A 72,089-nucleotide genomic window follows, 5' to 3' on the forward strand; every position below is an offset into this window, starting at 1 on the left:
TTGCTCTGTCTAATCATATATCTGGGCTAGTCTAGCTGGGGTTATATATTAATATTATAAAATATGACTCAAGAATCACATACATGTGTTTGCTTAGATAAATTCTTTATTTTAAAAGCTGTTTGCTTTTATTTAAAGAGGATGTCATAAGACAAAGGTAGATGTCAATCTTTGAATTCATTCTTTAAACATGTAAAAAATCTTGGAGTAGGAATGACAATGTTACAGTCTTTTTTTTTTTTTCTTTTGGCATGTTGTTTCAGGAAACATGTAATTCTTTATTTTAATCCAAAGTTCTAGTGACTAAGTCCTGTGGTTGTACTACTTTCAAAATTCTCGACTTGATTCAGTTAATTAAATGTAAGGTGACAAATTTGTATCAGTCCAAAGTTGTTGTCATAGACTAGCTTACTTTTGTAAATCGTTGTATGAAAGAGATCTCTGTAAATATCCTGGAGAAAAAGGTTCCTTACTGTTTGGAATCAAATTTGTAACTAACATGCCTACAATTTCCCTCTTGGTATGTGTCAACTAAATGATGCAGATTTTCTCCACTTAGTCCTGCACAGTGCAAGTTGGGCATTTCAGTAAATTTTGCCTTCACATAGGCAAGTAGTCTTGCACTTTTCCTTGAGCATTTCATGTTCACAGCCAGCTGTTTTCTTCAAGGAATCACAGTTACTAAGGAGATCTTCATACTCACAAGAATTGGCTGTAACAAAAACAGATGAGTTACCTCATTATCATTTTTCTCAGTAACGACAAAACAATCCACATATTCAAAGTGTATGAGTGGGTAAGATTGGACAAACAAGTCAGTGTCACTTACACCACAAGGGGCCTTTCACTTCCTGAGGGACATACAAGGTGCCTTAGTTGAGATCACTGATTAATCCATCACTTTTTATTTTGAACTTGGTGACATGTTTCTAAAATGAATTGACCTATTTTTCTCCCTTAGCAAAGAGAGTAAAATGAAAATACCTACAGAATCTAATATGGGAGGAGCTACTACACACATAGAGCTATTTAAACTTAAATTATTTTAAGTTAGGCGAAATTAAAAATTTAGTTCCTTAATCTTACCAGCCACAGTGTTCAATGACCACCTGTGACTAGTGGCTACTTGTAAGATACATGATGATAGAGAACATCCTTATCATTTCATCCTATTGGACACACTGCCTCAGACACCAATGCTTTCTCTTTCAGGAGAAAGTGATTCCAGTGGGAAGATAGAGAGGTAAAACAATGATAATATGCCTTCTTGCTTTCTAATGTTTCTTTTTTGGATGTTCTCCAGGGACCCCAAACCCAACAAATCTCAAACTAAACTCATCCTCTTACCCAAAATGGATCCAAGGTGACTATTCCCCTCCCACAATCCCAGGGGAATGGTTCCCTGACTACTCAGTCATTCAGGCCAGGAACTGAATCAATCTGAACTTCTTTTCTACTTCTGACCAGCACCAACCAGCACTGGTAACAAACACTGGCTATTCTACTTCTTGTCTCTCAGCCCTGTCCATTGTTCTTCATTCATTTTCCCAGTAATGAGGTCAAGACATTCAATTTCTTTTTAATCCATGTTTTTCAATAGTTTTCTTGCTGACTTCCATCCAATAGTTTCTATTTACCAGTGCTAGAAAGCTCTTTATCAAACATGATTCTGACCTTGTCACTCTTTTGCTGAAAACCTTTCAATTGAGTGCTTATTGCTAATAGGATAAATTCCAAGCTCCTTAGCTAATATAGCACTCAGCAGAGGTAGAAATATTCCAAGGTTTATTATTTTTTTTTTGCCTTTTTGAACTCTTGTATTTTGACTTTTTTTTTTTACATCTTTATTGAAGTATAATTGCTTTACAATGGTGTGTTAGTTTCTGCTTTATAACAAAGTGAATCAGTTATACATATACATATGTTCCCATATCTCTTCCCTCCTGCGTCTCCCTCCCTCCCACCCTCCTTATCCCAGCCCTCCAGGCAGTCACAAAGCGCTGAGCTGATCTCCCTGTGCTATGCGGCTGCTTCCCACTAGCTATCTACCTTACGTTTGGTAGTGTATATATGTCCATGCCACTCTCTCACTTCGTCCCAGCTTACCCTTCCCCCTCCCCATATCCTCAAGTCCATTCTCTAGTAGGTCTGTGTCTTTATTCCTGTCTTACCCCTAGGTTCTTCATGACATTTTTTTTTCTTAAATTCCATATATATGTGTTAGCATATGGTATTTGTCTTTCTCTTTCTGACTTACTTCACTCTGTATGACAGACTCTAGGTCTACCCACCTCATTACAAATAGCTCAATTTCGTTTCTTTTTATGGCTGAATAATATTCCATTGTATATATGTGCCACATCTTCTTTATCCATACATCCGATGATGGACACTTAGGTTGTTTCCATCTCCTGGCTATTGTAAATAGAGCTGCAATGAACATTTTGATACATGACTCTTTTTGAATTATGTTTTTTTCAGGGTATATGCCCAGTAGTGGGATTGCTGGGTTGTATGGTAGTTCTATTTTTAGTTTCTTAAGGAACCTCCATACTGTTCTCCACAGTCACTGTATCAATTTACATTCCCACCAACAGTGCAAGAAGGTTCCCTTTTCTCCACATTCTCTCCAGCATTTACTGTTTCTAGATTTTTTGATGATGGCTATTCTGACTGGTATGAGATGATATCTCATTGTACTTTTGATTTGCATTTCTCTAATGATTAATGAAGTTGAGCATTCCTTCATGTGTTTGTTGGCAGTCTATATATCTTCTGTGGAGAAATGTCTGTTTAGGCCTTCTGCCCATTTTTGGATTGGGTTGTTTGTTTTTTTGTTATTGAGCTGCATGAGCTGCTTATAAATTTTGGAGATTAATCCTTTGTCATTTGCTTCATTTGCAAATATTTTCTCCCATTCTGAGGGTTGTCTTTTCGTCTTGTTTATGGTTTCCTTTGCTGTGCAAAAGCTTTGAAGTTTCATTAGGTCCCATTTGTTTATTTTTGTTTTTATTTCCATTTCTCTGGGAGGTGGGTCAGAAAGGATCTTGCTGTGATTTATGTCATAGAGTGTTCTGCCTATGTTTTCCTCTAAGAATTTGATAGTTTCTGGTCTTACATTTAGGTCTTTAATCCATTTTGAGTTTATTTTTGTGTATGGTGTTAGGGAGTGATCTAATCTCATACTTTTACATGTAGCTGTCCAGTTTTCCCAGCACCACTTATTGAAGTGCCTCTCTTTCTCCACTGTACATTCCTGCCTCCTTTATCAAAGATAAGGTGTCCATACGTGCGTGGGTTTATCTCTGGGCTTTCTATCCTGTTCCATTGATGTATCTTTCTGTTTCTGTGCCAGTACCATACTGTCTTGATTACTGTAGCTTTGTAGTATAGTCTGAAGCCAGGGAGCCAGATTCCTCCAGCTCCATTTTTCGTTCTCAAGATTGCTTTGGCTATTCGGGGTCTTTTGTGTTTCCATACAAATTGTGAAATTTTTGTTCTAGTTCTGTGAAAAATACCAGTGGTAGTTTGATAGGGATTGCATTGAATCTGTAGATTGCTTTGGCTAGTAGAGTCATTTTCACAATGTTGATTCTTCCAATCCAAGAACATGGTATATCTCTCCATCTATTTGTATCATCTTTAATTTCTTTTATCAGTGTCTTATAATTTTCTGCATACAGGTCTTTTGTCTCCTTAGGTAGGTTTATTCCTAGATATTTTATTCTTTTTGTTGCAATGGTAAATGGGAGTGTTTTCTTGATTTCACTTTCAGATTTTTCATCATTAGCATATAGGAATGCCAGAGATTTCTGTGCATTAATGTTGTATCCTGCTACTTTACCAAATTCATTGATTAGCTCTAGTAGTTTTCTGGTAGCATCTTTAGGATTCTATATGTATAGTATCATGTCATCTACAAACAGTGACAGCTTTACTTCTTCTTTTCCGATTTGGATTCCTTTTATTTCCTTTTCTTCTCTGATTGCTGTGGCTAAAACTTCCAAAACTATATTGAATAAGAGTGGTGAGAGTGGGCAACCTTGTCTTGTTCCTGATCTTAGTGGAAATGCTTTCATTTTTTCACCATTGAGGACGATGTTGGCTGTGGGTTTGTCCTATATGGCCTTTATTATGTTGAGAAAGTTCCCTCTATGCCTACTTTCTGGAGCGTTTTTATCATAAATGGGTGTTGAATTTTGTCAAAAGCTTTCTCTGCATCTATTGAGATGATCATATGGTTTTTCTCCTTCAATTTGTTAATATGGTTTATCACATTAATTGTTTTGCATATATTGAAGAATCCTTGCATTCCTGGAATAAATCCAACTTGATCATGGTGTATGATCCTTTTAATGTGCTGTTGGATCCTATTTGCTAGTATTTTGTTGAGGATTTTTGCATCTATGTTCATCAGTGATATTGGCCTGTAGTTTTCTTTCTTTGTGACATCCTTGTCTGGTTTTGGTATCAAGGTGATGGTGGCCTCGTAGAATGAGTTTGGGAGTGTTCCTCCCTCTGCTATATTTTGGAAGAGTTTGAGAAGGATAGGTGTTAGCTTTTCTCTAAATGTTTGATAGAATTCACCTGTGAAGCCATCTGTTCCTGGGCGTTTGTTTGTTGGAAGATTTTTAATCACAGTTTCAATTTCAATGCTTGTGATTGGTCTGTTCACATTTTCTATTTCTTCCTGGTTCAGTATCAGAAGGTTGGGTTTTTCCAAGAATTTGTCCATTTCTTCCAGGTTGTCCATTTTATTGGCATAGGGTTGTTTGTAGTAATCTCTCATGATCTTTTGTATTTCTGCAGTTTCACTTGTTACTTCTCCTTTTTCATTTCTAATTCTATTGATTTGAGTCTTCTCCCTTTTTTTCTTGATGAGTCTGGCTAATCTATTTTGTTTATCTTCTCAAAGAACCAGCTTTTAGTTTTATTGATTTTTGCTATTGTTTCCTTCATTTCTTTTTCATTTACTTCTGATCTGAGTTTTATGTTTTCTTTCCTTCTGCTGACTTTGGGTTTTTTTTTGTTCTTCTTTCTCTAATTGCTTTATGTGCAAGGTTAGGTTGTTTATTTGAGATGTTTCCTGTTTCTTAAGGTAGGATTGTATTGCTATAAACTTCCCTCTTAGAACTGCTTTTGCTGCATCCCATAGATTTTGGGTCGTTGTGTCTCCATTGTCATTTGTTTCTAGGTATTTTTAAATTTCCTCTTTGATTTCTTCTGTGATCACTTCGTTATTAAGTAGTGTATTGTTTAGCCTCCATGTGTTTGTATTTTTTACAGATCTTTTCCTGTAATTGATATCTAGTCTCATAGCGTGGTCAGAAAGGATACTTGAAACAATTTCAATTTTCTTAAATTTACCAAGGCTTGACTTGTGACCCAAGATATGATCTATCCTAGAGAATGTTCCATGAGCACTTGAGAAAAATGTGTATTCTGTTGTTTTTGGGTGGAATGTCCTATAAATATCAATTAAGTCCATCTTGTTTAATGTATCATTTAAAGCTTGTGTTTCCTTATTTATTTTCATTTTGGATGATCTGTCCTGTGGTATAAGTGGGGTGTTAAAGTCCCCTACTATGAATGTATTACTGTCGATTTCCCCTTTTATGGCTATTAGTATTAGCCTTATGTATTGAGGTGCTCCTATGTTGGGTGCATAAATATTTACAATTGTTATATCTTCTTCTTGGATCGATCCCTTGATCATTATGTAATGTCCTTCTTTGTCTTTCTAATAGTCTTTATTTTAAAGTCTATTTTGTCTGTTATGAGCATTGCTACTCCAGCTTTCTTTTGGTTTCCATTTGCATGAAATATCTTTTTCCATCCCCTTACTTTCAGTCTGTATGTGTCTCTAGGTCTGAAGTGGGTCTCTTGTAGACAACAAATATATGGGTCTTGTTTTTGTATTCATTCAGCCAATCTGTGTCTTTTGGTGGGAGCATTTAATCCATTTACATTTAAGGTAATTATCGATATGTATGTTCCTATTCCCATTTTCTTAATTGTTTTGGGTTCGTTATTGGAGATCTTTTCCTTCTCTTGTGTTTCTTGTCTAGAGAAGTTCCTTTAGCAGTTGTTGTAAAGCTGGTTTGGTGGTGCTGAACTCTCTCAGCTTTTGCTTGTCTGTAAACGTTTTAATTTCTCCATCAAATCTGAATGAAATCCTTGCTGGGTAGAGTAATCTTGGTTGCAGGTTTTTCTCCTTCATCACTTTAAATATGTCCTGCCAGTCCCTTCTGGCTTGCAGAGTTTCTGCTGAAAGATCAGCTGTTAACCTTATGGGGATTCCCTTGTGTGTTATTTGTTGTTTTTCCCTTGCTGCTTTTAATATGTTTTCTTTGTATTTAATTTTTGACAGTTTGATTAATATGTGTCTTGGCATATTTCTCCTTGGATTTATCCTGTATGGGACTCTCTGTGCTTCCTGGACTTGATTAACTATTTCCTTTCCCATATTAGGGAAGTTTTCAACTATAACCTTTTCAAATATTTTCTCAGTCCCTTTTTCTCTTCTTCTTCTGGAACCCCTATAATTCAAATGTTGGTGTGTTTAATATTGTCCCAGAGGTCTTTGAGACTGTCCTCAGTTCTTTTCATTCTTTTTTCTTTATTCTGCTCTGCAGTACTTATTTCCACTATTTTATCTTCCAGGTCACTTATCCGTTCTTCTGCCTCAGTTATTCTGCTATTGATCCTATCTAGAGTATTTTTAATTTCATCTATTGTGTTGTTCATCATTGTTTGTTTCATCTTTAGTTCTTCTAGTTCCTTGTTAAATGTTTGTTGCATTTTGTCCATTCTATTTCCAAGATTTTGGATCATCTTTACTATCATTGTTCTGAATTCTTTTTCAGGTAGACTGCCTATTTCCTCTTCATTTGTTAGGTCTGGTGGGTTTTTATCTTGCTCCTTCATCTGCTGTGTGTTTTTCTGTCTTCTCATTTTGCTTATCTTACTGTGTTTGGGGTCTCCTTTTTGCAGGCTGCAGGTTCGTAGTTCCCGTTGTTTTTGGTGTCTGTCCCCAGTGGCTAAGGTTTGTTCAGTCGATGGTGTAGGCTTCCTGGTGGAGGGTACTAGTGCCTGTGTTCTGGTGGATGAGGCTGGATCTTGTTTTTCTGGTGGGCAGGTGCACGTCTGGTGGTGTGTTTTGGGGTGTCTGTGGACTTATTATGATTTTAGGCAGCCTCTCTGGTAATGGGTGGGGTTGTGTTCCTGTCTTGCTAGTTGTTTGGCATAGGATGTCCAGCACTGTAGCTTGCTGGTCATTGAGTGAAGCTGGGTGCTGGCGTTGAGATGGAGATCTCTGGGAATTTTCACCATTTGATATTATGTGGAGCTGGGAGGTCTCTTGTGGACCACTGCCCTGAAGTTGGCTCTCCCACCTCAGAGGCACAGCACTGACTCCTGACTGCAGCACCAAGAGCCTTTCATCCGCACGGCTCAGAATAAAAGGGAGAAAAGGAGAAAGAAAGAATTAGTAGAAGTAGAAAGAAAGAAAGAAAGAAAGAAAGAAAGAAAGAAAGAAAGAAAGAAAGAAAGGAGGGAGGGAGGGAGGGAGGGAGGAAGGAAGGAAGGAAGGAAGGAAGGAGAGAAGGATGGGAAAAAAGAAAGAAGATAAAGTAAAATAAAATAAAGTAAGATAAAGTATAATAATAATTATTAAGAAAAAAAACAACGGACGGATAGAACCCTAGGACAAATGGTGGAAGCAAAGCTATACAGACATAATCTCACACAGAAGCATACACATACACACTCACAAAAAGAGGAAAAGGGGAAAAAATCATAAATCTTGCTCTCAAAGTCCACCTCCTCAATTTGGGATGATTCGTTTTCTATTCATGTATTCCACAGATGCAGGTACCTCAAGTTGATTGTGGAGCTTTAATCCGCTGCTTCTGCGGCAGCTGGGAGAGATTTCCCTTTCTCTTCTTTGTTCTCACAGCTCCCGGGGCTCAGCTTTGGATTTGGCCCCGCCTCTGCGTGTAGGTCGCTGGCTCAGGCCCGGGGGGGAGGGAGGGGCACTGCGTGCGGGGCGGGCCTGCGGCGGCAGACGCCACCGTGACGTTGCACGAGCCTGAGGCGCTCCGGGCGTTCTCCCCGGGAAGTTGTCCCTGGATCCCGGGGCCCTGACGGTGGCGGGCTGCACAGGCTCCCCGGAAGGGGAGTGTGGGTAGTAACCTGTGCTCGCACACAGGCTTCTTGGTGGCGGCAGCAGCAGCCTTAGCGTCTCATGCCCGTCTCTGGGTTGCGCTCTTTTAGGCGCGGCTCGCGCCCGTCTCTGGAGCTCCTTTAAGCAGCGCTCTTAATCGCCTCTCCTCGCGGACCAGGAAACAAAGAGGAAAGAAAAAGTCTCTTGCCTCTTCGGCAGGTCCAGAGTTTTCCCCGGACTCCCTCCCGGCTAGCCGTGGTGCATTAACCGCCTGCAGGCTGTGTTCACGCCACCAACCCCAGTCCTCTCCCGGTGCTCCGACTGAAGCCTGAGCCTCAACTCCAAGCCTCGCCCGCCCCGGCAGGTGAGCAGACAAGCCTCTCTGGCTGGTGAGTGCCGGTCGGCCCTGATCCTCTGTGCGGGAATCTCTCCCCTTTTCTCTCCGCACCCCTGTTGCTGTGCTCTCCTACGCGGCTCCGAAGCTTTCCCCCTGCGCCACCCGCAGTCTCCGCCCGCGAAGGGGCTTCCTAGTGTGTGGAAACTTCTTCTCCTTCACAGCTCCCTCCCACTGGTGCAGGTCCCGTCCCTATCCTTTTGTCTCTGTTTATTCTCTTTTCTTTTGCCCTACCCAGGTACGTGGGGGGTTTCTTGCCTTTTGGGAAGCCTTAGGTCTTCTGCCAGCGTTCAGTAGGTGTTCTGTGGGAGTTGTTCCACATGTAGATGTATTTCTGGTGTATCCGTGGGGAGGAAGATGATCTCCACGTCTTACTCTTCCGCCATCTTCCCGGAAGCCTATTCCATGTTTTTTTAGCTGATTTTTTTCCTTTAGTTAATTTATAGTTTTGACATCATGAATATTCTGAATTATAGCTCTATAATTCAGTAAGGAAGAATACTGACTAAAGGTGAATGCATTTGAAAGGTAAAAGTCTCAGGGAATGAGTCAACTCTATTGTTCATAATAATTTTTTTTTTTTTTGTGGTACGCGAGCCTCTCAGTGTCGTGGCCTCTCCCGTTGCGGAGCATAGGCTCCGGACATGCAGGCTCAGCGGCCATGGCTCACGGGCACAGCCGCTCCACGGCATGTGGGATCTTCCCGGACCAGGGCACGAACCCGCGTCCCCTGCATCGGCAGGCAGATTCTCAACCACGGCGCCACCAGGGAAGCCCCATAATAATTTTAATAAAAATATCCCAACTATAAAAAACCAATAGCTATTTTTACTTCAGATCATGACAACTTTAGAAATGACACATATGACATTTTATTCCCTCCTTTTGCAACAATATCTTTATGGATTCTATAAACCCATATCATATACAGGTTGGACTTTGTCATTAAAAGTGTGCACAAAACCATGAGTAAATTATAGGGCAAGTGATCATTTATTATGTTAATCACCATGCTTCCAATTATACTTTAGAAAAAAATGCAGTAATCAGCATGAGGAACTCATTTGCACAAAAGAAACATTAAGTTTGCCTGTATAGACTGAGACACAATGTGGTCTCACATCCTTAGATTTATACATTTTTATGCTTTCAAAATACTACCTTTGGTGTAATGACATTAACGTTGATGAAATTATCAGAAGCATGAATGTATAGTTTTTTTTGTTTTTTTTTTTTCAGTATGTGGGCCTCTCACTGTCGTGGCCTCTCCCGTTGTGGAACGCAGGCTCCGGACGCGCAGGCTCAGTGGCCATGGCTCACGGGCCTAGCTGCTCCTCGGCATGTGGGATCTTCCCGGACCGGGGCACGAACCCGTGTCCCCTGCATCGGCAGGCGGACTCCCAACCACTGCGCCACCAGGTAAGCCCCTAATGTATAGTTATTAATGAGCTCTGCGAGGTCACAGAAACAAATGGATGCTAGATGTTTCATTATCTTATATATGGTAATATAGGCATACCTCATTGTATTGCATTTCACTTTACGGTACTTTGCAGATATTGTGTTTTTTACAATTGAAGGTTTGTGGCAACCCTACATTGAGCAAGCCTATTGGTGCAATTTTTCCAAAAGCATTATTTTTAATTTAATGTACATTGTTTTTTTTTAGACATAATACCATTGCACACTTCATAGACTACAGTATAGTGTAAACATAGCTTTCATGTGCACTGGGAAACCAAAAATTTGTGTGACTCGCTTAATAGCCATATTTTCTTTCTTTCAGTGATCTGTAACAACGTCTCTGAGGTATGCCTGTATTCTTTTCATTACAGAGAATATGTAGGTTATTGAAATGTGTAAAATGTTTACTTAAACACACTCTGTTGGGTAATCTTTTTGTCTTGGCATAAAGATGTTATTTAAATTGGTTACTTTGGGAGATTTCTTTATCCATAAAAAGAAAATTAAACATCAATTCTTGATTATAATAGCAAGTTAATCACTTCAAACTTACTGCATAGTCCACTGTCACAGTTATCAGGGCAACTGGCACAAGGTGTTCCTTGTTGTTAAGGGGTACTCTTTTTACTCACATTATTACCACTGTAATGTAAAATACACACTGTCAAATATTTTTCACTTTACTGTTTAGTTGCCAAGGGCAACATCAATCACTAAATATATATAAGTATATATGTAACGTTTTTAGTTCTGTTAACAAAACTGAGGGGAATTCCCTGGCGGTCCAATGGCTAGGATTCTGGGCTTTCACTGCTGTGGTCCCAGGTTCGACCCCTTAGGTCGGGGAACTAAGATCCCACAAGCCGCACCACCAGGCCAAAAAAAAAAAAACAACGACAAAACAAAACTGAAAAATTACAATTCTCCACATGTAATTTACATAACATCCAAATTAAGAAAATACTTCACACACATCGACCCATCTCCTTGACTCTACTTCTTCAGGCTGGGCAGCTACACTGGCATAACTAGTCTAAAGCATCCAGATAACTTCTTTGCAGCAATACACTTTTCATCTCCCGGTAGACTTGGTCAGATTGGTAAGGCCGTGCCCCGCAGAGAGCTGGCTAGGGATAAATATATCACTTTGAGAGACGGGGAAAGATCCTGGGGGCAGGAGGTTGCAGTATGAAAAAGAATACTCAATGTTGCAATATAATTTTATATTTGAAAGAGGATAAATACCCTAATTCCTCTAATATGAACTAGGGACAGTAAAGCTCCAATATATATATATTTTAATTTCGAGATGGCATTGTGCTATTTAAGTAGTTTGTGGTGCGTGTATTTGTGGGTCAGGGAGAGCTGGGGAAGGTTTATGAATTTCCAGAGGTAGTGCGTGAGAGATTTTTATGTTTACCGAAAAAGGAACGTGAGAGTAAAAAGTTTTGATAAACGCCAATAGCCTGGGTGTAGTCAATTACAGTGACTAACTTGTAACTCATCGATGATGATTATCCTATTGGCTGTTAAATTTATCTAATTCATCGGAAAATACATGAGAATGCAAATCTCAGTAGTGTCAAGGGAGCCAAGGGCCCAAAGTGATGTATTTGAATCTGTCTTCCTGCACAGAACATGGCTGTCCATGTGGTAGCCTTGGAAGGGCTTGGAAAGATTGTGACGTAGACACAAAAGTGTTCTGGAGGTTCTGTCACTCCCGCTTTCCTCATTATTCACTTCAGCTCTCACTCCAGATGCCTGGTTCCCGATGCCTCCCCTCTCACAGCCAGGCAGTGAGTTTGGATGCATTTTCCAAGGGTCTATCAATTTTTTTATTAAGTTATACTTGACACACAATATTCTATTAGTTTCACGTGTACAACATAGTGGTTTGATATTTTTATACATTATGAAATCACCACAGTAATTCCAGTTACCATCTGTACATCTCTTGTGGTTTGATGGATTCCTTTAGTGTTAGCTTTGGACTTCTTTTTCATTATTTTTTGTGTATCCATTGTAGGTTTTTATTTTGTACTTAACATGAGGTTCATATATATCAGTCTGTAGCTATAGCTGTTTTAAGCTGATAGTCACTTAAGTTCGAAGGCTTTCTAAAAGCACTAAATTTTTACTACCCCCATCTGTTTTATGATTTTTATGTCATATTTTACATTTTTTTACCTTGTGTAGTCCTTCACTACTTGTTGCAGTTACAACTGATAGTAGCACTTTTGTCTTTTAAACTTCATACTAGCTTTTTAAGTGGCTGATCCACTGCCATTACTATATATTTGCCTTTACCAGTGAGATTTATTCTTTCATATGTGTTTTCTGTTTCTAGTTGTGGCCTTTGCTTTTCTGCTTAAAGAAGACCCTTTAACATTTCTTGTAAGGCCAGTCTAGCGATGATGAACTTTTTTAGTTTTGCTTGTCTGGGAAACTCTTTATCTATCCTTCAATTCTGAATGATAACCTTGCTGAACAGAATATTCCAGGTTGTAAGCTTTTTTTGTTTTTGTTTTTTCAGAACTTTAAATATATCCTACCACTCCCTTCCAGCCTATAAAGTTTCTCCTGGAAACCAGCTGATAGTCTTATGGGGTTTCTCTTTTGTGTGATTAGTTGTTTTTCTCTTGTTGCCTTAAAAATTTCCTCTTTAACTTTTGCCATTTTAATTATGTCTTGGTATAACTCTAGGTTCATCTTGTTCGGGACTCTCTTAGCTTCCTGTACCTGGATGTCTGTTTCCTTTTTCAGGTTAGGGAAGGTTTCAGGCATTATTTTTTTTAAATGTTTTCTGTTCCTTTCTCTCTCTTATCTTCCTGGGATCCCTAGCTGTTGGTAGCTTGCTGTTGTCCCAGAGGTACCTTAAACTCTCCTCATTTAAAAAAAATTCTTTCTTCTTTTTGCTGTTCTCATTGGGTGATTTTTCACTATTCTATCTTCCAGATTGCTTATCTGTTCTTCTGTATCATATAATCTGCTATTGATTCTCTTGAGTGTGTTTTTTATTTCAGTTCCTATATTCTTCATTTCTGATTGGTTCTTTTAGTTTTTAAGTCTTTGCTGAAATTCTTATTGTGTTCTTCCATTATTCTCCCTAGTTCAGTGAGCATCCTATAACCATTTCTTTGAACTCTATCAGGTAAATTACTTATCTCCATTTCATTAGAGTTTTTTCCTGTGGTTATATTCTGTTCTTTCATTTGGAACATATTCCTGTCTCCTCATTTTGTTTGAATTTTGTTTTTATTATTATTTTAAAAAAATTTTTTATTGGAGTATAGTTGCTAAATTTTGGGTTTTTTTCTATGATTTAGGCTAAACAGCTACCGCTCTTGGTCTTGAAGGAGTGGCCTTGTGTAAGAGCATCCCCTGTGACTGCTTGTGACTGGTGGCTTTAGCAGACCAGCTTGAGCTGGAATGGGCCAGGCTAGAGGAAGTCCCTGGGGAGCACTGTGCTTACGGCTGCCTTGGTGGGATGGCTAGGGCTGCAGCTGGGGAAGGTGTGCACTGGGGGGACTCCCAGGGGGACCAAACAATGGTGCTCACTGGTGCCTTCGACTCTGGGGAGGGCTCCAGCAGTTCCCTGTTCATTTGGAAGAAGCTCTCAGGTTAGCAGATGGATTTTCCTTCTGTATAGTCTGAATGCTTTTTAAATTGCTGGGGTATTTTTTGCTGTGTCCCAGGGCAGGTGAGTCTGTTCTCAAGCCCCTCAGCTATATCCCTCCTACTGCAGATCACTAAAATGGGGGTGGGGTTCCCATGGATACAGTGTCTCCATCTTTCCTAGTAATTTCTATGTGGTCCTTCTATCTGCAGAAGCTGTTAAATCAACTTCGGGGGCAATTTCTTTATATGTAGGTGTAGATTCAGTGTGTGCATGGGAGGAGGTGAGCTCAGGGTCTTCCTAGGCCCGTGTTGTCCTTCCCCAAATGACCTATCTATTCTTTCTACTAAACTCTAATAGCTGTTTTCAGGAAAATGACTTTGGAGGTCATATTTCTCAAACTGGAGACCCATATCCCTGGGTCATCTATAGTATCAAATAAATCCTATATGAGGCTTGGTTTGGGGCCTCCCTGCCTGTAGTGGTAAAGAACTTCAAATTTTAAAAGAAATTAAGACTAGCAGATATGTTGAGGTTAGGTCTTTAGTTTATCCATAGGATTTGTTGTGGAGAACTTAAAACGTTTTGCTTAATGAAAGAGCATGTTTCCTGTTACAAATAAAGACTGTAAGGAATTGTTCATTATGGAGTTTTTGGTGAAAACTTCTGAGAAACAAAAGCTTAAGATGTTTCCTTTTTCTGGACTCTAACATATATTAAAGATCTCTTGAAAAACCTTGGAGACCCAGAAGAATGAATCATTTCTAATGATAATAACGTATATGGTTTTCAAGATAAGTAAGAATAGGAACGTTTCAGCAGAAAGGGCTGAAATCACAATTTACTATCCCTTATTTTCCACTCCACTACTGCCTCTTGCTTAACCATCAAGCTTCCACCCACCTAGGGTGTGAAATTAGTGAGAACTGATGACATCAAGTCTAGAGAAATGCATACTACACGTGCCCAGAGAATAACCTTGAGCCCTGGGGAAAGGCAATTGAGAGAAAAGACATGACTTCATAATTGAGGAAAGAGAGTTTCAGATTTTACTCTTGGTCTCTTCTCTGATAAGTTGAATGTATCTTACCTTAAGCAGTATTTCCAAAGGTTTATCCCTTCTCTTTATTAACATATGCTTTTTTATTTTGATTGGGTAAATGTAAGATTATTTTAAAATATTAAATTGCCGATGGAATTATTGGTATTAAACTTTAAAGTATATACTTACGCAGGACAGTACTGGCAAACATAGTAGTATTTTAGACTCTCCTGATTGGGACAGTAGGCAATTCCACATCCAACACGGAAAGATGAGTACCAAACAAGCTACAAATGCATAAGGAAATATGTAAGAGTACATTAAGGAAGAGGGGAAAATACTGGGAAAACAAATAATAGCAAATGTAAAAAAAAAAGTGATTCTTGGCACTTCCTTGGTGGTGCAGTGGTTAGGAACCCATCTGCCAATGCAGGGGACACGGGTTCCATCCCTGGTCCTGGAGGATCCCACATGCCTCGGGGCAACTAAGCCCACGTGCCACGACTACTGAGCCCGCATGCTACAACTACTGAAGCCCGCGTGCCTAGAGCCTGTGCTCCACAACAAGAGAATCCACTGCAATGAGAAGGCCGCACACTGCAGTGAAGAGTAGCCCCCTCTCACGACAACTAGAGAAAGCCTGCGCGCACCAGCAAAGACCCAACGCAGCCAAATATTTAAAAAGAAAGAAAAAAAAGTGACTCATAGTTTGTAGCCGTATACCTTATGGAAATATTTAAACTACTGAAACAAAGTCACAAACTTTAAAAATATTAAATTTCGTGTATCCATTTATAATGTTGGAAAAGTACAGAGTGTACTTCCCTGCCAAGAATTTTGCAGCCCATGAGAAAAAAAAATGACAGTTTTAGATGAAATACCAGCCAAATGCCAGGACTCTATTATACTCAAGCCCTTCCCCCAGATTGAACATTGGTGTTGGTCATCATTTGGAGAAGCTTTCTCTGTTAGAGCATCTGTGGCAGAAGTTTTTCATTTGTTCTGGTTACCTGGGTATAATGTCCAACAATTGCACTGGAGCTCTTTGGTCCTGCACCATAGACAAAATTGTGGTGTTCTTCAAACCAGCTTTGGATTGCATCTGACCAGGCAGTAGGGTCACTTGACATGTAGGGATTCTCACCACGTTTTGTACCTAAGTGTGAACAGATCATTCATGAAGAAAACAAAAAAGCATGCCGTGGCAAGAGAAGTCAACTACATGAACACAAGGATGTTGCCCTTCAAACTCAGTGCCTGTATTTGCTAACTGTTAATACATGAAAAAGATGCTTCCATTCCTTATCAGCTGTAAAGCTGAATAGAAGACAGAAGACCTAGCCCACTGGGCTGGCCACAATATGCAAACTCTGAATAGCTTGAGAAGAATTTATTCTAACAAGGACCTACTGTATAGCACAGGGAACTATACTCAATATCTTGTAATAACCTATAATGGAAGTGAATGTAAAATATATATATATATGTATATTTGAATCACCTTGCTGTACACCGGAAGCTATCACAACATTGTAAATTAACTATATTTCAATAAAAATCAAAACAAAACCAAACCAAACAAAATCCTCCTCCCTGTGGATTGTCAAAGATGCATTCTTTTTCATGCTAAATTCTTCACAGGTATAATGTGTGTGCTCTCAGCTTTGTATTGTTAGCTTACGAAAGGCAACAACCAAATTTTATTTTTTCTCTCCTCTTACCCACCCTCAGCAGAGATTTTTCACACATAGGAGCCAGAATAAATATTTATGATTATGAATTTGCATAACTTTGGAAAAAAAAAGGTTTACGGGCAGTCTTTAAGAGTCCCAATCAAGAGTCAACTGACATCAGGAAGGTGTTCAAAACTTGTAGCTCTTCCCTTAGTCCATGAGTCATAATGTCACAATGTGACATTATAGTTATATAATGTTATATAACTTACAGTTATAACTCTCTGAGGAGAGTTATATATAACTTACAGTTATATTATAACTGGATATTATAACTTCCAGTTATATTATAACTCTCTGAGGAGTCATAATGTCTCCTCAGAGAGTTAGGCAGGAAGGACCTTGCAGAGGGTGACATCAGCAGAATGGTGAGGTAGGAAGCCCTGGACTCTCCTTTCCCCAATACACACACTGATTCAGCAACAATTCATGAACAAATTGCCCTTGTCAGAAATCCAAAAACAAAACTAAAGGCTTCCTGACCCTGAGGGATATGAAACCAGACTCACTGAAGCCTCTAGGGAGATTGGAAAACCCTCTGGCGAGAATCCCTACCCTCAGCACCGTGCTATACAATCAGGAAGAGACCCTCTAACTCCCAGCTTCTCCCAGGGGAGGGAAAGAGTTGGCTCATGTGTCCAGCAACCCAACGTTTCCAAGGGGACGCCCCAGAGAGCTGGCTTCTGTCTTGCTAGTCTTGGAGGTGGTGAGTGGAGATGGTGTTTGGGCTGCTAGACACCATAACTCCTCCCTCTGGCTCAGCACAGAGCAAGCAAATGAAAAATCCTTTCATTTTTTTCCTTTCTTCCCTGGGAGTTGATCAGTGTGTCCAGTGGTCCAGTTTCTCTGGGGCTACCCAAAGAACTGGCATCTTTCTTGCCAGTCCTGGAGCGCAATCTTGTTCCCTGGGGGAGAACTGAGATGGCAGTTTGGATTGGTAGATGCCATAGCCCTTCTCCCCAGCTCAGCACAGAGCAAGCCGACAAAAACCTCAGCTGCCTGCTTCTCCCTGGGGAGGGAAGAAGCTGGTTTGGTCATCTGATGCCACACATTTTCCAGAGGCTGCCTGAAGGACTGGCTCCTGACTTGCCTGTTTTGGAATGCTATCAAGACCTAGCATAAACTCACTGCCTGCGGCTAGTGAGAACAGAGACAGATATTTGGGCTGGCAGTTGCCATAGCCTCCCTTCCTGGTTCAGCACAGAGTGAACAAACAAAATACTCCAGCTCTTAGCCTCTCCCTGGGGAGGGAAAGAATTGGATGGACTGTCAGAGATCCATCTTTTCTGGGGGCTGCCTGAGGAAACGACTTAAGAATCTTTCTTGAGCAAAATGGACTTGAACAGCATTTCTCCAAAAAAGATGTACAAATGACCAACAGGTATATGAAAAGGTGCTCAGTGTCACTAATCATCAGAAAAAAGGCAGATCAAAACCACAATGAGATATAACCTTACACCTGTCAGGATGTCTGTTCTCAAAAAACAAAAGACAGCAAGAGAAATTGGAATTCTTGTACGCTGTTGGTGAGAATAAAACATAGGTAGCTGTTGTAGGCAACAGTAGGGAGGTTCCTCAAAAAATTGAAAGTAGAGCTACCAAATGATCCAGCAATTCCACTTCTGAGTATTTATCCAAAAGAATTGAAGTCAAGATCTTGAAGAGATATTTACATTCTCATGTTCACTGCAGCACTATTCATGATAGCCAAGATGTGGAAATGACCTAAATGTCCATCAGCAGATGAACGGATAAACAAAATGTGGTATATACACACAATGGAATATCATCCATCCTTAGAAAAGAAGGAAATTCTGCAACATGCAGCAACATGAATGAACCTTGAGGATATTTTGCTAAGTGAAATAAGCTAGTCACAGAAAACGAGTGCCTGATTCTATCAGTATGAAGTATCTCAAATAGTCAAATTCATAGAATCAAAGAGTGGAATGGTGGCTGCTGGGCTGGGGGGAAGGAGGAATGGGGAGTTACTAATCAATGGGCATAAACTTTCTGGTAAGCAAGATAATTTCTAGATATCTGATGGACAGCATGGCACCTACAATCAACAATATTGTATCGTACACTTAAACATTTCTTGAGAGGGTAGATTTCATGTTAAGTGTTCTTAGCAGCATAAAATTTTTTAAAAACTAAAAAAAAAAAAAAAAAAGGTGTTCTTACCACAGTAAAATTAATTTAAAGAAGAAAGAAGTGCCTTGAGGTCCAGAAACGTTACCCTTTTCAGCCCTCTCTTAATATTTACGTTTTGGTGACTTGAAATATAATGTTTACGTGCTGCTTAAAGAAAGTATAAAGTGTTTTTGGATATCTCCTTTAATAAGGAAAGACAGAAACTTAGAAACTAACAGTAGACTTGGATCTTTAAGACCATTTTCCACTGAAAATGAACACAGTCGCCTCCTGTTGTAATTTCATCATAATGTTTGCATCAACAATATAAACAAGAACAAATCTGAAATAACAGATAAGTTATTCACTACCTTTAAATTGGGCTTACCTATGTGTATATCATGCTTGAAAATGTAAAACATTTTATGTAAGGTTTGTGAAGACAAGTTTTTTTTCTCTCATGGCTTTTATGATCCTTGGTAAGATACGTCTTCAAGTTTTTTTGAGTCTAATATATTATTCTATGCATTATAGGTACACAGTCTATACAAAATACTTGACAATTTGTTATCAAAACTTTAAAAAATGAATCAACACACCCAAAATATTCATCCTGATTAAAAAAAGCTTAAATATTTTTAGAGTAAAATTCAGGAACAGTTCAACATATTTTAACACATTTTGTGAATGCAAAATAATCTGATTTCAAAACACCATACAGCTACACAATATCACAAAAAGGGCAAAGGGTGAGAAATCAGGAAGCCTGGTTAACTTTCCAGCATATGATACTCCTACCAGTTGTGTTCTTGCATAATTCATTCCTTCCACATCCTTTTTAATCTTTAAAATCGGGAAAATGATTATGCATGACCTGTTCACCATGAGCTGATCAAGAGGAACAAATGAGATGCTGCTTAAGAAATAATTTGCATAATGTAAATAATCAACAAGCATGAAATAGTACTTATCGTATCTCTCTCTATACAGATACTTTAATTTTAAAAGTACAGCCATATAAGCAACATTTATTCACAAAGTCTTCTGAATACAATGCTCCAGAATGGTCTGTCCTATTTTATTTGCCTAATATTTTATTTGCTCATTTATTCAACAAACATTGACTCATTTACATACTGGTCTTCCGGTCATCTGGATTACTGTGTTCTAAAGTGCACTTGTTTGCCCACTTCTGAGCATTTGCTGTTGCTTCTCTGCTCCATTCCTAAATGTCACAAGAAAAACAAAATACACAAAGATTCAACTCCAATGAAGTATATGCTTTAAAATCTGATTGGTAGGCTGATTTGCATTACTTTAAAACTTCTGTAGATGTATTATCTAATTGTCATTGGTATTAAAGTACCTTTTTGTTTGTGTGTATGTGTGTGCGTGTGTCTTTATCTGTCCCAGTGCCAGTTTCCACACAAAGACAAGTCCACAGGTATGTCTAACGAGAGAAATACCTAATACATTATCTGACTATGATAGCATAGCAGCCGCACCTAAGATTTTTAATAATGTTGCTGCTCTAAATACCAACATGTGAGATAGTCTGACTATATTTCAGTAGTAATAAGCTGACCTAGTTTATTGCCAATTCCATTTGTAGCCCACTGTGTCCACATGGGAGATGTCCAGCTTTTATGGACTATTCCCTGGGAAATGGGCTGTTATTTTCCCTAAATGGCATTGATCCTGAAGGATAGGAGATTTCTTTATTTTCAACTAGGGAAGATAGTGAACCAAAAATGTAACACCTTCATATTTGATGTCTGAAGATCTGGCTTCTAAATTCTGCCTTCCCAGCTTAAGAGCCCTGTAATCTTGACAAGTTATTTAACCATTATAAAGGAAAATTCATTTCTGCCCTGCCCATGACAGAGCTAAATGAAGTAGAAAAATAGAGACAGAACTTTGTAAGCCACAAGAGTCTTAAGAGATGCCAGTTAGCTGCCTGCTCTTACCACTGCTGGTTCACACCACTTTATTTATATTTTTGCTTCTTACCATCTTTAGCATGTTGCTGGCAGGTGGAGAGACTGATTTCCTTAGTTCATTGTGTTTATTTACAATCTCTCTTTGGACTTGCGTTTGAATGGTTAACAGCGCAGTGAAGGATGGATCCTACAGGGAAATAAAATTAGGATTTTTTTTTAAACATTTTTGAAAATTGCACTTAAGAGTGAATAAGTTAATTCAGGGGCTCTGAGATGACTTTACAAAGTGTTCAGTTCAAGCCACTATGAGTTGTTAAGCACTGTCAATGAACTGAACCAAGGCAATGACAAATAGGAAAAAAGTAGTTTGAAGTTTTGAGAATGGGAATGGAATTCATGACATGACAAATTAAAAACGCCTCTGAGGCCGCAAATGCCAATTTCTAGTTTCAAGGGAACTCTCAGTGTGATTTTTCTAGACATACAAGTGATAATGTTTTATATTTTATAATATTGTGTACAAAGGTATACAATAAGAACATGAAGGCAGATTCATCCACATTCAATCAGGCTGCAGCAGTGGGGTAAGAGCGGACCTCAAGACTCATCCTAGACTTTAAGGGGAACTTTGACCTGACATGGTATCTGTTTTTAGAGAAAGAATATATTTAGAATGTATTTAGAGAAAGAATGTTGAGGTTCAGTTGAAGTGCATTCAGTATTCCAGTAAAATGATTCTACCTGTTTTATTTTTTTAACATCTTTATTGGAGTATAATTGCTTTACATTGTTGTGTTAGTTGCTGCTGTACAACAAAGTGAATCAGCTAAATGTATACATATATCCCCATATTCCCCCCCCCTTGCATCTCCCTCCCACCCTCCCTATTCCACCCCTCTAGGTGGTCACAAAGCACAGAGCTGATCTCCCTGTGCTGTGGGGCTGCTTCTCACTAGCTAACTGTTTTACATTTGGTAGTGTGTATATGTCCATGCCACTCTCTCACTTCGTCCCAGCTTACCATTCTCCCTCCCTGTGTCCTCAAGTCCATTCTCTATGTCTGTGTCTTTATTCCTGTCCTGCCCCTAGGTTCTTCAGAACCATTTTTTTTTAGATTCCATATATATATGTGTTAGCATACGGTATTTGTTTTTCTCTTTCTGACTTCACTCTGTATGACAGACTCTAGGTCCATTCACCTCATTACAAATAACTCAATTTCGTTTCTTTTATGGGTGAGTAATATTCCATTGTATATATGTGCCACATCTTCTTTATCCATTCATCTGTTAATGGACACTTAGGTTCCTTCCATGTCCTGGCTATTGTAAATAGAGCTGCAATGAACATTGTGGTACATGTCTCTTTTTGAATTATAGTTTTCTTAGGGTATATGCCCAGTAATGGGATTGCTGGGTCATATGGTAGTTCTATTTTTAGTTTTTTAAGGAACCTCCATACTGTTCTCCATAGTGGCTGTATCAATTTACATTCCCACCAACAGTGCAAGAGGGTTCCCTTTTCTTCACACCCTCTCCAGCATTTATTATTTGTAGATTTTTTGATGATGGCCATTCTGACTGGTGTGGGGTGATATCTCATTGCAATTTTGATTTGCATTTCTCTAATGATTAGTGATGTTGAGCATCCTTTCATGTGTTTGTTGGCAATCTGTATATCTTCTTTGGAGAAATGTCTATTTAGGTCTTCTGCCTATTTTTGGATTGGGCTCTTTGTTTTTTTGATATTGAGCTGCATGAGCTGCTTGTAAATTTTGGAAACTAATCCTTTGTTAGTTGCTTCATCTGCAAATATTTTCTCCCATTCTGAGGGTTGTCTTTTCATCTTTTTATGGTTTCCTTTGCTGTGCAAAAGCTTTGAAGTTTCATTAGGTCCCATTTGTTTATTTTTGTTTACATTTCCATTTCTGTAGGAGGTGGGTCAAAAAGGATCTTGCTGTGATTTATGTCAAAGAGTGTTCTTATTATGTTTTCCTCTAAGAGTTTTATAGTGTCTGGTGTTACACTTAGGTCTTTAATCCATTCTGAGTTTATTTTTGTGTATGGTGTTAGGGAGTGCTCTAATTTCTTTCTTTTACATGTAGCTGTCCAGTTTTCCCAGCACCACTTATTGAAGAGGCTGTCTTTTCTGCATTGTATATTCTTGCCTCTTTTATCAAAGATAAGGTGACCATATATGCGTGGGTTTCTCTCTTGGCTTTGTACCCTGTTCCATTGATCTATATTTCTGTTTTTGTGCCAGTACCATACTGTCTTGATTCCTGTAGCTTTGTAGTATAGTCTGAAGTCAGGGAGCTTGATTCCTCCATCTCTGTTTTTCTTTCTCAAGATTGCTTTGGCTATTTGGGGTCTTTTGTGTTTCCATACAAACTGTGCAGTTTTTGTTCTAGTTCTGTGAAAAATGCCATTGGTAGTTTGATAGGGATTGCATTGAATCTGTAGATTGCTTTGGGTAGTAGAGTCATTTTCACAATTTTGATTCTTCCAATCCAAGAACATGGTATATCTCTCCATCTGTTTGTACCATCTCTCATTTCTTTCATCAGTGTCTTATAGTTTTCTGCATACAGGTCTTTTGTCTCCTTAGGTAGGTTTATTCCTAGATATTTTATTCTTTTTGTTGCAATGGCAAATGGGAGTGTTTCCTTAATTTCTCTTTCAGATTTTTCATCATTAGTGTATAGGAATGCAGGAGATTTCTGTGCATTAATTTTGTATCCTGCTACTTTACCAAATTCATTCATTAGCTCTAGTAGTTTTCTGGTAGCATCTTTAGGATTCTCTATGCATGGTATCACGTCATCAGCAAACAGTAACAGTTCTACCTCTTTTCCAATTCGGATTCCTTTTGTTTCTTTTTCTTCTCTGACTGCTATGGCTAAAACTTCCAAAACTATGTTGAATAATTGTGATGAGAGTGGGCAACCTGTCTTGTTCCTGATCTTAGTGGAAATGGTTTCAGTTTTTCACCATTGAGGACGATGTTGGCTGTGGGTGATTCTACCTGTTATAGGTAGATTTTATAGGGTCGCTCAAAAGACCCCATTAAAAAAATCTCCAAGGCCATTTGGAAGGAGCAAAGCCATCCAGTGAATGGACTATTGCTGACTTTGTTCCTTTTAGAAATAGAAATATAATTGATAAGGTATTAAATCAGTTGCTGATATTTTTGGGGTGTGTGTGTGTGTGTGTGTGTGTGTGTGTGTGTGTGTGTTGGGGGGGATAGATCCTAAACCTGGAGGTGGAGTAGGGTGTGTGAATTGCTCCCACAAGGTCTAGCAATTTGATAGCCTAAATTTACACAAAAGGCTGATATTACATGAGCAAGATTTTTTTTTTAATCAATTTATTTTTTTAAAATTTTTGGCTGTGTTGGGTCTCCATTGCACTGTGCAGGCTTCTCATTGTTGTGGATTCTCTTGTTGCGGAGCTCGGGCTCTAGGCGTGCGGGCTTCAGTAGTTGTGGCACGCGGGCTTAGTTTCTCTGCGGCATGTGGGATCGTCCCGGATGAACCCGTGTCCCCTGCATTGGCAGGCAGATTCTTAACCACTGTGCCACCAGGGAAGTCCCAGCATGAGTAAGACTTTGAAGTGTAAGTCTGAATAGACAGGGTCCTTGGTTGACCTTCCCCTGACACCTTGGAATAAGTCATTCTCTGCTCCCCCAATACTGAGTCCCCTTCAGAGCTCTGCAAATACTGTGAACATAGGTCTGACCACATTTTATCACCATGATCACATTGCGTCCATTTCTCCTGCGTACTTATACATCCCTAAGGACAGGGGCCAATACTGAATGAAAAATAAATCCAATGGCACGTGTCTTTATAAGAGACGCAAGAGGAGAAGGTGATGTGAAGATGGAGGCAGAGATTCCAGTGATGTAGCCACAAGCCAAGGATTGGTGGAAGCCACCAGAAGCTGGGAGAGGACCATGGAACAGACTCCCTCCTAGATCCTCCAGAGGGAGCATGGCCCTGCTGATACCTTGATTTCAGACTTCTGGTCTCCAGAACTGTGAGAGAATAAATTTCTATTGGGCTAAGCCACCAAACTTGTGTTAATTTCCTACAACAGCCCTAGGGACCTAATGCATTAATTTTCCAAAATATCATGTACTCCATGTAAAAATAATGCAATATTTTTCTTTTTTTGTACTAAATCTTTGAAATCTGGTGTGTAATTTATACTACCTACAGCACATCTTGTTTTGGAAAAGCCACATTTCAAGTCTTTAATAGCCATGTGTGACAGATAGCTGCTGTACTGGACTGCTCATCCTTGAACTTTCATCTAGATAATTACGTTAAGTGCTCTGAGCTACCAAGGAGTGCTCTGTGATGTACTAGACACTCTCATTACTTCCGCTCTCAAAGTGCCTTGCCATCCCACAGAGCTGCCTGGATAGCTCTGGAAAGATTTTTCCACTTTAACCTTACCTTTGCTTTGGTGGGGAAAGATGGTAGCAGCACAGTAGCCAGAAACAGCACAACTGGGAGTGAAGCCATTGCTAGGAAGTAAGTCAAAGAGAACAAAGGTCTACATTGAAACATGTAGTACATGGACCTCTAACTAGGAGGGAAGAACTAATGTAATGATCTTGGTTATCTCAAAGGAGCCGTGATTCCCAAATTTATAAGTAATGTAACAAGAGAGGACTGTCATATGGTGCCAGTAGAATCATAATAGAACCAACCTTGTCTCTGATAGGGACAATAAAAAATAAGCTGAAGAACTTGACTGTTGCACTTGAATTATACCTATAAAGGTGAGGGACATACCACTTCTCTCTGCCCACTTCTATTGCTCCTAAGCCCATCAGAAAGAAAATATGGAAGAAAACAGATTTCGCCACAGTTAATTATGATCTTGCATTGATTATTATTTCAATTTTAGGGCAAAGGTTATTTTCAGTGTATACCATTTCTTAGTTTTTTTCCTCTTGTCTATGAAAAGTAGACTTCTTGTCCTTTTATTTATACACAACTCTAATCAAGATTTCAGGGTTGTGATAACACAGAAATGTACAAATACTTTAGTAGTAGTTATTTCTCCAATGGAGGCATTAGAAGTTATGTTTATTTTATTCCTTACACTTGTCTATATTTTCAAATTTCCAAGTATAGAAAAAATACAAATAGAACTAATATATTGAAAATCTAGCCTGTTCAAATTTGCTGAATTCATGATTGGGTACAAAGGTTACTTAATATCTTCATTAACTTTTTAAAAGACACTCAGCGTTGGGTTGCCCACATTGTGCTTTCTCACTGTGTCAAAAAATCCTTGGTCCTTTAGATGAATCAAAAAGAACATGAAGTTTAGGAAGCATTCATATTCTCTTCCCCACCATTCATCATATAAAAATTACTCACTTTGTAAATGAAAGGAATACTGCCTAGATTAACTGTCTTCCTATGCAATTGCTACCCCCAAATTCTTGGAGGAAAAGAAAATTCTAAACTGTTTATCTGCAGTACATCTCAGGCCTTATTGACTTGTAAATAGTGGACAATTGGTACCTCTTCCATGTATTGCCTTTCTTCTCAATAGTGTGATTATCAAAGGGAGAGGAATGAACATTTATTGACAGTGTAGGGCAAAATACAATGTCTAATTTCACTCTCTTACCTTCGCAGGTATGGTGGTGTTTTACGGATGAAGGAATTGAGGCCTATAAGAGTTAATTAACCTATGCCAATGGTAAGTTCCTTTATTTATTTATTTATATTTATTTATTTTGGCTGCGTTGGGTCTTTGTTGCTGCGTGCGGGCTTTCTCTAGTGGCCTCGAGCGGGGTCTGCTCTTCGTTGCGGTGCGCCGACTTCTCATTGCGGTGGCTTCTCTTGTTGTGGAGCACGGGCTCTAGGCGTTTCCATAGTTGTAGCACACAGACTCAGTAGTTGTGGCTCGCGGGCTTTAGAGCTCAGGCTCAGCAGCTGTGGCCCACGGGCTTAGTTGCTCCGCGGCATGTGGGATCTTCCCAGACCAGGGCTCAAACCCGTGTCCCTTGCATTAGCAGGCAGATTTTTAACCACTGCGCCACCAGGGAAGTCCTGGTAAGTTCTTAAGTAATGGCAGAAATTAACCTTCAACCAATTATGATGTCCAAGTCAATGCACATTGAAAGGAAAACATAGTTTCAACTGGGAAAATCAAACATTTTGTAGCTTAATGGAGACACTCTATCCTTATTTTAACAATTCCTGTGTTAATATATAACAGTATACAATATGTTCATAGTAAAAATCACTAACATGGAAGAATATACAATATATACAAATTGTCATATTTTACATTGTTTTCTATTCAATATAGTTCTAGTATACTTGTTTCAAGATCATAAACACGGGAACTATTTCTATTATCCATTTTAGAATGAGATGTAAAAAATGCATTTGTTTCAACTTGACATAGTGAGAGTAGAATTAATTCAAGATCATTGTCTCAATAACTATCCATAAAGTTTGAAAATCATGGGTACATTTGTTAAATATATAATTTTACCATTGGCAAAGTAAAAATGATTGACAAATAAAATGTTCACATTTAAATAAATGAGTTATCACTTACTGTTTGTTTTCAGAGCAGGATGAAGTATCTGCTTTGTCTGTAGGAAGAAGAAAAGTACAGAGAAGGTTAGAGCACAATATATATTACATCTATTTCTGTTTTAGAAAGTTCTGGCTGTGCAAGTAAACCTAAGTCAATACAATTCCAAACCAGAATTTTTCACACCAATAGCTTCCAATTTCATTGCCAGTTATCGGACATTGTTTTTGACATTATTTGGTTCCCATGTAGCTTTTAACACAAGTAAGTAAAGCATACCCTCACTCCCTGGCCAGCCCTCTTCTCTTCTGATGCAAACTAAAATCTGGATGCTGCCTTTTTGGCCTAGTATTTCTATAATAACCACTGAAGACTGGTTAATCACTGTGAAGGTAACCAAGATCCTACCTTAGAGCTGAACTTCTGTGGCTCAGCTTTCTGTGACCTTTACTTCCCGGTGCCAACTTTCTATAGCTTATTGGATAAGAGCACAGTCTTTGGAAACCATCAGTTCTTGAAAAATCTTCTCTGATCTACAGATTTCTCTTCTGTAAACTGTGGATTATCATATCATAATTTTGCTTTGAAAACAGCATAATGTACATAAAACACCTACTATGATGCCTGACATATAATACTCAATAAATGGAAATTATTAATATTTTATTATTACCCTTCGCAATGAGTAGCAGTCTGCTGAGCTCATACGCTCTCTCTGTAAATGCATGTTGTTTGAACTGCTAGTTTTAGAAGTGTTTATAAGACCTGTTTTTACTTCCAGGTGTCATAGGAAAAAAATCACTATGATCTAATTATATATTCCAATGCTCAAGGCCCAGTTCCGCTGGAGACCTTTTGGCTAACTTGATATCTAGGCTGTTGTATCCTTTGCTACCCAAAGAGCTGTATCCTATCAGCTCTTTGAAAGACATACACATGAGCCTGACAATTTTGTATAGCTTAATCATGCCACAGGTTTCCATTAGATGACCCGTAATTCCATAATTTAATAGACAAAAGATGCCACATACTCCTCCCTGACACTTTCCTCTCCCTACTCCCTCACTCACCCAACCTAATTTTTTGTTGTATCAGTGAAGGCAGTGACACTTTGGGTGACAAATATTTAAAGAAAAATTGATATTTTATTCCTTTAAACCCTAATTCCTGCATAGTTGAAAAGCTGGCTGCCATTATTTTACCTGGATACTTACTAATGGAAAAGTACTGTGCCCTTTCTTGTAGGTGTTTTAAGACCAGGATGATATGGTTCTTCTAGGGTGTCTACAAGAAGAGCATGGTGTATGGTTTTGTAATCCTAGAATAGGGAAAAAGAATATTTAAAGTAAAGACATGAAGAAGAGATAGGTAGTATCAATAATCCCTGTCACAAACTTAAAACGACTCAGCTGTTTCGTATTGTTTTTCTAATGCTTTACTGCATTTATTTGATCTCACCATTAAGACAATAATCTCCTTCTGACATCATTTTGTGTTTTGATGTCCTGGTATTTCCTTTAAACACTAACAATGACGTAAGCTGCTTCTTCTTTTTTTTTTAATTTTATTTATTTATTTTTGGCTACGTTCGGTCTTTGTTGCAGCGCACGGGCTTTCTCCAGTTGTGGCGAGCAGGGGCTACTCTTCATTGTGGTGCGCAGGTTTCTCATTGTGGCGGCTTCTCTTGTTGTGGAGCACAGGCTCTATGTGCGTGGGCTTCAGTACTTGTGGCACACAGCCTCAGTAGTTGTGGTTCGTGGGCTCAGTAGTTGTGGCTCACAGGCTGTAGAGCGCAGGCTCAGTAGTTGTGGCGCATGGGCTTGGTTGCTCCTCAGCGTTTAGGATCTTCCCAGACCAGGGATCGAACCCGTGTCCCCTGCCTTGGCAGGTGGATTCTTAACCACTGTGCCACCAGGGAAGTCCCAAGGTATGGGCTTTTTAAAGAAGCTCAGTTAACTGTTGGTTGACCGACTTCCTTGGAATATCACAGCACACTTTCAAGACTCTCAGCTCCTTATCTAGGCCTCCAACCCATACACTCCTTAGAAGGTAATTTCTGTAAATAGCCAGGCATGTATTGAGTGGATTTAGGGGGGCCCACCTATATCTCTTCACGTCTTTTCCTGGAAGCCAGCAGATTACATAAAGTCCAGAAGAGTCCTCAGTCACGATTGTAATTATTTGTAATATACAGTTTCTAATAACTGTTTGTTCAAAACATAAGAAACTAAAACTCTTAGTTTGATCTCATGAAAAACCAGAGTTAGAAATGACTTCAGGTTTCTGCTATGACTCAGTGTTTCACATAACTAGAATGATTTGTCTTTTGCAATAGGTAATGAGTTTCAATAGGATATCTTAGACAGGATGTTGAGTCTTTGGTGGCTAGGTGCTGAGCAACAAAACTGACCACTCTGTCATCTGTCTGAACCGAATCAGGCCATGTACCAACCTGAGTGCCTGAAGAGGCATGAAGGATCAGAAGACCCCTCACCCCACAGATCTTTCTCTCGCCACTTTTCACCCACCTACCTCCCCACCCCCACCTCCGGGCTGGGCATTTCCAGTTTCCCAGCCTGCTCTAATTCTTTTTTTTTTCTTTTTTTCTATGAAAGAGTATTTAATGGCATTGCTTTTCTTGGTTTTCCATGCAGGCTTTATGATCACATATTAATCCAGATTCCTTAAGCACTGTTTCTTAAAATTGGAATGGATGTACAGAATATGGAAAATAGATTAGCATATTCAGTAATAAGTAGGTTATTTGATCCTGCAGATTAGCCATAGTGTAATCCTACTGCAGAGTTTTCCCCACGGGGCTTCCCTGGTGGCGCAGTGGTTGAAAGTCCATCTGCCGATGCAGGGGACGCGGGTTCGTGCCCCCGTCCGGGAAGATCCCACATGCCGCGGAGCGGCTAGGCCCGTGAGCCATGGCCGCTGAGCCTGTGAATGCGGAGCCTGTGCTCTGCAACGGGAGAGGCCACAACAGTGAGAGGCCCGTGTACCGAAAAAAAAAAAAAAAAAAAAAGTTTTCCCCACACCCTTCCAACCGTCACCATTTTCCATCTAGAAGGAATGTAGAATTAGGCAAAGCCACAAGTGAAGCATTCCCTGTAGATTCTTACTCTTACTAAGCCTTCAGCAAAATCTTCTCTGGAATCAGAAGGTAAATGAAATTAGGAAGCAGTAATACATGGTTTGACTTGGGGTTTGTTTTTTTTTTCCTTTGATCTGGAAGACACAACTACTCTGTCTGATAACTGTGTGATACAAATCAAACCTAGTGTGTTCCCCATTTGAAACCTAAAACCAGCGCTTTAGAACAGACATCAACAATGTTTTCCTTTTAATTCTGATACCAGTTTATTCATGACACTTTGAGATTAAATTCTTAAGTGATAAAATCTGATATGCCAATTTGACATCAGAAGATAACATCTATTATTTTTTAAATGTTGTAATTTTGACTCAGGTAAGTTTTCCAATGTATTTAAGAGTTGACCTTTACCATGATTTTTTTCAAAAGCAAAAAAAGAAAATATCACAAAAATAGAAAATAAAGGTAGCCTTCAAAAAGCAGAGCATGGACTTTTCAAACAGCAATTCTCTCTCTTTCCTATTAACATCAGTGACATTGCAAACCAAACATGTAACGAAAAAGAGGAATACAATATACCCTGAAAGTAAAGAACAAGGTCAGAGGTGAGGCTTTAGCTAAAAGACTTTCTTTAGGCAACAGAGACAGCAAATCAAGCTTATGTTTTTTTCTGTTTGAATCCTCATTAAAAAAAAGCCGTAATACCTCAGGTTTTTATTTTTAATTTCCCTTCCATGAAGTGCTATGTTAACACTTTCCTGCATTGCTATTTCCAAACATATTATGCATAAACCAGCATTGAAAAAGACTGTTAATTTTTTAAAAAGGAAGGAAAGAAAGAAGAAGAGAGGGCAAGAGAGCTAACAGGAGGGAGATGGGACAGAAGAGGGAAAGGGAGGGAGACAGAGGGAAAAAGATAAGAAAAGGAGAGGGAGGCAGGCAGGTAGAGAGAGACAGAGAGAAAGAAGAAAAGAAAACGGAAGGGAAGAGAAATTGGAGGGATGGAGAGACATGTTTTTATGTCAGTCTGGTACATGTGATGTGGGTAAGCAAATTAACAAAGAAATCTAACAGTATTAACAGAGAAATCTAAAAGTGTTTCATGGCATGAGGACACTTTAAATAAGTCTACCGGGTATGAGACTGGATTTCTATATTTCTTATACTTTATCTACTTTATAATTTCCAAATTTATTTATTTTTTTCCCTTTTATTAGATAATTCTTATAAACATACATATACCAGATTCCTCACTATGATTTTTGTTTATCCTTCTGAAGTATTCAGCTCCTAGTGACTTATTTCTACTTCCCTTAATGTATTTGTTATTTGTTCCTCTTTGCCGTATTGCTTTCTCTTCCTAAGTTTAAAACATCATCTTATCATAGGGATACATGTAGTATTATTATTATTTTTTAAGTCTGTTCCTAAAGAATGGATCAAAAGCAAAATGGAGCCATTAGAGTAATAATCTGTTTCAGTGCCCTAAACTGGCTTTATTCAAAGCTCACCTGAAAAGGGTAGATTGTTGTTTTTGTAAAGAAATTATACTCCAATAAAGATGTTTAAAAAAAGTACTTATTTACAATCAATAATTGTTTAAACACTTTACAATTTATCAAAGTTAACAGAGAGAATATAAAGAATTTTGTCTTTGATCTGGTAGTGTATTAAATGATGAATTATTTCAGTCATTCGTTATATTATTATTCATTTATGCAGTTGCATCTGACTTTCACTTATGTTATCCTATCCTAAAACGTCCTTAGCCAATAACAAAGGTGTCTATCGTGTAGTAGAAATCTTTGCAGTGAGCATTATATTTGTAAGTGTATCTAAGAAGTAGAGCGAAGGGATTGTGACTAAATTCGTAGGGGGAGGGGAATAAATGGTTCTATTTGTAAAGAAGAGGGGCACAGAACACTGTACAACGATTCTCCCTGAAACATTTGAAAATTGATCTCAGTTTGAGCTGAAGTCCTTCCCAGCCTCACCTCAACAAAGTGCCCAAATGACTTTTTAAAAGGGTACAGCGCAAACCAGGGGAGAATAAGGGAAAGGGCAGGTTTGAAACTTACAGTGTTCCTATAATCAGGACTCTGCTCCTGAACAAAAGTGTAAAGAGGCGGACAAATGTGCTAAACTGCATTTCAAAAATGACATCGTAATTGCAGGCACTGCCCGGCCTACCCTGGCCTCAGCATTGCCAGGTTTTAAATGTATTTCAAACTGTTCTTCCAAGGTCTGCCTAATTTTTTTTTGTACAAGTAGCAGCAACTCGCAGTTAGTGAACAAAGCTTCAGGATTTTTTTTTTTTTACTTACAGCTAAATTTAACTTTACCCATCCAATAAAAAAGAAATAAGGGAGACTTTATTTTCTCCCTGGATTTCTGGGTATGATACCACATCATAGAGAAGTGGTTATTAGAGACAGTGGCCTACCAAGGTGAAGTTTGTAGTAAAGCCTATTATGTGGTTTCACCATTGACACTAATGGAATAGAACAATGATTTAGAATGATTTAATGGTTCCCAAGTTGTGCTCTAATAGTGCTCTTTATATTATGATGTATATCACAAAACCTAATGTGGCCGTTGTGATATATTGACAGTATTCATGCTGTTTCATATTTTTGAGGAATTTAAAAAACTGTCAAAGAGGAACATTAATAGCTACAACTGCTTTATTTTCAAGGTTTCTGGTATCTAAATGTATGTGCATACATTTCCATTTGGTGCCACTCTTAGGCTAATAAATGCATTTGCATTTTCATTCTGAGGTAATAAAGAGGTGCATGTGTGTACGGTTGTGTGTGTATTTATGCATTGTATAGCTATACATATATATTTGAGCTTTAAATCCGACTTGGAGAAGACTGCCCTGTCATTTCATATGTTTGCAAAATGGTTGTATTAGATTAAAATGTACCTGAAGGAATAGTACAGGAGAAATCATAGTTTTATGGTGTAAGATAAAATTATTTACTTTGAACTGTGAAGCAGAAAGCTAGGGTTTTACTACTAGTTTACTAATAAAAAAAACCAAAAACAAAATCCCTTGGGTAGCTGTCCTGTGAGCTCTTAGATTTCTGAGTTAAAGGAGAATAGAATTAGTCTAAACCAGCCTGCTCTAATTCTTACCCTGGCTTAGAGCCCAGATCTTTGTGCTGCAGGGCAGCGGCCAGGGACCGGCTGCTGTTCACCGCTCCGGCCACGTGTGTAAAATACCCCGCCGTCCACGTGCGGGCGACGTCACCGGGCTTTATGCCCTCAGCGCAGTCCTGAGCCAACTGAATTATTCGCGCAACTCCCCCATCTCCCTTCAGGGATGCGCTGTGAAAACCCTACACGTTTTCTCATTACCGTCATTACCATCACTTGATGAGGAAAATAAATGTCTGCTCACATACATGAACAGAACAGTACGAGCCGGATGGAGATAATATCAGGATTCAAAATGCCCAGGGCGTGGCTGAAAAAGGAGGCCCTCCTTTCCCAACACAATCTCCTGAATTAACAATTTAAAGAGCTGATTGGAAAAGTCCATAGATACTTGAGTTTGCCGCCCAATACCAGTGTACTGTCAACAACGCACTCAGATAAAGTTGGCATTTTGAAGGTTTGCTCACAAACACGCGTGTTCTTCTCCTCCTGCCTTCCACAGCAGTTCTGTGGTCAGGAAATTCAAGAAGAGTAACAGGACAAGTTTCAGAAAAATACCCAGAATTCCTGATCCCTGGCTGCTGGCTTCAAGTTCAGCAGGCATTGGTTGAAGACATGTGAAAAAATCACAAATATGTGGAAATTAAACACAAAACTCTTGAACAACCAGTGGGACAAGAAGAAATCACAAGGGAAATCAGAATATGTCTTCAAATTATAGAAAACGAAACACAATATCCAAAAATTTATGGTTTGCAGAGAAAGAAAAACAGATGAAAATTTATCATTGTAAATGTTTATGTTAAAAAAAGAAACACCTCAAGTCAACTCGCTAACTTTACACTTGATGGAACTAGGAAAAGAATAAACTAAATCCAAAGGTAGTAGAAAAAAGGAAACAATAAAGATTAGAGCAGAGATAAATAAATTTGAGAATAGAAAAACAGTAGAGAAAATCAACAAGCTGGTTCTTCAAAAACATCAACAAAATTGACAAACATTTAGCTAGATTTGACTAAGAAAAAAGATGACAAATAAGTAAAATCACAGAAAGAAAAAGGATTATGAGAGTGCTATGAACAATAGTATGCCAGAAATTGAATTGCCTAAAAGAAATGGGCAAATTCATAGAAACACACAACCTGTCAAGATTAAGTCATGAAGAAATAAAAAAGCTCTGTAGGCCTATACATAATAAAGAGAATGAATTAGTAAGCAAAATCTCCCAACAAAGAATAGCCCAGAGCCAGACAGTTCTCTGGTGAATTCTACTAAATATTTACAGAAGAATTAACATGAATCCTTCTCAAACTCATTCAAGAAATTGAAGAGGAGGGATAACTTTCTAGTTTATTTTGAAAAGCCAGTGTTATGCTAACATCAGAGCCATAAACAGACATTAGAAGAAAAGGGAGCTACAATAAAATTTAGGATTATTACTGAAAACATTCTCTAGCAAACGGAATTCAGGAGTATATTAAAAAGATTGTATGCCATGACCAAGTGGGATTTATTCCTGGAATCAAGGATGGATTAACCTACAAATATAAATCAACCTAATAGACCACATTAAGAGAAGGAAGGGGGGAAAAACATGATCTTCTCAACTGTTGTTTCAAAAGTGTTTGAACAAATTCGACACCCTTTTGTGATATACTCAACAACTAGAATAGAAAGAAACTACCTCAACTTAATGAAGGCCATGTATTACCTTTATTACCATGAGATACTCCATGTAATACAATTGTGATATACTAAATTTTATACTATGAGCACAATTAATAAGTGACAGCTTTGATTAGAAGCAACTATAGTGTCAGGCATCTCAATGGAAAATTGTGAATTATAAAAATAGCTAACACAACATGCCGGGATCTGTTAGGAATTCTGTATGTATTTTCCCCTTACTTTACCCTCACAGCAACTCTACAAGGGAGGGACTATTATTATCCCCATTTGCAAATGAGGAAACTGAGGCTCAGATATGTTATCAGGTCATTGTCAGCAACAGCTATTCTACAAGTAATCAGTAGGTGTGGGACGAATAACCTCCCTAATGCTATTATCCTTTCATTGTGTACATCCACTTAAAGGACTGTGACCTGTTGCCAACAAAGTGTGGAGGTTGTTTTGTTTTGTTTTTACTATAATCTTTTTATGCAAATCGTTTAGCTACTCTTTAGAATAATTTTAGGATATCAATCTAACAGTTAATTTTCCTTGGCTTCAAAACAAGTTTAACGATAATATGTATATGCTGCCATCTTGTGGTCATTTTCTAGAATTACCCTTCATGTGAATGAATTTTCTAAACCCTGAGATGAATGAAGTGACTAGAGAGAAAACCATGGTTCTACAGCTTTTAATAATTTCACACCAAAAGACATATTCCTATCAAACTATATGTACCTGAAGGGGTAGAACTGACAGAAAATACCGAATCAGGGCATAAGATCTTCTGGCAAAGGGAATACTAATGCCCTCACTAGTAAAGAAATCTAGCTGTTATGACCAGGTTACCAAATGCTTAGAACAATGACCCCTAATATAGGCAGTTGTCCATCTGCATATCTTGGATAATTTTATTACACATGCTTCCATTTACATCTGAAGAGAAATGAGTTTTTATTGCAGAACTTTAAATTTTTTTTATTTTTTCCTTCTAGATCATTTATTGCAACTTTTTTTTTTTTACATCTTTATTGGAGTATAATTGCTTTACAGTGGTGTGTTAGTTTCTGCTTTATATAGCAAAGTGAATCACTTATACATATACATATGTTCCCATATCTCTTCCCTCTTGCGTCTCCCTCCCTCCCACCCTCCCTATCCCACCCCTCCAGGCGGTCACAAAGCACCAAGCTGATCTCCCTGTGCTATGCGGCTGCTTCCCACTAGCTATCTACCTTACGTTTGGTAGTGTATATATGTCCATGCCTCTCTCTCGCTTTGTCACAGCTTACCCTTCCCCCTCCCCATATCCTCAAGTCCATTCTCTAGTAGGTCTGTGTCTTTATTCCTGTCTTACCCCTAGGTTCTTCATGACATTTTTTTTTCTTAAATTCCATATATATATGTTAGCATATGGTATTTGTCTTTCTCTTTCTGACTTACTTCACTCTGTATGACAGACTCTAGGTCTATCCACCTCATTAAAAATAGCTCAATTTCGTTTCTTTTTATGGCTGAGTAATATTCCATTGTATATATGTGCCACATCTTCTTTATCCATTCATCCAAGGATGGACACTTAGGTTGTTTCCATCTCCGGGCTATTGTAAATAGAGCTGCAATGAACATATTGGTACATGACTCTTTTTGAATTATGGTTTTCTCAGGGTATATGCCCAGTAGTGGGATTGCTGGGTCATATGGTAGTTCTATTTGTAGTTTTTTAAGGAACCGCCGTACCTTTCTCCATAGTGGCTGTACCAATTCACATTCCCACCAACAGTGCAAGATTGTTCCCTTTTCTCCACACCCTCTCCAGCATTTATTGTTTCTAGATTTTTTGATGATGGCCGTGCTGACTGGTGTGAGATGATATCTCATTGTAGTTTTGATTTGCATTTCTCTAATGATTAATGATGTTGAGCATTCTTTCATGTGTTTGTTGGCAGTCTGTATATCTTCTTTGGAGAAATGTCTTTTTAGGTCTTTTGCCCATTTTTGGATTGGGTTGTTTGTTTTTTTGTTATTGAGCTACTTATAAATTTTGGAGATTAATCCTTTGTCAGTTGCTTCGTTTGCAAATATTTTCTCCCATTCTGAGGGTTGTCTTTTGGTCTTGTTTATGGTTTCCTTTGCTGTGCAAAAGCTTTGAAGTGTCATTAGGTCCCATTTGTTTATTTTTGTTTTTATTTCCATTTCTCTGGGAGGTGGGTCAAAAAGGATCTTGTTGTGATTTATCATAGAGTGTTCTGCCTATATTGTAGAGCTTTTTAAATTGAGAATCAGGATGTATTACCTTTTCTTATGGTATCAAATCGAAGTCATTCAGTTTGTCTTTCCTTCAAGTTTCCCTGTAACCTGGATCCATTTTAGTGCCCATTTGCTCTCCACTACAAACCCAACAATCTAATCAGGTTTTTGCCCTCAATGATGCTCTCTACTACCTTTGTTTTACAGGTTTTCTGGACATCCATTAGTATATGTACGTACACACACACACACACGTTTTTTTAAAAAACTGAAAGCAGGTTTATTTAGAGAGATACACATTCCATAGACACAGTGTGGGCTGTCTCCACACACATCTGTTTTTAATAGAACAATGTATTTGGGTTCCTGAGTCCAGCCTTGACACTCCCCCTGATGGTGACCCTGGAACATACCATGAGATTTCAAGTCTAGGAGTAAGAATGCTGCTGTGTCCACAAACACTCCTGATAAGCTGTGGTCACTGGAGTGAGGTTGGGAAGTATTCAAAAAGTTGCCCTCGTGAAAGATTAATAAACAGCAACCTCAATGAAGTAGAGTCAGGAGACCAAAAGGGGAAGCTCTCATACCCTGTGAGGATAGCAGAGCCCAACAGGAAGACGAAGGACTCTGCTTTCTTGGCAAGGACTCATCCAATGAAGAGCCATGGGCTCTTTGTTTACTACAGCCCTCCTCACTAGGCTTCTTTAATGTCCCAATTCAGTTTGAAATGAGGGAGACAATATCCTCCATATATGGATTACCCCTTGCATGTAATCAATGATGAATACATCTTTTGTTAAATTAAGCACTCACGCGGTTTTCTTGCCCTGCTTTACAGATGTGTATAGACATGGCAATGAAACAATGAGACGTTTAAATCATTTCCAATTAACCAATGTTTACCTTTCAAGTAATGAGACTGGACTCTTTGTTTGCTTCGTGGATTGTTTTAATGGTTGATTTAAGGTAGAAGTAAAGTTAAGAAGTGAAGAATTATTCGTGCATGTAAATTGTACAGGAAAGACAAACATCAGGGCGGTTGGAGACCTGGGAAAGCAGGGGAAGGAGACAAACAGGGAAAGACCCTCCTTTAGCACAGGTTGCTGAATCAGTTATCCAGTCCACTGAATCATGTCAACCTGAGAACGAGACATCACATGATTTAAATATGAGGCACGTGTTGAACTGCCGCATATTTAAATCATATTTCATAGTTCAGTCATATTTCATCAATCATATTCACCCGAGGTTTAAGAAAGTTTACAACAGTGTTACTTCACGATGTATGAGAACAGGAGTGAGGGGCACTGTCGTAAACATACTGATGCCCATATTTGATTAGTGAAAATTAAGATCTCCGGTGTAATTAAAACCACATGAAATGCAGGGGAAACTGCTGAAGCGAAGTAAGGTCAAAGGTATGATTCAACAGCACATTACAGCTGCAAATAACAAAGGCTATTTTATCTCAGTGGGACACAGGCAACTAGCTTTGCAGAGTCGTTGAACTGACAGGTGGCTGCAGGCAGGACCTCGTGTCTGTGTCTTACAATTACTGTATTCATCGTAGTAGATGCAAGGGTTCGCTGAAAGGAAGAAGCAGGGTTACCCAATATTGACTCAAAAGCTCATCTCTCATTTTCTCATGCATTTATAGGTGAGTAGAGGGCTTAAGAGATGTATATTCCGTGTTATATAGTCAATATTCTTAAGTAATACTTTTTTTCTTTTCTACTCTCATTTCACTTCTGTTGCATTTTTCAATTCCATTGTAGACATTGCTTTTGTCTCTTGGATTAAAAAAAACCTACCCCATTCCCTGTAGCAAGGCTAATTAGTAGATATATGATCTTTCTCCAAGTACATTTATTTTCAGAAATGAATTACTGAAAGTGATAGGATTTAAAAGCAAACAGAATGACCTGGTCAGATGAAGGAAAATAAGTTTTTTGGTCTTACAAATCTGAAGGTAAAGGATATTTTTGGGGGGGGGGGAGGTTTGTTATTTCTCCACAAACTTATTGAAAATTATGATATAAACATATCCCTGTGGAGTAAGGAATTATGCCTGCAGGAAGCTCTATAAAAAGAAACTTTTGCTATCTAAGGAAATGAACATGTAATTGGAACTCATTTGGTTAATATTACATTTTAGGTAAGATTTACTTAGGAAATAAAAGGAAGTGCGGTAAATGGACAGTGTGATCATCAGCTAATATCTTCCAGTGTATCAGTGGAAACTTCAAAGAATAAGGATCACTCAGTAAGAAATTGCCGGCCATGGTAAGTGGTCAGGCAGGTTAGGGAGGTTATGACCAGCAAGTAATCTGAGAACGCCGGTAACCTGAAAGCAAGATGTCTAACTTCAGGGCTGCAGTAAGAGAGCCAACAAACTTTTTATAGAGCAGAGAAAAATTTATACTTATATTAACATGTTATCCGAGGTGCCCATATTAGGGTGGGAACTTTAAGCTTTAGGGTGGAACCTTGAGTTTAGACTTGGACATTCTAATTTCCAATCCAAAAGATTTAATCAGTGGTCTTCTGGGTCACTCTGGGGGTGGGGGAAGGGAAATCAGAGAACGTTGATTTTTCCTTTGGGATGATTGAAGAAAAAGTAATAGAAAAGTACAATATTGTTACATGCTTGATTTTAAGGACACATCGCTCCCAGATCAACAGTCAAGAGTAAGCACACTGAGATGTAAAACTTACTACAAAGTTTATCTTCACAGTTATTTGGACAGTCTCCGCATGGAGCTCCCTCATTATGAGGCACATTCTTTTTGTCAGGATCATTGCCCCTTAAAAAAGAATAAAGAAAAAAGGGCCTAATAAAATTGATGTTTGAAAAATGCATATAAAATTTTACTCACTATTGAAAATCAATTAAAATAATTTAAAACAATGAAACAATTTTTGAAAACCACTTGTAACCACTTGTATGTAATCGCTATGACATGTAAGATTTCTAGCCTTAGAATGAGAATAATTTATCTTTTTGAATATACCGCAGGCAACTCTGAGGTGCTAAGAATATTTTGAGACAATTTGCATCTCTTTGGACAGTCAAGTTCTAACAAGCAGGGGGCTTTAGAAACATTTATGATAGGACTCTTATCCTTATTTATACCCATAAGGACTTGATAAACATTTATGTAAAAGGGCATTGTTCTTAATAATGTAAGAAAATTTTTAAGTGAGTCAAATTGGAGATGTTCTAACTTCATCTTGCCCTATATCATGAGAATTTTGATACATGTCAGTGTCATTTGTAGAAACACGTGCACTATTATAAAAGATGAAAGTACAACAACATGGATAAAGCCAAAGTGTTGGAGCTTGGGGAGAGAGAATAAATGAGAATTTCCTGTTTTGAGCCAATTTAAAATTTCAGAGAAGACGGTCTTCCCTTAGATATCTAGAAAACAATGGGGATTTTGGCTGATTTTCACTTAAATCTTTTTTTCTTTTGGAGTAGAGGAAGGTTTATTGCAGGGCCAAGCAAGGAGAACGAGTGGCTTGTGCGTGCTCAAAAAACCCCAAACTCCTGATTTGCACTTAATATTGAATAAAAAATAAAGTAAATATTCTATCTGATATATTTCTCCTTGAATGAATTGTTAAAATTTGAATTTATAAAAGAAACATTACTTAATTCAGCAAGGGGTTTTGTCAGACTCTTGGCCTCATCTTTGGCTGAGAAAATTCTCGTTATTTCAGCCCCATGTATTCTACTTTTCTGTGTTGTCAGAAGTTTACTGCAGACCATGAGCTCCCATAAGGATTTAGTACAATTGATGCATTGTATATGCAAGGAGACCTTACTGTCTTTAGTACTAATCACACAGATAAAATCACAACAAATATTAAGTACTGAAATCAAGACATGATAAAACCAGAAGAGAGCCCACATAGAGCTACTGTATGAATATGTTACGTCTATTGAATCTACAGGGACAGTGGAGGCCTCATTTAAAGTGTAAATATGGTAACTTACTATGAGAGAAATCAATTTCATTGATTCATGTTGCATATCTTTTATTGTGCTACACACATGGGAACTGAGAGTTCAATAATTACCATACTTGGAGCTCATCTTATGGAGGAAAGACTTGTGTATTGAACAAGTAAGCACAGGTAGCTGAAGGAGACATATGCAGACCAACAACTTTCCTTAGCAGAAGAACATTTAAACTGGCATTTGTAGTAAACTAATGGAGGTTTATATCCAGCTCAGAACAATCCCTGCTTTCTGATAATCACCACTCAAGCCACACAAGTGGGTCCCTGTGGGTTCTTGCAGTTACCTTTTCTGAAGTTGACCTTGCTTCATAACCAGAGGTGACAAGACAAAGGAGTACAGCTGTCCCTAACCAGAGCAATCAGAGGATCTCTTCTTGGAATTGTTGCTCACACCTTTGGTAACATGTAAATTTAATTTCTAAAGGAAATACATATGTCAATACTAAAATGCTAAATACAAAAACACTTGGCTTTTTCATTTGTTCATTCTTGATACTCCACTGCATTTTTGCCCTTGCATTCTAAAAATACTCTTGCATTGTTAAAATAAATATCCTTTTTTTTTTGCTTAAGCTAGATGAAATTTGTTTCTCTTAACTAATAGTACTTGAGGAAGGAATAACACCTAGCCAGATGACTGGTAATAGTGCCTAATTTGAACATTATATTGAGATAAGGATTTATTTAGAAAAATATAAATAAAAATATGTGTGTGTGGGTGTAGTGTTTTAGGTGTTGGCTAAAAGACATTGTATCCCTAAAGTTCTTAACTGATAAGAAATATTTATCTGAGTTTTATTTTAGAATGGTTGAGAAACTAAATTAGGGAAACTAGTAAGGGAAGTATATTTCTAAAAGCTATGTGAAGCTAAGCTGTAAAATACATACTCGTGACAATAGTGACAAATGTAGAGATACTGAATTCCTTTACGACATGATGATATGCTGCAGCCAATAAGGTAAGAAGTGGCCCAAACAACCTGTAAAGATAAGGTTATTTTATTAACAATTTGGTAGTTTGCTAAATGATTACTCTCCGAATATTGTTATCCTTGATTGAAAATAAACACACATGTTTTTAGGATGCTTTGAGCATGGCTTATTAGGAAGTCCTAGAAACAGGAGGATTCCCATGTGTCTAGATAACACACATACATATGCACACCCAGTTGCCATCGCTGACCCTGACTCATTCTCTTCTCTTATCAAATCTATATGGAATAACCTGATGAAGGCTGCTTGGTGATCATATAAAAATCAAAGCATGGAAGGGACTTTACTTAATCATCAAAAAACTGGCATGGTGGAGAGTAACGAGTTGACCTTGGAGAAAAAATTGAGTCAGGTTCGAAGTCTGTCTCTACCACTTCCTGGTGGGATGGTATTTACCAGTTTGCTTTATGTCTTGAAATTTCATTTTCCTATTCCTCAAATGGAATATAATAATATTATCTTTTACATCATAGGTATTTGGTGGGGATTAAATAATAAACCTTTTAAGTGTTTGGAAGAGGAAATATTAAATTACTATTCCAAAGTAATAGAGCTCATGCTCTTTTGATGGAAATAGTGGGGCTAGTCTACTTTTATCTAAAAGAAATGGAAAGTAGGAATTGACGTCACACATTTGTCATATTTTTAGCTCTCTGGGTGATTATTTTGGTTTTTATCCTCTGTCTGATAACGTAAATTATATAAATAAATCGTCTAATGCTATAATATTCTTGGGTTCCTGGCACATACTGCTTTTGTCCAAGGATATCAGTCTTAAAAGAAGAATGCTATTTGCTAATCTTTTACCTAGAAATGTCTGCATTGCTATACATGAGTGATTTAAGTCTATGAGTTTTAAATGTACTATCTTTGTCAGCTTTTAACATTAATCTTAAGTAGGCTTTATTTTAAGTAAATTTTATTACAGATTTTGCAGTCACATCTGAGTCTTCTGCTTTGGGGACAACAGCTGTTTTTCCATTTTTGTATTTCTTGCACGTTCAATGTTTAAATCTATCCATTCTGGATAAGTTTTGTTAATTTATTTTGTACTGGAAAATAACTCACCTGATTTAGATATTCAAAGTCATTTTTGTAGAATTAATTTATTATCTACACTGAAGCCCAATGGTATTTTAAAAACATGCATCAGGTTAAATCATTCACCTGTTTAATGACTTCTACTGCATTTAAAATACAATGTAAAATTGATGATAGCTAATAAGGCTCCAGTGACAGAGTCCCACTTCCCTTCTGTGTTCATCTCCTTCCACTCTTGCATTTATCAAGTTTCAGCCTCCTTTTCCAACCCCCTTCCCTAGTTTTTTCTCTGTCCTTGCACATACCCAGATCCCAGATACTGGTTTCCAAATATTATTTTCCACTAAAAGTAAACAAAAATCTTTAAAGGGTGTAAGTTTGCAAAAAATGGATAGAATGATTTTCCGTGGTTCTCATTCGCCTATTTTCCACGCATGCTTATAGTCACTTAACCAATGGGTATATTTGCCAGCACACAGTTTACCTGAGTGTAATGCTCAATCATCATGTCATCATCTGTCGAGGCCCATTCCCCATACTTGAAATATTTAGACTCACTGTACCAGATTCTGATTACGTTTGACCATGAGATAGGATAAGATGTCAGATGCATATTTTCTCCACAAAAATTATCTGAAAGGAGGAAAAAGGGCTAGGTCATACTCTACAAAATTTGGAAATACTTTATAAGCATACTTTTTGTACTTTTATTCTACAAATGTTTCACTGGGCATCCAAGCAATGTTTGATAAGAGGAAGCAAACTCAGCTCTATCTCTGCTAACAGTTTTCTTTCTCACTGATGAATAAACTTGTGGTGCTCAAGTTTGCTGAGAATTTGACAGTAGGGGATGATCTGCAAGCTTGGGAATCAGGTCAACCAACATTTCAGTCTCTGCCATGTCCAAGCTGATGGAGAAGGGTGCAACCAATCAGAATAACCTATGCATTGTAACCAGGCCCATGGCTTGAAAGCAGCCACACAGAGGTATTCATCACGCATAGACCTTGAGATAAATATGTGCTCATTTAACCATCCATCCTCTTGTGACGTGGGCCTTGATCAAATATGATATTTGGGAGTAAACTGCCCTTGTCTGGAGCAGGGAAGACTCACATTGCTAATTCACAGCTCAACAACATTGGGTAAAGATGCCCAATAATCTGTAAATATAGCAGGGGGACTCACATTGCTAATTCACTGCTTAACAACATTGGGCAAAGATGCCCAGTGATCTGTAAATATGGAAGTTTCATTAATATTTAAAAATATTTATAATAAACAAGTATCCTATAAATGTTATTAATGTCTACTTGTATAGGAGGTACTGATGGCTTTTCTGGAAACCAGCAGGGATCCACCTAATATACATGGCATGAGATGGACTCATTTTTGAGCACCTAAAATTGTTCTCATGGGCAGCTTAGTAGAGTTGGATATAACTCACTTCTCAACTGTATTAGTGTTCCAAAGCTAAGGATAGCCCCATGGTAATATTGTGAGAAGCTGAAATAAATAGAGTGGAAACCTTCTAGCTATACAGCTTTCCAGCTAGTCATCATCATATTACTGAATTCTTCTGTGATAGTGAGAGCTTTGATTCTTTTCTTTTGGTGAATCAGGAATTTGAAAATTTGAATTTCCAAATTCAAAAATTAATAATAATGAAACAGTGCAGTGGGCCACAATTCCTACCATTTATGGGGCAAATGTAAATACAGACTAGATGACTTAACTTACCCATACCAGGTTACTTAACAATTCCTGAGAACTTTTGAGCAGAAAGGTGTGTCATATACCTGCTTGTAATTCGCCTCTTAACTGCATTGCTCTCTACCAATTCACAATCTTTTGACAACATTCTGGCGTTTCTTGCAGCTTCTTCACTCCAATTCTACAGGTGAAATACAAGCACATGGCCTTATTAACATTTCCTTGATAAGATTCTAGTTTATTGTTTCTAAAAATCCAAGGCTAGCAATATCCTCAGTTGTATTAGCTAACAATTTAAATCACAGCACCTCTCTTCAATATTTTGGTTGGAAGAGAAAGACAAATCTTTCAATCCATTGTTTTAGCCCTTGAATTTACAAAATCAAAATTTGGCAGTAACATTCAGTTGTAGCTTCTCTTTCAGAAATATTAAAGAATTTAAGTAAATGCTTCCAGTAAAACAGACCAGGGTTAGAAATCCATCCCATCATTTATTAGTAGTTTTACCTCTGACACATTATTTAATCTCTTTGAATCTCAGTTTTTTTTTCATCTGTAAAATATGCCCCACAATTCATACCCAATAGCTTGTTCAAAAGTTTTAATGTGATAATTTATGCAATACAACTGTGACATGATAAATCTTATGCTACGTGCTCAATAAATATTTCTGTGATTAGAAACATGTATAGTATTACACATCTCCATCTAAATTATGAATAATAATAATAGCAAATCATAGCTAATACTTCATGCCAGGACCTCTTACCAATTCTATATGTATATTCTCTCATCTTTACTCATAGCAATTCTACAAGGGATGCACTGTTGTCATCCCCATCTGCAAATCAGGAAACTGAGGTGCGGAGATGTTGCATGATTTTTCAGGATAATACAACCAATAATGGCAAAAAGAGAATTGGAATCCAGGTTCTTCTGGCTCTGGCGTGTGTGCTCCTAACTTGTGATATGTGTCAATTGTGCTAAGCTGAAGCATTTTGTTGGGTTTTTCTCCAACGTTGATGAAAGGCAGAAAATCTACTAAAAAGAGACAAAGTTTGTATCTACAAATATGAGGTCTTTTGTGTAGAAAAGGATAACACATTTTTGTGATTTGAATGAGTCACAAATCAAAGGACACGGGACTATGTCCACACTAGTTATGGGACTATGTGACGGATGTTCTCCCAGGCATTCTTTCATTCTCACATTATGCACATCCCCTTAAAAGACTGTCCCGATACCTGCATGCAACACATTATTACCAACAAAAGTTGTGGCCTTTCTTATTTACTACAGGCTTTCACATAAATCATTCAGCTACGCTTGAGAATAATTTTTGGATGATGCCCTAACTTAGGTTTTCAATATTTTTTCTGACATCGAAGAAGTTTCTCTCTTATATGCATAGGCTGCCATCTGTGTGAGTTTTACAGAATTACCCCTCAGGTTGATGAATTGGTTAAACTGTGAGGTTAATTAAGTAACTCATTAGCCTAGGGTCAAAGTAAAAATGTGGTTTTTTAGGGTTTGACTGTTTCATGCAAGAAAAGATGTATTTCAGTGATGGATACATCTAATTGAAAAAGTAGAGATGACATAACACATCCCATTAGGGCATAGCATCTCCTGGCAGCGGGGATACCATCATTGGACTCACGAGCATAAAATCTTGCCTATTATGACCAGGTTACCAAATAAGTAGGTCTGGAACTTATCTGGTTAATTTACTGCTGATTGCTAGTTGTGCATGCATGACGCACTACCCATACCCAGATCACTTTCTGAACTGAAGCACTTACTTCCTCTTAAGCTGAGAGTCCTGCCCTACTGTCTTCTCTAAAAATTATCCTCATTGGCGAGAATACTCACTTCCCTGTGGCAGCCCACATCTAACAGCAAGTAGCTGTAGTAACTATAAGTGCCATGTAACCTCCCTCCAACTCAGGACAAGGTTGTACTGAGTTGTCCTAGTTGTACAGCTTCCCGTAGGATTAGCTGAGGCCCCTGTTATGCCTACATCACAACCAAACTTCTTTGTATGCCCTATGTTGCTTCTCTCTCTGTATCCATGGTCGGTGTAAATCTGGAGATATTCCCCAATAAGCATCATGCATGCTAATCTCCATCTCAGTCTGTTATCTTACTGTGTAAACTACCTGCAACATTAATTGCAAACAGTCTGTAGTTCAGACCTCTTTGAGGAAGCTCTTTAGGATATTTCCTCTGATTAATGTTGCTAAGATGCTAATTTTTTTTGTGATACATCCGTGATTAAAATCAAAAGTAAATATTCATGGTTATTGCAGCAAAGTTATGAATTCTGGCTTTAATCAATGGTTCTATTCACATAAAGTTCTAATCCCATTTGCAGAAACTTGTTTCATTTTTGGAAAATCTCTGCCTGGCAGTTGTGATTGGCTCTTCAGCTCTACTGTAATTCTATCAGTTCCTTTCTATCTGTGCCCTATGCATTATTTATGGAAAAACTCAACTCCCATATTCCCTTTAAAATGTTACTCAGTTTTACTGGTGCACTTACTTTATCATCTTCTTGATCTCTCATACCTTTGCACCTCAGCACTTGAATATATTCATTCTATATATTCAAACAATATGTTCTAATGTTTCCTCTGTATTCACCTTGAATCCACAATAATGAAGTCTGTTCACTCCGTAACTGTTTTCTGTTTTCTGTTCACTCTGTAACTTCTTTACTACATCCCAGCTACACTTATTTGCTCATCTGGAAACCAAGGATTTTGAACCCTGTTTGTCCTAAGGAAGGTAAAGAGTTAAGAGCAGGTGCCTGGAGCTGTGGCCATTTGTATTTGAATCTGTACTGATCCAGTACTTAGGACTTCGGATGCGCTACCGAATTTCTCTGAGGTTCAGATTCACTATCTGTGAAATAGAGATGATAGTATCATCTACATCACAAGATGACTGAGAGGATTAAATGAAATAATGCAATACGCTTCTAGAAGACTGCCTGCCAATCAGTAGTAAGCACAATATGCATGTTAGCTACAGTACTCACAACGCAAGAGTGCCTGTGCTACTACTGGCTTTTATTGTTCTGGATTCTAAGATGACCAAGAGATAAATTTCAAAATCATTTTTTCTCATCACTAGCTTCCTTCCTCTTTGTCATTTGCATGAGGAAGCTGTCTCTTAGAATCACTTCCCATAGCCTGCATTATTTCTGACCCTTGTTACTCTAAGCCAGTCCAGGGCTAAAGAGCCAGGTTTACGATACCAAAAACCTGAGTGATACTTCCGGGATATAACATAGGTGAGGCTAATCACCTAATACACCTGAGTAGTCCCTAAATCTGTTTGTCTGACAGCACCTAGTCTGCTCATGCAGCAGGTTTGTAGTGCAAAAACAATTTCTCTTTTCTCTTATGGCATGCCAGGAAACTGGGAAATAGATTTGCTAATATTTGTTCATCTGGCAGCACCACCTGGCTTAGAACCTGGACATCTTGATTCTCAGAGAGTGTCTTAGCCTCTGGGCTGCTGCTCAATGAAGACAGCTGTGAAATGCCTCTGTAATTTATTAAACAAAGTCTGCTACACGGACGATACTGACCGGCAGCGTCAGCATCATCTAGGAGCTTGGAGTGGTCCCCACCCCAGACCTCCTTAATCAGACCTCAGAGAGTGGGGCCCAGGGACCTGTGCCTTACCAAGTTCTTCAGCTGATTCTTAAGCACGCTTAAGTTTGACAAGCACTGTCTTAGGGTCCATTAAGAGTGAAATTAGACTTTCTGCGTTGGAATTGTGGCTCTGTCATTTACTAACTCTATGAGTTTGGGAAAACTACTTACCTTCTCTGTGCCTCTGTTTCTTCTGCTGCTGCATGATCGGTTTGTTTGTGAAGACCAAACTTTTAGTATATGGAAAGCAAATAGAACTTAATAAAATCTCAGTAAACACCGTTACTATTATTGGCATTGCTGTGGTTACTGTTTAATTAATCTTACCATTTTTAGCATGTTGCTGGCTGGTGGAAATACTCCTCTCCTGAGGGTGTTACGTACAGTCACTATTTCTTCTTGGACAGTTGCCGGTTCCATAAGGAGTGTATCATATGGAACTTTAGGTGGTTTTGCCTGTTACCAGAAAATTATTAATTAGTCTTACTTCTTTTAAGTGGAATTTGCAATGCATAATATATTACTTGTAGACTTTGTGACATGAATTTATAATTGATGTTGAATGAATAGTGATCTACAGCATTTTGTAATCTACAACATCTCAGTATATTAGTCTCCATTTCTCCAGTGCTGGTTTTGAGGACTTCTAAACGTCAGCCTGACATTATACAAGTCTAGAGAACAGTGACTGTTCTGGTTGTGACTGGTTTTCTTCAGATTTAGGATTGGTATTTTGGACCTTGTTGAAGCATTTTATTGGGCAGTGTGCACCACAGTGGAAGATGTTTTGATAATATTACACCTTTTACTGACCGACTTCCCTTCCTTGGCACATTCTTCACCCCACCTAGAAGCCTTCTCTCTGCTTCCCAAATAAACACTTGCACTTGAATATTATTTAAAGGTATGTGTCTAGGAGAATCTAAAAGATTCATTATTGAGTACAAAACCTCTAATATCTTCAACCCAGGTTCTGCATCTCTGTCTTACTCATATGAGAAAACATTGGTATTTGTATCAGTATGTATACATACAAAATAGAATTCAAAAAAAATTTGTAATATGGAATTGACAATAACAGTTTTGTTTATTATTTGTTAAAAAAACCAAAATAGAATTCAAATCAACTACAGTCGAGAATTTGTGACCGTTCTTTTCATTTGTTTACCTTTTATCCTGTAACTCACTAAGAACAATGCATGGCCTTAATATTTTCGGTTAGCATTAATTTTTATAAAGAACATCTTTTGTGTGTGTGTGTGTGTGTGTGTGTGTGTGTGTGATATATCACATGCGTTTCATACTATTTTTTTTTTTTTTTTTTTTTCAGTACGCGGGCCTCTCACTGCTGTGGCCTCTCCCGTGGCAGAGCACAGGCTCCGGACGCACAGGCCCAGCGGCCATGGCTCCCAGGCCCAGCCACTCTGCAGCATGTGGGATCCTTCCGAACCGGGGCACGAACCCGCGTCCCCTGCATCGGCAGGCGGACTCTCAACCACTGCGCCACCAGGAAAGCCCCATACTATTTTTTTTAAGTGACAAAGCTTATGTAGTATAATTTGAGTGGTATCTATCTATTCCTCAACTACCACAAGACTATCAATACAGTTTCTGAATGGATGGGATTCAGCCATACCTTGCTCAAACATAGAAGTAGTTATTGTCATTTATTTTATATCAACAGTTTAAGGATATCGGGAGAAAACTATAAAATCAGTAGACTCCTCTAGAGACTGTCCCCTGTGGACATGATTTCCTCAAAAGCACACTCACGAGGTGTTATTTTCTGCAGGTAGCCTGGGCTAGATTTGAGGGAAGGCTGGGAACCCGTGAGAATACCCTTACAAGTTTCAGATTATAATTCTCCTTGCTCCTCTAAAAAAACCCTGCTCTGGGCTTCCCTGGTGGCAGTGGTTGAGAGTCCGCGTGCCGATGCAGGGGACGCAGGTTCGTGTCCCGGTCTGGGAGGATCCCACATGCTGCGGAGCGGCTGGGCCCATGAGCCATGGCCGCTGGGCCTGCGTGTCCGGAGCCTGTGCTCCGCAACGGGAGAGGCCACAACAGTGAGAGGCCCGCATACCGCAACAAAACAAAACAACCCTGCTCCAGTGAAACTCATGGCAATTAGCTCTACCTACATCATTCCTGAACGTTTACTCTCCTACAATGGTTTTCCTGTCAGTTTCTCTCATTTATAGAAACGGGGTCTCCTAAAACCATTCATCTTGTCCACCCCAAATTCTGCAGTCATATGGAGGGACTTCAGCCTCCACCTGGATGACTCAACCATCTGATATCTCAGAACTTGAACTCTTCCTCTCTTAAACCTCTCCTCCAAGGCTTTTTAGTTCCCCACCGTGATGGTCACAGCCTATACCTGATGAGGACTCCAAAATGCCGCACCTCCAGCTTACTGGAGGATTGTGTACTGGGCAAGAGCTCCACCTGGTTTCTCTTTGGGAAAGAAGTGTGAGTGAAAAGATCCAAAACAGCACCCCAGTAATCTAATATATGTGGATTTTCTTTCATTGATTGAATTAAGCGCCTTTGACTTTTGACTTCTCCTATTTAGCATATGAAAATAAAAAAGGCACTCATGTTCTTTACCAAAACTATTAGCTTCAGCTCATCATAAAAATATTTTGGGTACATTAAAAAATGTAATATTTTCTTTATATCATTGAGATTATTTAGAGGTACATGTTAGTTGATGATCATAAAATATTAGGAATTTATATCTTATTAGATACCAAACATGAAGAATAATAGACTTAATGTCTTAATCCCTGTAACCTTTGAATGTGTTACATTGTGTGACAAAAGAGAATTAAGGTAGCAGGTAAAATTCAAATTGCTAGCCAGCTGACTTTAAAGTAGGGATATTGTCCTGGATTATACACATGAACTCAATGTCATCACAAGGGTACTTGGATGTGGAAGAGAGGGCCAGTGTCAATGATGGATTATGAGGAAGACTCAACTAGCCACGACTAACTCTGGAGATAGAGGAAGGGACCATGAGCTAGAGAATATGGGCAATCTCTGGAAGTAGGCAAAGACAAGGAAAAGGATTGTCCCCTGGGGTCTTCCTGCTGAATCCTGATTTTAGCTCAGTGAGCCCCATTTGGACTTCTGACCTCCAGACTATAAAATAGTAAATTTGTGTTGTTTGAAGATTCTGAGTTTATAGGAATTTGTTACAGTAGCAACAGGAAACTAACATAAAACAACAAGGTTCGATTTGAATTCTCTATTGCCTATAGCGAGGAGGTGTGACGTTGGTACAAGTGATGTATGTACATGATTTAGAGACATTCTGTAAAGTCTGATCACTCTGCTAAAAATGATTGTCATTGTGAGTGGAGCAAATCAGAGCTAATATACCCTCTCTTCTATTTCTATTTGATATAAGTTGCTGATGCTAGGATATTAATAAGCATAGGTTATTAAATTTGTTTGGTACATTCTTTTTACGATCTGACAAATTTATTTCTGAATCAGTCCTGCTGAGTGGGAAGCAGAAGAGGCTAACAGTTTGGTTCGTATTTTAAAGAAAACTTTCAAAAAGCAGGTTAAGTGATTTGTGCAGAATAATACACGCAATGCAATTTGCCATTGCTCTCAAGCTCCTCCCACACACTGCCAAGCATATTTGTTTGAAAAGAATTCTGTAAATCAATTTTTTCAGAGAACATACACATACAATCTGTCCCTTATTGCACTTTTTTTTCATCTTTTTCTTTCACTTCCTCTCTTCCTTCCTCCAAAATGTGACAAACCCTCAAACCCTAAGATAGACAGTAATATAGTAACACAGATGATGAAATATGCAACCTATTCTCTTACTTAGTCCTCAAAAATCCAATAAAGCCAATAATTTTTTACCTGAGTTATTGAAGAAAAAATAGAATAAAAAAGCTTCTGAACTGGGCTTCCCTGGTGGCACAGTGGTTGAGAGTCCGCCTGCCGATGCAGGGGACATGGGTTCGTGCCCCGGTCCGGGAGGATCCCACATGCCGTGGAGCGGCTGGGCCCGTGAGCCATGGCCGCTGAGCCTGCGCGTCCGGAGCCTGTGCTCCGCAACGGGAGGGGCCACAACAGTGAGAGGCCTGCGTACCGCAAAAAAAAAAGCTTTTGAGCTTTAGTAGGTTGATATATACACACACATTAATATTTAGACCCCTTACACTATATCTCTATATCTCTGTATCTCTGTCTTTATTCAGTGAACTGTTATTATTCAAGTTAGTCCCCTTAATGAAGCTGTCTATAACTTCTGTTGCATTTTCTAAGGGAAAATTTTGGGGGGTGGTGTGTATGCTCGTTATCTTAATTGTTATGATGTTTTCTGGATATACACTAGCATGTACCTCAAAAAAGCTGTTATAAAATGTTTAGGAAATTTCAAAAATATTACCTGTTTCACACCAAACAACTGGCATTGACAATTTAGATTTTATCTTTCCAGTCTTTTTTTCTTATGTGTAAATTCTGCACTTAGATTTATACATAAACACATAATATACCCCCAAATCGTATTCAATAGCATTTCTATTGTTATTATATGTTCATTAAGAGCATCATCTTGATAAGGTGAATAAGTTGTAACTAACTTAAGATTTTGGCTAAGTTTGATTTTAAGCTTTAATATTTTTCTCAATAAGTAATGTTATCATAAATATTTTAACACAAACACCCAGCCATTTTTAGGATACTTTTCATAAATTACCATAGGATTTATGCTTCAGGATTGGAAATTGATTGAAATCTTTGCACTTTTTTCTTTTGACATGATACAAAACTAATTTTACTTCTACGTATACCTGATACATAATAAGTGTTTAATAAATATTTATTAAATAAATTAAATTTTATACAGTTGAAATAATTGAAATAATAATTTAATAATTTAAATAATAATTGAATAATAATTTCAGACACACACACAATCTGCTAATCAATACATGTGGTATAATAAAAGTCATAGTGATCCTGGAGTTAAAATACTAATGTTTTATCCTAGGTTTTCCTATTATCTATGATACTGATAAATCCACAAGTTCTCTGAAAGTCAACTTATTTTTGCTTAGAATGAAATCCAACAAGATGGCATTCAAATTCATAGGACTACAAGACACAACCAACTCTTTAGAATTGGCTACTATTGTTCTTTTTAGAATGTTGCAATCTGCTCAATGGGCTTCCTAATCCAAACATGAAAGCATATGTTACTTTATAAATGGATTATAATTCTGATAGATGGCCTTTGAAAGCATACAGTATCCCCCATATTACTGGAAATAGATAAAAACAACCTGGATATTTTACATAGCGATATAATATTTTTCTTCTGTCATAAATGGGTGAAAAATCATCATTTTGTGATATAAGATACATAAGGAATTAGATACAATACTGTGTATTGATGAGTTAATGCCAGAATTTATGGGCCAAACTTATCGTGACCTCGTGAGAGTGTTCATGGGACAATCAGTGTCACCTGCGATTCCAGTTACCTTAGCAACTTTGGCTCCTCCAAAGAACTTTGATTGGTTGAAGTTAAGGGCAACTAAACCGCAGGGGACCTCAGATTTTTGAGCCTAAGTTTTGGCTTGGGGTCTATGAATAGGTAGAATGTGTGCATTCGACCTAAAACTCTTCAGAAATCAGAGGCTATGAGGAAAATAAGAGGATACCTTTACTTAAGGTTCAAATATCCACTTGGAGCAACTGAGCCAAAACAGAGAGGTAGAGGATAATACCTGGGCATCAGTAGTATATTAAGCATTTTAGAATGAGATTGGATCCAACTAGTTATAAAGGCATCCTTGTTGGCCCATAATTATTATAAAAGTACAGACTGGGCTCTGGGATCGTCTTCAGAGGTAGAGTCAGAGGGTCAGGTTAAAGGACTAGAAAGCAGCAGGCAATAGGCAGAGCTTTTGGCAAACAGTGACTCCAGCAGAAGTGACTAAGGTGCAGAAATAGAGATGAAAACTGGAGAGCGTGACTCCGGGGTTGAGTAGAGGTTATGGGGGTGGAAAAATAAGTGGCCCCAGGGTTAGAGACTCTGGGGACACACTGAGGCTTGTTTACTGGAGAATTAGAACAAGGGTAGCTTCAGGAACAGGACCAGGGCCAAACCTCCAGAATGATCTGAATGATTCTCCACTGCCTGGAGGACTCAAAACCTGGATACTAAGCAGGCCATTTTTAACTAAGGAATTCCAGTTGCTTGCACAGTACTCAGGTAAAGGCAGCTCTTCTGAACAGAAGTATTACAGAGCAGCTGAGATATCAGCTCACTGATGCTCCTTAACTTGAGCATCAATCCCTACTTAACATAGTTATCTAATAAGCAGTAGGCAATTTTAAGCCCCGAATCAAACTATTTTCCAATAGTAATACCGGAAACTTGATACACTATTAAAATTAATTTTCCCTACATTTCTGTTTCAGATTGTATGCCTTATTAACGTATAAACAGAACTTGGATATTTGTAACTTAATATTTGGTAGGAAGAAAGATCAAAAATGAGGGAAAAGACTAAGGAGAACTGAGTCCTGCCCTCTGGCATGCCCTGGGGAATGCATTCTCATATATGGATTAAATTGTTAGACCATGTCCTTCTCAGAAAGCACTTACAGGAAGAACAGTTCCTTCCTTCCCTTAATTAAAGAATTCAAAAGAATGAACTCTACAAGGATTAGATCATCAATCCTTTTTATCTTCTTTGCCTCAGTGAATTTGTAAATTTAAAAATAATTACTAAGGTATAACTTATATTTAGTAAAGTATGTAAATTTTAAGTGTACAGATGGATAAATTTGTAAATATGTATGTACCTTTGTAACCACCAAAGCAATATATATATATAAAATAGTTCCACCACCCAAGAAGGTCTCTGGTTCCCCTTTCAGTCAGTAATTCCTAAGAGTAAAAATCATTCTGATTTCCGTAATTACGGCTTAGTTTAATCAGCTTTGAAACTTTACATAAGCAGAATATATATAGTTTAGTATCTAAACTTTTTCACTTAATATTATGCCTGTGAGATTCATCCATGTTGCTTTTAAAGAAGTTTACTTTTGCTAATAGCTGGGTAGTGTGCAGATAATATAATTTATTTACCCAATCTATTATTAATGGACATTTGGTTTGTTTTCAGTTTAGAGCTATTACAAATAAAATTTCTATGGACACTTTTTCCATATGCCTTTTGATACATACTATTATTTACTTTTTTTGGACATATACCCAGAAGTGGAATTATTAGGTTATATGGTATACATATGTTTTCCTTCAGTAGGTACTGTCAAATATTTTTCCAATGGAGTTGTAGAAATATATACCTTTTTACTTCTACCAGCTTCATATCCTCACCCATACCTGGTATTCTTTTTTATTTTTTTTAAATTTTATCCATTATGTTTATGTAATGGAATTTCATCAGGGTTTTTAATTTGTATTCATCTAATTACTAATGATATTGAACACATTTTTATATGTTTGTCAGCCACTTTGATACCATCTTTTGTGAAGTCTCTGTCAAATTGTTTGCTCGCTGTTGTAATTAGGTTGACTGCCTTTTTCTTATTGGTTTGTATTAATTCTCCGTATGTTCTTGATATAAAGTATTTGTCAAATGTGTGTATTGCAAATCTTTCTTCTTCACCTGTCTTACTTTCTGAACTCTTTTAATTGTATCTTTTGTTTTAAAAACTTCTTTATTTAAATACGTTCCACTTATCTTTCTTTCTTTATGGTTAGTGCTTGTGTTTGTGTGTGTGTCTGTCCATCCTATTTAAGTCATGAGTCATGAAGTTGTTCTAAGCTTGATTTGAACATTGATAAAATACTGAAGTCGAACAAAGCTGGAGGACTTATACTATCAGATATCAAGATTTACTATGATTCTATAGTAATTAAGAAAGAGTACTAGTGGCACCACTGTAGATAAATGGACCAGTGTAATATAATGGCATATGTAAACAGAATCGCATATATACTTACGCGGTTTATGACAATCCATGAAATGCCTGTTGACTGCCAAGGTAAAATTTGAAACTAGCCTGTCTTCAGTTATAAAAGAGACAGAGGACCCCTGTCTTATGACTGGCTGGTTGCTTTGGAAGCAGTGTCACATAGTTCATGAAATAAAAGATGCCTACCTTGGCACTTTAAGATGTATATAACCACATGGTAATTGGCCCTACATGAAAATCAGTTTCTTCTTAGCCTTGCTACAAGAAGTTCTCGAGAGTGATCTGAATAAGTAATATTACACTTGCATAGTATGTCTAAGTTTATTAATCCCTTTATTAAAAGCATGGAAATAGCTAACATTTACTTTTTTCCCCCCAAAGTGGTTATGTTGTTTTATTTACTTTTTTATTGAAGTACAGCTGATTTACAGTGTTGTGTTAATTTCTGCTGTACAGCAGTGATTCAGTTATACATATACATACATTCTTTTTTATATTCTTTTCCATTATGGTTTATCACAGGATATTGAATATAGTTCCCTGTGCTATACAGTAGGACCTTGTCATTTATCCATTCTATATATACTAATTTGCATCTGCTAACCCCAAACTCCCACTCTATCCCTCCCCTACCCCTCTCCCCCTTGGCAGCCACAAGTCTGTTCTCTAACTAACGTTTACGTTTACATTATAATGGATGGTGCTAAGATAAGACTGCACATTATCTCTTATTTAACATTATGACAATGCTATTAAGTAGTCATTTATCATTAATCTCACTTTTCAAATAACTAAACGGACACTTAAAATCATAGATCACTTACCCCAGTTCACACAGTTTGTAATATTCAGTGTTCTGATGAGACCCAGATATTTGGCTGTATAGTGTGCTCTTGCCTTTACACAATACTCCACACGGAAGATTTGCTCTATGAGGAAGTCATCTCAATGAAAATGCTTACAAGAGATTCAGGAATTTACAGCAGACAAGGGGTATAAACACATAATAATCACAACAAATCTAGAGCCTGTGCAGCCTACAAGTCATGATTGTGGATGCGTTTCTAGTTTGTAATCTAGACTACGTCATCTAAGAACCTCACCAGTCTTAAACTTCCACAGTGGAACAAGCGGCAAAGATTAGTTGCATGATTCAATGGAGCCACAATCAGATAGCAAGACAATGAAAGGGAAAGTGACCCCATGGCCCAGAAAAGAAGAGCAGCTTATCAGCTTTCTTTGCATGCAAGAATGGATGCATTCAATAAATATTTATTGAGATACTAATATGTAACATGCTCTCCCCTAGACACTAAAGAAACCTGAAATAATCAAATATATAAACTGCTCAATCTCGTGAAGTTTGCAATCTAGCACCTGGTATATAGTACATACAATGTATTTATGGCAACTGCACTATAAATGCCAGACACTGAGATTCTGGGAATGAAAAGATAAATAGTCCATTTTCCTAAGGAGCTTCTTGTTTAACAGGAAAACTACCTGCGATATGAGAGCATTCTAATAAAAATTTGTCCAAAGTCTTGTGGAAGCAACGGACTGCCTTGAAACGTCTGGAAATTTTCAATCATATTGTATTAGATACTAAAATACTCTAGATGCCATTTGAGCTAGATGAGGGCAAATAAATAAGACTTTTAAAGCAAAGAAGGACATTGCTGCACAGACAGAAATCATATATGAGTGTAGAAAATCACAGGTAAAATCAGATGTTTTTGATTTATTATTCTGAAAACTTGGGAAATGCTTGTTTGCATGAGTGCATGGCGTTTATATTGAAGTCTCTACATAGGTTCTGGTATCCTTTTCTTTTTTTTTCCATTGTGGCTTATGCCTTTGTTCTTTGGAAGAAAGAAGACACTATTATTTAATAAAAATGTGTTCCTTGGGGGCTTCCCTGGTGGTGCAGTGGTTGAGAGTCCGCCTGCCGATGCAGGGGACACGGGTTCGTGCCCCGGTCCGGGAGGATCCCACATGCTGCAGAGCGGCTGGGCCCGTGAGCCATGGCCGCTGAGCCTGCGCGTCCGGAGCCTGTGCTCTGCAACGGGAGAGGCCGCAACAGTGAGAGGCCCGCATACCGCAAAAAAAAAAAAAAAAAAAAAAAATGTGTTCCTTGGATCTTTCCTGAGAAAGGTCAATTGAATACCTATCTACAAGGGAATGAAATAAGGCAAAGAGTATGTAGTCATGAGTTATTTTGTGTTATGTGTTGAGATGGGGGATAGGAAATAAAAAATAACAGAAAGATTGAAGGCTCTTGAGACAGCATTTTCTAGCTTTCCAAAGAGGTGGTAATAAATGCCTGGAAAACAGTTTGTGAGAAAGGATGACTAAATGTCATTCAAAAATTGCTTACCTCTAGCCATAAGAATTTGTCGTTGTTGCTGGAGAGGGATGGTAGTAAGCTGGAAGCATGCCAAATCTCGTCTATAAATCTTTTAATATTTTGTGGACAGAGAAATTCACGTCTCAAGTAAAACTCACAAATTACTGAGTAACTTTTTTTTTCTTCCACGTGATAAAAAGAAAAGCTGGAAAAGAATTCTGTTACTTCATCAAACCAACATGGTTTATAGATTGGAAATGTATGATTTGTCATTTATGCCTTGCTACACTGCTGTTTAGAAAGAAGAGTGTTGATTCAACACCAAGTCAAGTGTTTATGGAAACTTAATTGCTTTGGTTTTATCTGTTGGTCCTGTCAACTCCTGGCATTGCTCTACCCAACACAATGCTGTCTGCATTTTTATCACTGATGTCTTCATAGAGAGTTGCTATCCAGCTTCAAATATGGTTTTAAAAGAATTTGGGAAGTGTTGGAAAGCACAGAATAACTTGATTTGCATATGAGTCTGAAGCATGGATGCCAGTTGGCTGCTTCATTCACATCTCTCTTATTTTCATACATTGTTCTTTTTCTGTTTAAGCTTCTTAGCATAGTAAGAAATGATCTGCCATGACTTTTTTTTCTAAAACAGAAAATCAGGACACATTGGTCTAACATATGATATGATAACATGATAGAATAGAAGAGAATTGGAATCATCCCCCAAAATCTTTTGGAGATAGAGGAAGACTAATATGTTTATAAGCACATCATGTTTGTTAAAATATATGAATTAAAAAAACTTTAAAAAATCAATCATTTACTTGAAGGTTGGCTACCAAAAATTTCAGAAAACACAAACATAAATACAGAGAAAGAAGAAACCAGTGTCTGTGCGTTAAACGCTATTTGAAAAAGATATTTGTACAAGAAAAGTTACATACATTACGGCTATAATATCCTTAGGGTAAGAGTTAACCTAATAACATCTCCTGTAAGAACTTCCTGCTGAGATGTACATATATATATATATATATATATTTTTTTTTTTTTTTCCTGCGGTACACGGGCCTCTCACTGTTGTGGCCTCTCCCGTTGCGGAGCATAGGCTCTGGACGCGCAGGCTCAGTGGCCATGGCTCACGGGTGCAGCCGCTCCACGGCATGTGGGATCTTCCCGGACCTGGGCACGAACCCGTGTCCCCTGCATCGGCAGGCGGACTCTCAACCACTGCGCCACCAGGGAAGCCCTGATTGCTTCTTCACATTAGTCAGTAAAACTGTACGTTTGCTTCAAAGTCCTCTGTGTCGCAATGCCTCAACAACTCTAGACTTGCCCAGAAACTTGGGCCCTACACGTGAAATTCTCTAGACCCTATGAAATTCAAACATCTGTCACACACAGAATAAAGTCAAAGGAATTTTTGGAATATAAATTCTAAGAAACCTCCTGGATATTACAGCCCTTTAAACTTATTTCCCACTCTTGTCCTATGATTTATAGCTTCTGTAGGGGTGGAAAACTTTTCCCTTTTTCTTTTTTAGGTTCTTTGGCTGGCCTAATAATTAAATTGATGTAAGATAGATTAAAAGGAGAAAAAAAATTTGTACGTGTGGGCGTCCCCATAAAATAGACTCATAGGCAGTCAGACAATTGAGGCTTATACACCATCCTGAGCTACGGAGAAGTGGGTAGGGGTCTGAGGCTTCAAAGGGGAGTGAGACAATTAATTCCCAGGAGGATGAGAAGAGTTTGGTAAACAGATGTTTGCCCTGCCATACAGATAAGTCTTTCTGATATAAAAAGTTATCTCTGGTAATAGCTCTTTTCCTAGTCTAAATTAGTTTAGACAGTTAAAGGACAGGCAAAAAGCTCTTCCTGAGTCTGCTGGGTCCTGTCTGTCTTCAGCTCAAAACAGTCAACGTGCCAAAGTGGCACATTTGGGGTGACGTATTCTGCTCCCCTTCACCACCTTCCATAATCTGGAATGAAAGTCAGTACACAGTCTCTTACTCAGTTTTCCTTTTTTAATTCTTTACTTCTTGTAATACAGCTGATTTCAAAGCTTAGTGGCTTCAAACAATAAATATGACCTCTGACCTCTCAGTTTCTGGGGATCAGGAATTTGGGACCGACTTGACCGAGCAGTTTTGTCTTAGCATTTCTCATTGATTGCAATCAGATGCAATCGTCTGCAGGCTCAGGCATCTATCCCTCCTGACGGCGTAACTGTTTCCAAGTTCACTCATTCATACGTCTTGAAAACTGGTTCTGTTTGTTGGTGGGACCTTTCGTAGCTCTCCTGATTGGCCTTTCCACAGGGATGCTTAAATGTCCTCACAGTAGGGCGGTTTATTGTTCCCCAGTAAGTGATCCAAGGGCACAAAGAGAAGCTGTGATAGTTTTACCATGTAGATTGGGAAGTCACACACTGTAGTATTTCATTGGTCACACAGAGTAGCCCTAATTCAGTTAAGAAGGATATCACACAAGGGCATAAATAACAGGAGGCAAGAATTATTGGAGTCATCTTGGCAGTTACAGTCATAAACTCCCTAGCCCCGTCCCCTTTTTAACTCTATGTCCAGTTTTTCCTATTTTCAACTTAAAGACAGGCTTGTAATTTCTCTCCAATTTTCAGGAAAACATCTGTAGGAAGCAGGAAGTATAAAAATAGTATGTTCCTCCTTTCTCAGAAATAAGAGTGCTGAAACATCATGCCTGAAACTTAAAAAGAAAAGGAAGGACAGATAAATAAAATGCACCCATACACAAAAGAGTTCCGTAGCAACGCCAAGTGCCGTAATCTCATGGATCTTTCTAAAATATAACTATAGATATCCTCTGCTTTAGCTCCTCTCTGAAGTACCTAGATAACAGTTTCTGATGCACATTTCCTGAGCTGTTTTACAAAAGTGAACCACGCCCACCAACTGGAAGACATTAACAACTTGATGACCGTGAGCACATAGCTCCAGGCCTCCTGGAGCCTAAGGACTGATAATGGTAACCTCTGTGCCACCACCCTGTTACCTCACCATTGGCCAGTCAGAGAATTGTGCATGAGCTGATCACATACCCTGTGACACCCCTCCCTCACTGGGCTTTTAAAAATGCTTTGCTGAAAATTTTGGGGGAGTTCTGGGTTTTGGGGGGCATGAGCCACCCGTCTCTTTGCATGGCCCTGAAATAAACCTTTCTCCAAACTCTGATGTTTCGGTTTGTTGGGCCTCACAGTGTGTCGGGCACACGAACTTGCACAAACAAATATTCAATATCTTGTAATAACTTATAATGGAAAAGAATCTGAAAAAAATATACATATAACTGAATCACTTTGCTGCACACCTAAAACTAACACAATACTGTAAATCAACTATACTTCAATTAAAAAACAACCCCAAAATTGTTATTCTAATAAGCATATGTGTTTGATACATTTTTATTAAATAAAATATTGATCATCTGAGAAGACTCTACTGTTCCTGACCAAATATTTAAGAATATTCAATAGGCTGATTTGTTAATTTTCAATAACTAAATTTTTAAAAAGACAAAACTAATAGCTGCTAGAGCTTGGATTTTTTTTTTTTTTTTTTTTGGTTCTTCTAGCGCTAAAGTCATGATGTAGGGACTCCCAGTTAAAATGTAGTAGAGCTTCTAGAATCAGTGTAAGAAATGAGTATTAACGGGGGCGGGGTTGGGGGGGCAGGTAATGACTCTGTCAGCCTGGAAAGAAGCTCCTGTGCATAAGAATTAGCACCTGACCCATCTTCTTTAACTTCCCTATGATTTTTTGGTGAAAGGAATACAATGCTGTAGGAGAAATTATTCCATTTCTAGTTTCTATCCTACCTGAATTCCAGCCCATGGATCCATCATCCTGGCTCAATTTTTCGACTAAACATTGTTAGTAACAACTTCTCCTGGAATCTGATGATTCTGAGTAAAAGCCTTAATTTCAAGGACTTAATTCCCACTGCTGTTGAAAAGTTTGCCTCTCTCGTATGTGTGTGTGTGTGCTTTGTGTTTCTCAAACAAAGAACTTAACAAAGAAGACTCGTTCAGTAATTATTTGTTAAAGAAAGGAACAACAAAATGAAAAGTAAGGGAAAAATTGATATCACTTCTTTCACTATTATAAGACAAATAGGCACAGGATTTTAATTTAATTTGATTATGTTACACATACATATTCCAGATTTTTGATAAATTAAATTTAAATACATGTATTGCCTAGAATACCTTCTATGCTACTGACCAAGACAGCCTTAACAGCTGGACAAAATGTGAGGCCTCTTCCTGACTATGGGCCCTTGAACTCCCTTTTATTAGAGCATTTACTTTAGAAAACTTGCAATTGTAAAATCTTTTTCTCTTCTTTGAAATGTGAAACTTCTACAACCCAGGAATGTCTTTCTCAAGGACCTTGCAACCATCCTTTGAAATGTAACCAAGAAAAGCAGAGCCACTGCTCCCAGTGTCTGTGGGAGGCTAGGAGCCTAATTTCAATAAGCAACAATTAGTAAACACAGAGGCCTAATCAAATGGACCAAACTACCCCTTAATGCCCTCTAGTAATTTTCCATTAGCTCACTCCAGCATTTAAAATCCTCTGTCTTTTTTTTCAAATTAGTTAATTTTTGGCTGCGTTGGGTCTTTGTTGCTGTGCACGTGCTTTCTCTAGTTGCTGCGAGCGGGGGCTACTCTTTGTTGCGGTGCACGGGCTTCTCGTTGCGATGGCTTCTCTTGTTGCAGAGCACAGGCTCTAGGGACGTGGGCTTCAGTAGTTGTGGTGCACAGGCTCAGTAGTTGTGGCCACAGGCTTAGTTGCTCCATGGCATGTGGGATCTTCCCGGACCAGGGCTCAAACCTGTGTCCCCTGCATTGGCAGGAGGATTCTTAACCACTGTGCCACCAGGGAAGTCCCTGCAATAGTCTTGAATACAGTTTCCAGTAACCCTGGGAAATGGAGAGACTATCCTATATGGGCTATATAGCATAGTATCAGTACTTCTATATCTTAAATCTAGAATAGGAATGAAAATACGGGCTCTAACTTCTAGAAGAGAGTTACCTAGAAGCAAATTGTTTGTGACTTATTTTAAGCTTTTGGTTTCTCTGTTAGGATGGACATTAGAAAATCCTGAAGTGAATTTATAATGTGCTATATTTCAAAAAATGTCAATATTTGTGAAAGTACTGTGTACACTATCATATCCTACACAGAATTCCCCAGTGGTTCTTTATAGCTTTTATGATATATTTCATAGTATTAATGAACAAATCACTTCCCTCAAAAAGTGATCCTGCCTACCTCTTCGTTCTCCTTTGCCTTCTTAACCACTTAAACTTCATTTGCAAATCTCTGTGTTTTCGTTTGTTGAGTAAATCATTTGATAGCTGCTTCTGGTAGGGGTGGATAAGATAACACAATGAGCATATTTGTGTCATATGCAAAATCATTTTTTCTCCCGTTTTAAAAACCTGTAAACTGAATGGGCTCTTTTTACTTTATAATGACTTTCCTTGTTTGTTGGCTTTGATATCTTTTACTCTTATGCTCAAAATATTTGCTGATCTATGGCTGTCAGCTTATATTTGAGAATGAAACACTACAGACGCTGACAAGGAAGCTCAATCTGTGAGGGCAGAATTAGCAACTGGTACACTTGACCATAGAGGAATCAAACAACAATGTGGCTTTCATTTTAGAGATAACCCCAAGATACTCGTGGATTTACCTGCCAGAGTTTGGTAAACTGTACTGATGGAGAAGAGTGCTTACTGGGATGCTTAACCCCAGGCATGGCTTTTCTTTGCTCCCAGAGTGAATTCCAAATGATAATGAAATTTTAAAACTTGTGACTCTCTTTTACTCTTGCTTTTTTCCCTCCTCTCTTCTGATTCTGTATTTTCCTTTTTGTTTCTGGTTCCTGTGCAACCACTAAATGATTCCGCATTGGTGGGTGGCAGCAGTAATTGATAATTTGGTGTTAATGTCTGACCGTTTGGTGTTCTTGGTTGATCAATGGTATTAACCTGTTCTCTACTAGGTAAGAGATGGTGGAGAATCCAGTTTGTTATTTTCATTGATTTGTCTGTTTGCCACCTCAAATAAGTAAATAAATTCGTGCCTGCTAGGAAGGAATGTGCGAGTTTTTGTGCATTTTTACTTGTGACCTGTGGCTGAGATTGTAGAGCTGAAACTATAAGCTCTCATGTGTTTGTTTTATGTCTGGGAGTCGGTGTGTCTGTAATTAAGAAAAGCCTTGACCTTCATTGTGTATGAAATGTTTTCCAACCTCCAGAAATTATTAATAAATTATTATAAAAGGGGTGTACATGGCTGCAGAAAGTTGTGCTATGTGAAAGACAAATGCACAGGACAATTAAGGAGGTAACTGTGTTCAGCCTACTGTGATAGGGAAAAAGAGATGAAGAACGTCTCAAAGAAAAGTAGGAGTCTGGGGTTTTATAGAGGCAACTAAACCAAAGAATCATACACAAGTATATGAGAGTCATGAGGAAGGAGGGAGAAGTGTCTTATTTCTAAATACGTGAGAGTCGGAAGGTCCTTTATGGCTAGCCTTTTCTTGGAACACACAAGGCTTGGGAATTTCTGGATTTGTTACTACTTTCCAGGAACATAGAACTCAGATACAATTCAACATTGCCAGTTACATGTATTCAGTTAATTTCTTAAAATGTCTGTGTATGACAGTCAATTCTTTTCTACCTTCCATATTTTTCTCTGTACAAGGAAATTAGGTTATTTGGATTAAGAGTTACAATTGCTATTGCTAGTGAAGTCTATACGAGGAGCAACAGTGACAGAGAAATACATGTGTGTATATTATTTTTTTCCCAAGGAGAAATAGTATAATTTTATCTTCAAGTACCAGTTTATTCTAGAATATGAAAGCATAAGTAGCAATTAACACACAGAGAAAGGCAAAACTTTTCTATCATAGCTGAGTCTGGAAAGAAGCCATGACATATATATATATAAATGTTTTTCAAAGTTTACTGAGTTCCCATGGTCTTGCTTCTTTGTTTTGTTGATTCATGTCTTCCTCTACAATAGGAAAGATTATTATTTACCTTCATAATGTGCCTAGACAAAGACTCCTAGTCTTATCAGAATTATTTTTAATTATTTCAAAAGAGATAGCACTACTCTCTCTCTGTTTCTGTGGGAGATGGGACCCTGATTGTAGTGGGGTGCCTTATTCTGAGCTATGAAACTACCTCCTGTCCTAAAGATAGGAGAAGTTTATTTTTCCTTTGGATAAAACCAATTCACAAGCACAGATGGCATTTGACCTCCTCCCAATCTTCTCCAGTACTTTTCTTCTAGCTCACCCAGCCCTTAGAAATCCGACTGCTCTCTGCTTCAGCATAATAAAGTTCATACTTAGTTCTGGTCTCTCTTCCAGGCAATAGTCTCTTTCCCTCCCTCGCAATAATTCTTCTGAACAAGGTCTGTCTTTACTAATTCGGATTTGTTTTTTGTTTGACACGATTATGTTATACTTGTACAAGAACCATGATTTTCTCTCTTAAAAAAATTCTTTAAACACCTCAAATACAAAAATGTGGAGGGTCCCCCCCCCCACTACACCACACCAAAGGGAAAATATAATCTCTTAATTTGAAGAGTATGGATAGTTATAGAATTGACTTCTGGTATTCTAGGAGCAGGGAGGAAGATTAGAACTTAGAATTCTGACGCAGCATATAGAGATTATCATGTACTAGCCTCTCCCTTAATTTTTCCTTCTATTGCATCCTTGCCTTGTGCTTCATTTTGCATCCCTGAATCCAAAGCTCTTCTTGTTTAATTTCCCTAATTTATAAACCTTCCATTTTCTGCAGGGGAGGAGTCATCTGCCTTTAGAGATAAAGGAGGGCACTGAAGAAGTGTTGGGGAGATGAGCTCTTCTAAAGAAACTTTAGAGCTCTTCTAAAGAAACACTTTAATCGATCATTCTATATCTTATATTTCAGTCATTTCTATGTATTTATATTTCCCAAACTGGCTTATAAATTCATGTTTCTAAAATTTTATATTTCTCACTGAGAGTAGCATACTACTTTTCTGTTTGTTAATCAAATATATGGTAAGCTTATAGACATCACATTTGTTTATATATATATTTATATATATAAATATATATGAATAAATTGCAAAAATCTCTAAGGGCTTATTCTCTTCTGTATTTAGTAAATTTTTTGAGTTCTTAAAAATTATTTTATTATTATTATGTTTTAAGAGCAAGCATCATCTAAACAAGTATCATTACAATTGCATTTGTGAAGCTCTGTATTTCTGCTGTGGCAAACAAGACTAAGCCCGCCCCCCCGCCCCTCCCCCCGCCCCTCCCCCCCCTCCCCCCGCCCCCGCCTCCAATTTAAGAAATCATTAATAGTATGAAATTGCTAAGTTTGAGAAGAAAGGGATTTTTAAAGTGAGCCCTATAGATGTTTCACAAAGGGCTTCTCTGAATCTAAAAGGAGAAATGACTAAGGAATTCCTCTGTTTAGGAGTGGAGGGTGAAACGTATTGTGATTTTAGCAGCGCAGAGGAGTAGTGCAGGTGCGAGGCACAGATAGCCAGGCCGAGGCTGCCAAAGCAAGAGCAGCAGCTGCTGCGAGTGACAGCTGAGCAGATGGCGCGATAGCATGGGCCACGGTCGCCATCAGCAGTGAGAAGTATCAGTTCACATCAGAAGTTTCTGGAAGAGCTGTCCTGAACCTAGGGCAATATGAAGTCAGTAACTTCAGTGATTATCTGTTAGTGTGCCCTGGTGTTGAGGGTAGGTAAAGGCAGCCAATGGTTATCGATCAGAGGGATGACTCTATAAAAATACCGTCATTGATTTCATATTTTCAGTTATCTGATTGAGTAAAACAAATATTATTCATTGTATGCATATTTGCAGGGATAAGAAGAACACCCAATATTTGTACCAGGCAAAGTTGCCGATGTATGTTGCTATGTTTTTCAAGTACTGGCAAAACATGTAATTTCTTAATCCTTAAAGCCAATTTTTCTTAATGTATGAAAACCTCAGATATATAAGAAACACATGAGATATTGGCTAAAAAATACAAATTCCTGGGTTCTTTCTCCAAATGGTTAAATCAGAAATTCTAAAAGTGAAGCCATAAATCTGTCACTAACAAGCTTCTCCAGAGATTCCTAGGCACGGTAAATTTAGCGTCCACATCCTTAAGGAAATTTGGGGGAAAATTATAAAAATGAAAATCTGTGAATAAGTATAATTGCAAATGAAAGAAATTATGTTTGTCGTCTGTACCTGGGAAGTCAGATGGTATAGTTTTGACTTTGTGTATGGCTAGATCCAGATGCTCAAATGCTGTTTCTCCTGATATTTTTCCATTTCTCAGGTGTGCTTGTCTCTTCAGGAAGGTTTATCTTCCAAACAACTTCTTTTCTCATCCCTAAAAATGACTCTGTTCTTAATTGGTTTATATTCTCACCCTAGAGAACAATAAGCCCCAGGTCTGCAATGGAAATGTTATCATAGGTTTGCATGTATAATGACTGGGGGGATAAATGAATATGGATCGCTTGAGAAACTGAATATAGCTTGATTTAATGCTTACAAGAAAAAGATGGTGGTGAGTCTGAAACATCAACAGAAAGCAGATCAGTCTACACAAATGCTACAAAATTTAAACCTTATTCTTGAGGGGAAAAAATGGAAAGATGTAATCACGCAATAGACAGCTTTAGATAATCATTAAGAAAGATCACCTTTATCAGCCTTGTGTTCTTAGGTACAAATATTCTTCAAAGATTCTCTGGAATCATAACAGAGAACTCTTAACAATGGGTCTCCTCTTACAATTCCATCTTCCTACCTCAAAATGTGTTTCTCCTAAAATTGACAAAAGGTTAAAAAAACAAACGTTTTCTAAAGAATTTACTATGGAACCCAGAATTTATAATTCTGCAATATTTAATTTTTGGACAAGTGTAGGAAAGTATATTGCCCACATTAAAAAAAAAAAAAAAGAAGAACCAAAGAAAGAATCTTTTCCATGTAAGGAATATGTATCTTTGTGCCATGGTGGCACACTTGACTGTACCTGATTCTCTGTAATATGAAAATGCCCTTAATCTTAAAGCTGATTTTTCCCTATGTCCTATCCTAACCGTTAGAAAAAAGTCAAAGATTAAAAGATGTCAAACAGCCTGTGGGTTTGTGACAATATAAGAAAAATAGGGCTCCATTATTGAGTTTCTACAACATGTTAAGAGCTTAACATATGTCACTAAATTCTCACTATAATCTCACAAAGAGGTACTGCAATAATTCCCATTTTTCAGGTGAAGGATCTGAGGCTTTAAAATATAAGCTGGCCAAGATCACATAAGAAGCAAGTTGGCAAAGATAGGACTTGAACGCTTTTCTGTCTGATCTCAACACGTATATTTTTACGATGTCCATCATGTCAGTGATGACCAATTTTATGCTCAGTTTCCTAATTTATCAGATAGATATAACACTACTCCACAGGACAGCTGAGAGTACTAAATGAAACACACACACATAAAGTGACAAGGCAATAATTTAGGCTCTGCAACATGTAAACTCTTGAATCACTGTGGCTTTGGAAGAAACAGAGTATTGTTTACTAGTTTTTTTTTTCCACTTTTTATTTTATATTGGAGTATAGCTGATTAACAATGTTGTGATAGTTTCATGTGCACAGCAAAGCGACTCAGCCATGCATATACCTGTATAGGCCAAGAAGGAACTCATACCACGTTTGCTCAAAGTTTAATGGCTGGAGATATTAACGTGGTCCCACTAACTTCCTGGGGGTGAGGAGGAAGTATAGGGAAGCAGAGGGCCTATTCGGTGAGCACCACTGTCACTCAAAGACAGTCAATGAATCATGTTTTGATTTCAAGAAAGGATTGTTATGATATAAATCTAAATTTTACCTCAAATATAAATGCAATTATAGGGGTATTTAAGTTGAGGGGGAAATTTCAAGCGAATATCCAGATACTTAAAGTTGTATAATTCCATTCTTTACAATATCTTTTAGTTTTTATAAGAATTCTTACTTTCTAAGTCGTCCTCAAATCACAGATTTTTTTTAAAGAAGTAATTCTGATATTTATGTGTTCTTATTTTTATAGCTATCTATATATGACTTGGCTCTTCACACAATATAGTGAGATTTTATATTCCCGGTTTTAACATCTGAACAGTTGAGCTGGCTAAATTAGAGGCTGGAAATTCCTGCCTCCTTTTCTCTTTAAGAACTAGGTTTTAGGTGTATCGTGACTCATAGTTAGAAAAATGCCACTGGAATCCCATTTTTAAAAATACAGGGTCTGAGTGAAGAATAGCAAAGCAGTCACTTTTTATTTTAATTATAAACATTTTACATAACACGTAGTCATTCATGAGAATTTTTTCCCTTGCCTCTTAGGTTGTAATTCTGAGCTTCTCTTTTCTTATGATTTCAAGAGCACATCATGAAATCATGTTTAATGTTTTACAAATATGTAATCAACATGATTAAGAGCTCATTTTGCCCACAAATTTTCCTGCTTCACTACTTTTTATCAGTACATAAAAATCATAACTAAGGAAATGATTATTTTTAAATTTATTCCAAGAATTCCCGTAGGAATAACTTATTTTTCTGGCAGTGTTCATGAATACTTGCAAATATGCCAAAACTAAATCATGGGAGAGTGGTGTTTGTCAGGATATTACCTCCAAAATGGGTTATTGTCAGCATCTAACAGTTGGGAGGTGATGACACAGTGGCAGGTCCTATTCCCAACTAGACTTGGCATTCCTTTGAGTAATGAAAGCCAAGACGTGTTAACTTTGACTTAGGCTAGAATATGTCCCTAAAATTTCTTTTCCTCCCTAACACATAAGCAGTCAAGGCTTCTGTTCTCCTCTTAAACCAATGAATATATCTAATCTTAAAGGTAAATAACCAAAGGGGTAGATTATATTTAACACCTGTGTTATGTGTAAACTGCCTCTTCTGAGGATTTATAGACAAAGAGGATCCAGCTGACTTGACGAAGAGAAGTTTATTCTAGACAGAAAGATACGAAACTTATCATTTTATCTAGTCCCTTTATACGTAAAGGATTTGTTCTATTATCATGACCAGTTAACCTAGAACTTGTTTCTACTTATTTTTCTGTTTATAGACATACTGGCATGGTTATAAGAAGCTCATTCATTTTAGGGGAAATAATTCCAAAATAATCTTCCTAAAATATGATATTTTTCTATGTATGCAAAATGAATTCAACTCATCATTTATAAACATTCATTAATTTGCTCTTTATAGATATTTCCTTTTTAATAAAGTAAGAGGATTGAAACTAATTTGATGAGTAGACAGTTCCAAACTGACAATGTTGATTTATTCTTAAGAAAGCTGTAAGAAAAAAATTACTTGACTATTGTTCTTGTTATAATCAACCAAGCTTAAATCTGTTCTGAAGGATTTTCTTAGTTACCAACTTTCTAGCATGCTTTTTACTCTTTATTATAGGTAACTCAAAAAATATGTTTACCATGTCTGAACCTGTAATAGATGGTAAGATGGAGACTCATTATTTTACATTTAGTGTTAAGTACCTGTCTTTATGAGTATACCTATGATGTAAAGTCTTTACGCTTCCATCTTGAATACGTAACAGCTTTGCAAAATATTTTGTGAGCGAAGTATATGTTCAAAGTATCTCAGTGCCTGAACTTTGATCGAAGGTATAGAGAAATAGCATATACCGTTAAAGTAATTTTGATGATAATAATAATGAATATGATATAATCTAAATCTATTATTTTGTAGTTTACTGCCAGATACTTTAACTCTTGGGACAAGCTTGCAGTGAGTTCACTTTACAGAAGACAAAGAGGTTAAGTTCTTACCTAAGGTCACATAGCTATGAAATTCTTGAGCTGTGATTCTTCTGCACTTTTCTGTTTATAGTCTTTCCTGTGCATAACATTGATTTTATCTTATGAACACTTTTTCTCAATATTAGACTTTTCAGTGTAG

The 72,089-nt window shown here is 37.9% G+C and overlaps 2 protein-coding genes across 2 annotated transcripts; both read right to left on the bottom strand.

The window, feature by feature from the left end:
* Window positions 1-584: 584 nt before the first annotated feature.
* Window positions 585-27,107, bottom strand: CRISP2 (cysteine rich secretory protein 2). Its single transcript, XM_030871101.2, is given in 8 exon segments — window positions 585-712; window positions 10,576-10,664; window positions 14,870-14,967; window positions 15,691-15,836; window positions 19,684-19,771; window positions 20,557-20,673; window positions 24,946-25,016; window positions 27,080-27,107. Coding segments are annotated over 7 exon segments (735 nt in total). The 5' UTR covers window positions 25,015-25,016; window positions 27,080-27,107.
* An 11,324-nt stretch (window positions 27,108-38,431) lies between these two features.
* CRISP1 (cysteine rich secretory protein 1) lies at window positions 38,432-57,561 on the bottom strand. The gene is made up of 7 exons (XM_060308476.2): window positions 57,484-57,561; window positions 49,001-49,129; window positions 45,102-45,192; window positions 43,783-43,931; window positions 42,153-42,244; window positions 39,954-40,042; window positions 38,432-38,824 (listed from the first exon to the last, which is right to left on the bottom strand). The coding sequence occupies exons 2-7, from the start codon at window positions 49,091-49,093 to the stop codon at window positions 38,697-38,699; spliced, it is 642 nt and encodes a 213-aa protein (XP_060164459.1). The 5' UTR covers window positions 49,094-49,129; window positions 57,484-57,561; the 3' UTR covers window positions 38,432-38,696.
* Between the last annotated feature and the right edge of the window lie 14,528 nt (window positions 57,562-72,089).

Source organism: Globicephala melas, chromosome 11 (assembly GCF_963455315.2).
Source record: "Globicephala melas chromosome 11, mGloMel1.2, whole genome shotgun sequence".
NCBI lineage: Eukaryota > Metazoa > Chordata > Mammalia > Artiodactyla > Delphinidae > Globicephala > Globicephala melas.

Coding starts and splice junctions, on each gene's coding strand:
- CRISP1 (XM_060308476.2), bottom strand. CDS start 49,093: ATGGAACCGGCAACTGTCCAAGAAGAAATAGTGACTGTACGTAACACC. Junction 40,043..42,152: donor ATTTGTCACTATTGTCACGA/GTATGTATTTTA, acceptor TTCTTTTTTAAG/GGGCAATGATCCTGACAAAA. Junction 38,825..39,953: donor CTGTGAAGATAAACTTTGTA/GTAAGTTTTACA, acceptor TCTTCCTTTCAG/CGAACCCTTGCATCTACTAC.